The sequence below is a fragment of the Drosophila teissieri genome, unplaced genomic scaffold (assembly GCF_016746235.2).
Source record: "Drosophila teissieri strain GT53w unplaced genomic scaffold, Prin_Dtei_1.1 Segkk59_quiver_pilon_scaf, whole genome shotgun sequence".
NCBI lineage: Eukaryota > Metazoa > Arthropoda > Insecta > Diptera > Drosophilidae > Drosophila > Drosophila teissieri.
Genome location: NW_025225018.1, coordinates 1 through 63,144, shown reverse-complemented (window position 1 = coordinate 63,144; position 63,144 = coordinate 1). Strand labels below are relative to the sequence as shown.

Sequence of the window (63,144 nt, the reverse complement as noted above, 5' to 3'; positions counted from 1 at the left end):
AGAAAAATGCAAGAAAAACTGGCCACAAATGCTGGATAATGCAATCTGGCAAAGGGGCAGGGGACATGCGAACTCACATATGGCCTGCTGTGGCACACATGTGCCACTTCCCCTCCTCCTTCTTCACCATCCCACCACCCCATCCAATAAATCATCCAGCGCATTTGTCGCCCTGCAAACTTTTCAATTCCCATTTTTAGCTCAAAGAAGCTGGGTCCGCAAAAATCGAATTTTGGAAATTTGAAAGGTGGAATCGTTTGCCATCGTTTGCCCATGTTTGCCCACCAATTAGTTTTTTTTGCCCACGTCCAGTTTTCAAAATATGAAATTTCGAAAATTTTCGAAAATTTTCGAACTTCAAAAAGTTGACTTTTTTTTTTTAAATCGCAATAACTTCGTTTGCCCACGTTTGCCCACCCTTTAGAATTTTGAAAAAACTTTTAGTTTAGAAAATATAAGCACTTAAGGAATTAAGCATTTTTCATACCTCAAAACTAAATATTTTCAAACTTTTTTTTTTTAAATCGCAATAACTTCGTTTGCCCACGTTTGCCCACCCTTTAGAATTTTGAAAAAACTTTTAGTTTAGAAAATATTAGCACTTAAGGAATTAAGCATTTTCCATACCTTAAAACTAAATATTTTCAAAAAAAATCGTTTGCCCATCCTTTAAAAATGCTTTTAATCGTTTGCCCACCCTTTAAAAATAGTTTTTTTCGTTTGCCCACCCTTAAAAAAATGTTTTCGTTTGCCCACCTCTTAAAAATAAATATTTTCAAAAAAAAAGTTTGCCCATCCTTCAAAAATGCATTTAATCGTTTGCCCACCCTTTAAAAATAGTTTTTTTCGTTTGCCCACCCTTAAAAAAAATGTTTTCGTTTGCCCACCTCTTAAAAATAAATATTTTCAAAAAAAAAGTTTGCCCATCCTTCAAAAATGCATTTAATCGTTTGCCCACCTTTAAAAATAGTTTTTTTCGTTTGCCCACCCTTAAAAAAAATGTTTTCGTTTGCCACCTCTTAAAAATAAATATTTTCAAAAAAAAAAGTTTGCCCATCCTTCAAAATGCATTTAATCGTTTGCCCACCCTTTAAAAATACTTTTTTTCGTTTGCCCACCTTAAAAAAAATGTTTTCGTTTGCCCACCTCTTAAAAATAAATATTTTCAAAAAAAAAGTTTGCCCATCCTTCAAAAATGCATTTAATCGTTTGCCCACCCTTTAAAAATAGTTTTTTTCGTTTGCCCACCTTAAAAAAATGTTTTCGTTGCCCACCTCTTAAAAATAAATATTTTCAAAAAAAAGTTTGCCCATCCTTCAAAAATGCATTTAATCGTTTGCCCACCCTTTAAAAATACTTTTTTTCGTTTGCCCACCCTTAAAAAAAATGTTTTCGTTTGCCCACCTCTTAAAAATAAATATTTTCAAAAAAAAAGTTTGCCCATCCTCAAAAATGCATTTAATCGTTTGCCCACCCTTTAAAAATACTTTTTTTCGTTTGCCACCCTTAAAAAAAATGTTTTCGTTTGCCCACCTCTTAAAAATAAATATTTTCAAAAAAAAAAGTTTGCCCATCCTTCAAAAATGCATTTAATCGTTTGCCCACCCTTTAAAAATAGTTTTTTCGTTTGCCCACCCTTAAAAAAAATGTTTTCGTTTGCCCACCTCTTAAAAATAAATATTTCAAAAAAAAAAGTTTGCCCATCCTTCAAAAATGCATTTAATCGTTTGCCCACCCTTTAAAAATAGTTTTTTCGTTTGCCCACCCTTAAAAAAAAATGTTTCGTTTGCCCACCTCTTAAAAATAAATATTTTCAAAAAAAAAAGTTTGCCCATCCTTCAAAAATGCATTAATCGTTTGCCCACCCTTTAAAAATAGTTTTTTCGTTTGCCCACCCTTAAAAAAAATGTTTTCGTTTGCCCACCTCTTAAAAATAAATATTGTTTTCCCATTCATAAGTTTGGATTCTTAAAAGTACCTGTGATGTAAAAAACAATTTACCTAAAAAATAAACCCTTTGTCACAGGTGCAACTGCAGACTGCATATTAATAACGACAAGTGGGAAATAGATTTACACGTAATATATTTAAGAAATCAAAAATCATGGTTGCTCTTAGAAACAGCAAACGTATTCAGTTATTGTTGATTTTCTTGTATTTACATTTTTGAGTAAATAAATACATATTGTCTGCGCTGCCACTGCCATCGACATAAGCCATCAGTTTTAAAATGTTTGCATCCTTGCATCTCAAAATTTGCGCGGAAATCTCTCTCTTTCTCTTTCTTACTCCCAAGAAACGATATCAGACCAGAGTGTCTTTGCCTATACATACATACATATCATACATATACATGTCATTCATATAAATAAAGCACACATACACATTTTCGTTTCCGCTATCTGCACTGGAAAAATCAAATTGAATAAAAAAATGAAAAACCATATTTTAATGCTTATGAAAACTCCAAATTATGTTGGATAATGATATGGTAAAGGAAACACATATTTGTTTTTGATTTTTTTGTATAATACATTTGTTTCTGGGTTGTATGTATGTGAACCAATTTTCTAGCAACGAAACGTACGACTAATTTTTAGCTATGTAGCTTTTCAGACGGGCAGCAAATGAACTGTTTAGCATATGAAATTGTTCTTGCCCAGCATAAGAACTAGTGAAGAATAAGCAGAATGCACAAAATTGTGTTTGTAATATGTACGTATGTATGCATTGTCAATGCGGCAAGTAACACGTGTGCGTGTGAAAACGAAAAAAACTATTTTTAACAGGTGGGCAAACGATTAAAAGCATTTTTAAAGGATGGGCAAACTTTTTTTTTTGAAAATATTTATTTTTAAGAGGTGGGCAAACGAAAACATTTTTTTTAAGGGTGGGCAAACGAAAAAAACTATTTTTAAAGGGTGGGCAAACGATTAAATGCATTTTTGAAGGATGGGCAAACTTTTTTTTTGAAAATATTTATTTTTAAGAGGTGGCAAACGAAAACATTTTTTTAAGGGTGGGCAAACGAAAAAAAACTATTTTAAAGGGTGGGCAAACGATTAAATGCATTTTGAAGGATGGGCAAACTTTTTTTTTGAAAATATTTATTTTTAAGAGGTGGGCAAACGAAAACATTTTTTTAAGGGTGGGCAAACGAAAAAAAGTATTTTTAAAGGGTGGGCAAACGATTAAATGCATTTTGAAGGATGGGCAAACTTTTTTTTTTGAAAATATTTATTTTTAAGAGGTGGGCAAACGAAAACATTTTTTTAAGGGTGGGCAAACGAAAAAAACTATTTTTAAAGGGTGGGCAAACGATTAAATGCATTTTTGAAGGATGGGCAAACTTTTTTTTTTGAAAATATTTATTTTAAGAGGTGGGCAAACGAAAACATTTTTTTAAGGGTGGGCAAACGAAAAAAAGTATTTTTAAAGGGTGGGCAAACGATTAAATGCATTTTTGAAGGATGGGCAAACTTTTTTTTTTGAAAATATTTATTTTTAAGAGGTGGGCAAACGAAAACATTTTTTTTAAGGGTGGGCAAACGAAAAAAAGTATTTTTAAAGGGTGGGCAAACGATTAAATGCATTTTTGAAGGATGGGCAAACTTTTTTTTTGAAAATATTTATTTTTAAGAGGTGGGCAAACGAAAACATTTTTTTTAAGGGTGGGCAAACGAAAAAAAGTATTTTTAAAGGGTGGGCAAACGATTAAATGCATTTTTGAAGATGGGCAAACTTTTTTTTTTGAAAATATTTATTTTTAAGAGGTGGGCAAACGAAAACATTTTTTTTAAGGGTGGGCAAACGAAAAAAAGTATTTTTAAAGGGTGGGCAAACGATTAAATGCATTTTTGAAGGATGGGCAAACTTTTTTTTTTGAAAATATTTATTTTTAAGAGGTGGGCAAACGAAAACATTTTTTTTAAGGGTGGGCAAACGAAAAAAACTATTTTTAAAGGGTGGGCAAACGATTAAATGCATTTTTGAAGGATGGGCAAACTTTTTTTTTTGAAAATATTTATTTTTAAGAGGTGGGCAAACGAAAACATTTTTTTTAAGGGTGGGCAAACGAAAAAAAGTATTTTTAAAGGGTGGGCAAACGATTAAATGCATTTTTGAAGGATGGGCAAACTTTTTTTTTTGAAAATATTTATTTTTAAGAGGTGGGCAAACGAAAACATTTTTTTTAAGGGTGGGCAAACGAAAAAAACTATTTTAAAGGGTGGGCAAACGATTAAATGCATTTTTGAAGGATGGGCAAACTTTTTTTTTTGAAATATTTATTTTTAAGAGGTGGGCAAACGAAAACATTTTTTTTAAGGGTGGGCAAACGAAAAAAAGTATTTTTAAAGGGTGGGCAAACGATTAAATGCATTTTTGAAGGATGGGCAAACTTTTTTTTTTGAAAATATTTATTTTTAAGAGGTGGGCAAACGAAAACATTTTTTTAAGGGTGGGCAAACGAAAAAAACTATTTTTAAAGGGTGGGCAAACGATTAAATGCATTTTTGAAGGATGGGCAAACTTTTTTTTTGAAAATATTTATTTTTAAGAGGTGGGCAAACGAAAACATTTTTTTAAGGGTGGGCAAACGAAAAAAGTATTTTAAAGGGTGGGCAAACGATTAAATGCATTTTTGAAGGATGGGCAAACTTTTTTTTTTGAAAATATTTATTTTTAAGAGGTGGGCAAACGAAAACATTTTTTTAAGGGTGGGCAAACGAAAAAAACTATTTTTAAAGGGTGGGCAAACGATTAAATGCATTTTTGAAGGATGGGCAAACTTTTTTTTTGAAAATATTTATTTTTAAGAGGTGGGCAAACGAAAACATTTTTTTTAAGGGTGGGCAAACGAAAAAAAGTATTTTTAAAGGTGGGCAAACGATTAAATGCATTTTTGAAGGATGGGCAAACTTTTTTTTTGAAAATATTTATTTTTAAGAGGTGGGCAAACGAAAACATTTTTTTTAAGGGTGGGCAAACGAAAAAAACTATTTTTAAAGGGTGGGCAAACGATTAAATGCATTTTGAAGGATGGGCAAACTTTTTTTTTTGAAAATATTTATTTTTAAGAGGTGGGCAAACGAAAACATTTTTTTAAGGGTGGGCAAACGAAAAAAAGTATTTTTAAAGGGTGGGCAAACGATTAAATGCATTTTTGAAGGATGGGCAAACTTTTTTTTTGAAAATATTTATTTTTAAGAGGTGGGCAAACGAAAACATTTTTTTTAAGGGTGGGCAAACGAAAAAAACTATTTTTAAAGGGTGGGCAAACGATTAAATGCATTTTTGAAGGATGGGCAAACTTTTTTTTTGAAAATATTTATTTTTAAGAGGTGGGCAAACGAAAACATTTTTTTTAAGGGTGGGCAAACGAAAAAAACTATTTTTAAAGGGTGGGCAAACGATTAAATGCATTTTTGAAGGATGGGCAAACTTTTTTTTTTTGAAAATATTTATTTTTAAGAGGTGGGCAAACGAAAACATTTTTTTTAAGGGTGGGCAAACGAAAAAAACTATTTTTAAAGGGTGGGCAAACGATTAAATGCATTTTTGAAGGATGGGCAAACTTTTTTTTTGAAAATATTTATTTTTAAGAGGTGGGCAAACGAAAACATTTTTTTTAAGGGTGGGCAAACGAAAAAAAGTATTTTTAAAGGTGGGCAAACGATTAAATGCATTTTTGAAGGATGGGCAAACTTTTTTTTTGAAAATATTTATTTTAAGAGGTGGGCAAACGAAAACATTTTTTTTAAGGGTGGGCAAACGAAAAAAACTATTTTAAAGGGTGGGCAAACGATTAAATGCATTTTTGAAGGATGGGCAAACTTTTTTTTTGAAAATATTTATTTTTAAGAGGTGGGCAAACGAAAACATTTTTTTAAGGTGGGCAAACGAAAAAAACTATTTTTAAAGGGTGGCAAACGATTAAATGCATTTTTGAAGGATGGGCAAACTTTTTTTTTGAAAATATTTATTTTTAAGAGGTGGGCAAACGAAAACATTTTTTTTAAGGGTGGGCAAACGAAAAAAACTATTTTTAAAGGGTGGGCAAACGATTAAAAGCATTTTAAAGGATGGGCAAACGATTTTTTTGAAAATATTTAGTTTTAAGGTATGGAAAATGCTTAATTCCTTAAGTGCTAATATTTTCTAAACTAAAAGTTTTTTCAAAATTCTAAAGGGTGGGCAAACGTGGGCAAACGAAGTTATTGCGATTTAAAAAAAAAAAGTTTGAAAATATTTAGTTTTGAGGTATGAAAAATGCTTAATTCCTTAAGTGCTTATATTTTCTAAACTAAACGTTTTTTCAAAATTCTAAAGGGTGGGCAAACGTGGGCAAACGAAGTTATTGCGATTTAAAAAAAAAAAAGTCAACTTTTGAAGTTCGAAAATTTTCGAAAATTTTCGAAATTTCATATTTTGAAAACTGGACGTGGGCAAAAAAAACTAATTGGTGGGCAAACATGGGCAAACGATGGGCAAACGATTCCACCTTTCAAATTTCCAAAATTCGATTTTTGCGGACCCAGCTTCTTTGAGCTCCCATTTTTGGCTGTAGTCTTTTATTGTTGCCCTGTTGTTGGTGCTGCTGCAGGCAATCGAAACGCAAAAAATTGTAAAATCAAATTATTTACAATTTGCAAGGGCCAGATGCTGGACAGGGCCATGCCACGCAGCAAGTGGCACATTTTTAATTTGATTAAATAACGAAAACAACGCACGGGCTAAAGAGAATTGTCTCCTGCAGACGAAGGGATACTGAAATGCACTCCGGGAGAGCTCCGAACCTTAATTTCGGTAATTGAGTTGGAAAATATAGTTGTGGCGATGAAAACAAAACTAACAACTCCTAGCAACGTCCATACATTTGGAAACGAATGTATTAAAATCCATTGCACAACTAAGCCCTTACCTCGGACGCTTCGAAAAATAGTTAATTAAAATTAGGCAAGTGCTTGGGAAATGTGGCAGACTGGGACGAAAATTCGCATAAAGGTGCCGTCCATCGTCGGCATCGTGCAATTTCACTAATTAAAAATGCATGATTTAGAAATAAGAACCACTGCAAACAACAACAAATATCTCTGTCTACTGCCCTGACAATTCTAGGCGAGAGAGCAACCCACATTTCTGTTTCTTTCTATGCAATTTGCGTATGGCTGCCAAGAAATGAAAAAGTGTACAGAAAAGCGAACAATTTAAAGAAATCCAAGCAGCCAGGCCCAAAAACAAAGAAAAAGGTGCTCTTTTGCGCACTCCGTCGCTCCATTGCATGGCAAAGTTGTTTATTTTCCCTCCCAGTTTCCAGTTTTCATTTTTCATAAATTAATTAACTGCATCACGACTTTGGACGCGACTGCAACTCAGTCTATTTTGACTCAGACCCAGCGACTGAGTGCGACATTCGTCATGAAAATAAGGGCCAAAGTTAATTAGAGACGCTGGAAAATATCAAAAATATATACTTGGCAAACAATGGCAACTCTGGCCGTGCACTACTCTCTGCCATAAATGCTATGCACTTTTGTGTCGCTGACTGTACCAACCCAGAGATTTTATACTCAATTTTTTAATAATGAATAATGGCAATTATGACCGGCTTGCAGATTAATGCGATGATGACTCCAATCAATCACAAACGGCAATTAAGTTCAATATTATTAAGCTTGTTTTGCTTCTCCAATTTATATTAATATATTAAATGCTGAAAATGCAGCGCATATTTTGTTCATTGCATTGTATTGTTTTAAAGTTTGGTTACAAACTTAATCTACAAATCCCTAATGGTTCCCTCTTGTCGAGGGAATTCATGAGACCAAACCTATCCCAATAATACATTAGTTTTATTTTATCCTATTTTATACCATAAAACAAACTCTCCGCTCTTTAAACGCAATTATGCTTCATATGGATACGGCTGTCGAGATTTGTGTTCAATTCATTTTCAAGCCAACTCAGTTGACGGTACATGGCTGTTTATTGCCGCGCTGAACTGGCGTTTCTTGTTCTGTTTTTCCTGTTCGCCACTTGATTTGCATTGCGCTTCAAATATATTCACATCTGTGCGGCAGTTGAAAAAGGCGCATAAATCATGCTAATCTATAACTATCGATCAAAAGACCAGCAACAGCGACAAACGACAGCCTTAGTCTGTCGGCGCCGCACAAAAGTGTCTTGGGAATTTATTGCCCGAATCCTTGTGCTGGCAAGAAAAAGAAAAGGCAAATGTGTAGAACTCGCATTTGCATTTACACAATATTTATACTTGCACATTCTGTAAAAGCCCAAAAGTGCGCCATTACTTACGAGATCCGCGATCGGCAAAGGGATTCCACACCAGGTAGCCAAATCTCTGCTAGAAAGACTCTACCCCTCTCCATTTCGCCTTAATTTGCTTTCTTTGTGTGCTTGGCTGCTGCTTCTGCAATAAATTGTCGCGTCTAAACATATTTCTGGCCTTTTTGCCAATTTTCGACTGCACATCATGTAACGAGCCCCTCCCGCACACCTCAATGCACACACAGCGCCTGTCGCCTTAGATGCACCTGCCTCGGCCCTCAAATCTTGATGGCATAAAAATAATATGCAACAACGACGAAAGACTTATAATTAAATGGATGCCTGGGCCAACACGCTGCAAATCAGCCTCTGCTGGGCAACAGACTGAAAAAGATAAATGACGGATTGCCTACTCAACACGTGCTGGGGAATTGGGCTGGGGGGAGCCCAACTGGCCAAGATCTCTGAAGTGGCAAGCCTCTCATCTCATCGCATCGAAACTTAACTCAACTCAAGAAACAAAAAAGACGCTGCGTATCTGTGTACAGCCTTCTCTGCATTGTTGTTGGCTACTAATGTCGTTGAATAATAGTTTTGGTAATGGCTGTTGGCTGTTATTAAATAAATAAGCAGCTATTTGGGTTTGTTTTTCTATCTCTTTGTTTAGTGCCGCTCTTAGCTCTTGACTACTTCGACTGCAGTAAATAAGTGAGTGAAATAAAAAGGCTGGTGTTCAATAAATATCTTCAATTATAGAGATATTGCTCTCAAGCAATAGCAAGCTTGAATAAACGCCAAATCCGAACCAGCGCAACAATTGCTTTTGCCGTACTTTGATAAATATTGATTAAACAATATTTGAATGGAACTATTATCGCATCATTTACGTCAATTGAACTCTCAATTCACATATTTTTTCACAGCAAGAGAATCGCTTCGGGGTATTTATGCTGAGCAATTGCTATCAAAACATTTCCCTTGATTAAAGCACACACAATGCGCTGTTGTCCTCGATTTGTGGTTAATTTCGTCCCGGTAAATATTTTAATATTTATTTTTATATGCCATCATTTTGCAACTGGTTTAACCTGTCGCCCCGCAGGCCGAGTTGCTATGCAAAAAAAGCCCGTTGAATGTCCGTTTCTTCGTGCAGCATTTAAATATGATATAAATGCGATGTGTGTTCGAATTTTGTTTTTGTGGTCAATGCAAGTAGTGTATTTTATTTGTTTTTGTTTTTATTGCTCATATCTGGGAGCCGTAATGATTGTTTAACAACCGATGCCTTACTTCGTCTCGTTTTTATGGCCCTGTGTTTATATCTCTACGCATTTATATACAATCATATATCCCCGACTCCCACGCGACTTTTCACTCACTGCCCCATTTCATAAATGCAATGGCGTAATGCGTGACGTGGCGCGTATTTAATTATAATTTGCATACAAAATTCACGCGTTAATGTGTAATTTTTTCAATAATGTTCGCTCTGGCTGGGTTGCCCTTTGTTTGATTTCCCATTCTGCGCCTGCCATCACAGTTATTGATTTTGTGCAAATTGAAAACGAGGTCCATAAATATTTAAGATGTCAGAGCTCAATGGTGTGCATAAAAGCGTTTATATTCTGACCACTTTGATTGGACGTCGCAGGAGTGGTGTGACTCCAAAGACTAAGCTTTCTGTTTTACATCTATACAGACATATTAACTTATAAATATATGTCTATACAACTTTTAATGGGGTGGCATAGAGTCCATGGAAGCCAGTCTTTTTGTTAGATTTTTAAAATACTTTAAAATGAAATACAGTTTAGCTTACCTTTCCTTGCATAATCAGCCTTATTGTGAGTGTCACCGAAGGATCCTCGTGTTTGATGGACGCACCGCCCGCACTGCTGCTCGTGTTATTGTCTTCCATGGTATCTATTTTGCCGGCTTTGTCTTAACGCGATTTGGATGAAAATGTATGTGGATCTGACCGTACTCGGCGGTCTGTATCGCTGCAATTGCCTTTTGCGGGATCCTCTTCCGATTATGTTGTGGGTTTTGTAAATATAACTTTGCTATGCGAGTATATCAATCATAAATGACCAATACACGTACTAAACATATAGATATTTTGGCTACTTTGCTTGCGTATGCGTATTTTTTTTTCTAGATAAACTTAAATTGGTGGTGTCTTTTACTAGTCGTACTACGTTGTTGGCTTAAGCTCGATGCGTTCTCTCTGCTGCTCGTATCTTCAAAGTTATCATTCAAATGCAACAAATAATCACGGCTACGAAAATATTTCTTGTATTCACGTGTTCAATGTTTTCGTATATTTATTGTTGAGCAAAAATACTGTTGCTTAGCTTATGCATTTAGAGATGTACATTTGTTGGGTGCCTAAGCTGCAAACAGACATAAGAAATTGAAACGGTTAGTGAGGCACGCATAAATCATTTTAGGCATTTTTAAAATGTAATTTGCCATTTGAAAAATTTTTAATTTTCCACTCGGCCCAATAAATCACGAAATTAGTCAAATTGGTTTATGCTCAGAGTGCCAGCAATGCATTTAATCTCATTCCCATGCTGAGTTCACGACTTCCGGCAGTTTTGGCTGAGCTGAACAACGACAATACGGACGGGACGAGAGGTATCCTACCCTACCGGACTCGTTCATCAACCACATTCTTCTGGCAGAGAGTTGGCCACTGTCCTGGGCCTGTTTGTAATTTTGATATGAAATTCTTCTTTCTCTGGTTGTTCGGACTTTTTTTTGAACCTGCGCCAAGTTTTTCCGCATATTCCAAACGTTGCGCCTCATATGAGAGTGTAGTTGAGCTACAAATATATACATATAATATTGATGTACTCCCGGTGCTGTTGCTGGGACGTTTCTTACGCTTGAAATCACTTCATATGAAATTTAGTACAGATACTCGTACAAATTTTCGCTGGTTTCCTTCTGCCCCGCCCCTATCAAAGAATTCCCAGCATAACTCGATGTACCCCGTGTTCACATGCATATGTACGAATATGTACAAATGTTCCCGGCTAAATCGGCATCAAGCAAAAATGATTCCCGGGGGGCACAAGAAATATTTGCGCAGCGACCAACGCGAAGACTACCAAAAGCTTTCTGTCATTTCCCGCGGCTTCACTCCCCACCCCTGCACCACACATACCCATTCCCATCAGGGATGCATGATGGCAGAGTTGTTTATGAAATTATGCGCACTAATTCCCCATGCAACGGTGGCTCAGCTCACCTAGGCAGAAAGAGGAATACCGTTCTGAAGTTCGGTCTTCCCGTCAAAAATGCGCATATTTTGTCCGAGTCCGCTGCACTTAACTTTTGCCTGGATAACTGGCTAAATCGAAAAAGCTCCTCCACGGCCACGCCTAATTTGAAGTATGCCCTAAGAAACCTATCCTGGGAAACGGCAAGCCATCTGTCGCATTGCAGAGCCGGCCCGGTTCTCTTCCTACACAATCTCATTACAGCTGCTATCAACCCATGATCAAAGAAATCCCTCCGCCTTATATGTCCAAAGTTATTGAGTTCCTTTCATCCTCCATTCTTATTGTTATACCCGTTACTCGTAGAGTAAAAGGGTATACTAGATTCGTTGAAAAGTATGTAACAGGCAGAAGGAAGCGTTTCCGACCATATAAAGTATATATATTCTTGATCAGGATCAGTAGCCGAGTCGATTTGGCCATGTCCGTCTGTCCGTCCGTATGAACGTCGAGATCTCAGGAACTACAAAAGCTAGAAAGTTGAGATTAAGCATACAGACTCCAGGGACATAGACGCAGCGCAAGTTTGTCGATTCATGTTGCCACTCTAACGCCCACAAACCGCCCAAAACTGCCACGTCCACACTTTTGAAAAATGTTTCGATATTTTTTCATTTTAGTATTAGTCTTGTAAATTTCTATCGATTTGCCAAAAAACTTTTTGCCACGCCCACTCTAACGCCCACAAAACCGCCAAAAACTGTATGTGCTGAAGACTCTCCTTCGCACTTCGAATAGCTGAGTAACGGGTATCAGATAGTCGGGAAACTCGACTATAGCGTTCTCTCTTGTTTTCATGTTTGTTTTGTTTATGTAAGCCAATTGTAGTCCAAATGCAAATAAAAGTAAACTATTTAAATAATATAATTATACCCGTTACTCGTAGAGTAAAAGGGCATACTAGATTCGTTGAAAAGTATGTAACAGGTAAAAGGAAGCGTTTCCGACCATAAAAAGATTATATATTCTTGATCAGGATCAATAGCCGAGTCGATCTGGCTATGTCCGTATAAACGTCGAGATCTCAGGAACTATAAAAGCTAGAAGGTTGAGATTAGGCATACAGATTCTCTACAGACATAGACGCAGCTCAAGTTTGTTGACCCATGCTGCCACACCCACTCTAACGCCCACAAGCCGTCCAAAGCTGCCACGCCCACTCTTTGGGAAAATGTATTAATATTTTTTCATTTTTGTATTAGTGTTGTAAATTTCTATCGATGTGCAGAACATGTGCCACGCCCACCCTAACGCCTAGAAACCCACTCTTTTTAAAAATGTCTAATTTTTTTTTCTTAGAAAGCAAAGAGTGTGGTTCTTTCAGAGTGCCTTGTGTGTATGTTTACTAGGCTTATATTCTACGAATCCTTTTACCAGTCTGTCCGTATCAAAGATGAACTCAAATTAGAAATAACATATCTAGCTTCGTCCTGCCTAACTGAGCTGCCAGTATGTAAATTGCACTATACATAGGTATGACAATAGAAGCACCATTGGAAACCAGTCATTTTCCCTGCCATCGCATCCCATCCACCGAACGAACCCATGTTAATATCTATTGCTCGACTCTGGAGAACGCCCGCAGTGATGTCTTACGGTTGCACACCAGGGAATACCGAAGATGAAGGTCGGAGGCGGAGAAGAAGTTCCGCAGCAGGAGCCGGCAGGGTAAAAACAATGACAGTTCAGGTTTCACACAATAGGAGTTTTTGTGGGGCAAGGATTAGAAGAGGGGTCCGCGAGTGTCCAAGCCAAGTGCAATCCAAAAACAAAAATACGTTTTGTTGAAGGAATGTGACCAGAAAGGATGGTCTGTGAAAAATGAAGATGTCTCAACGAAACTCTATTCTTTAGACCCATCCAACTCGTTTTCGTCTCTCAACTCATTATCAATCATACGCACTGTGTGACAGACAGACAGATAGACGTACTTTAGCTTCAACTCCGACTGTATTCCCACTTTTTAATGAATTTTTCTTGGTGCAGAAGGAGCATAGCATAACTAGTTTTCTTTTAATTAACTCGACATAAAAATGCCAATGTATGTAATGGCAGCCAAACCAGTTAGCTTTCTAATTTTCTTTGGCTTTCCACACGCACACACCGAGGATGGCAGAGATAGTAAATGTGGATTGGCTGTGTGAAAAGATTTCTAATTTCCTGCAAGATAAAAAAAAAGCCACAAATCACAAAGAATCTGCTCATCCGTTCTCTGTTCTTGTTCTCCCCAGCCAACTTCAAAAGAGTTGGCAAATTGGAGTAACCCCGACATAAACTTTTGTTTCTAACTCATTAACATTCTCAGCCATTTCAATTCAATTCATAATTCTGGTAAGCGGGACAGCAAAATATGGTTTAATATACCGAAGGACCTAGGATTTTTCATTTACATGTTGGACCACCTCAAACAAAAATAAAACATATACACAGACACAATAAATGCTAAATGCTGAACGCGACACACACATGTCTCAAAAGTGCTGTCATGTGCTCGACGATGAGTTGGGAAACGGAAAAACGGAGTGGAAGAGCGACTTTGTTGACGCCGTTGACTTTATACGTCAATTTCATCGCCGTCGTGAGGAGTTTTCGTTTCGTTTATAGCAGTCAAGGGAAAATGAGAGGAGGCACTGTGGCAGGGAACCGGGGTTTGGGCTGCAAGCAAACGTCAACAGCAGGCGGAGGAGGCTGTGACTAGAAGGCTTTCACCCCGGCTGTCTTTCCTAGTCACCAGACCAGGCTCCTATGTCAAGTTGTCGTTGCCGTCGACGTCGTTGTTGTGGCCAAGTCAACCGCATCATCATCGTCATCGCCGCTGTCTCTGCCTTTAACTACACTTTCGTTACACTGCTCACTTTTGCTAACTGTATGTTTTCGCTATTCTGCAAATATCCTGGAATATTGTTTATTTACCTAATTAGTTATCAAAACGTTTGATGAGCGGTACCAAAAGGAAAAATCGGACTAGTTGTTAATGTGTGGCATATAAACACGTTTTCATTACTTAATGTATACGTAAGAATAACCAGTGATTATATGACAAAATATAACCCAGCACTTTCGACATCTCATGTATACAGAATTAATTTTTCAAATTAATTATGCACATGTGCAGTTGTCCTAGCAAAGGGGCTGGAGATGTGCGCTTAATGGGGATATCTGTGGGTAGGCTGAAGGTATAGTAGCTTGGGGGCTGCGACAGCAAAGAGAAAACTCATTAAATTGCATAATTATGTGTACACACACAACCTGAACCACATACAAAAACTGGTGTCGTTTCCTGTAATAATATTAATATTTATATGTAAAATACTGAAACAAATTTTTCAGTCGAAAGTGGTCAAGGATTTTAGGATAGCTTGACGTTCTTGGGCCCGAGTTCTAGGTCTCTTGATTTGGTCCCTTGGCAGCACTTAATAACATTTCGGTCATGATTCCCGGTTCTCGTCATGTCACTCAGACTCAGTCCCAGGGAACTTTAAAACATTTTCCACTTCACTTGCCAGTTGAAGGCAAGGCTCGCAGGGCTGATTTTTTCTTTTTCCCCAAAGTAGAATTCTTCTTTGCCACCTAACCCAACAAGGAGCAGCAAGTGTTGCAGAAATATTTAATTACCAGAGAACAGAGTTTAGGGGAAAATTATAGCATACTTTCGTGGATTCGACACAGAAGGGGAGAAGCAAATGGCGACTGCCATATTAATTTGTGTCAAATAAGTAAAACGCAATTAAACGCACATGTCATCGCGTGGGCAAAAGGCCAATAACCATGCGAAGAAATGGGTGGAAAATGTGCGGAAACTGGGTGGAAAGTGGGTGATGGCACCCAGCATCCGCAGCTATACAATCGATACACAAACAATGCGACCTCGCTCCGGGAATACCAACTATAACCATAACCAGAGAGTGAACGAATTGCTCGGGAATCCCCTAATATGGTGACCTATTAAAATTACTCTATGCCATAACCAGGGGTCTCACCAGAAAAAGCAATCTTTTTCCGTGCCTATTACAGCATTTCTATGTGTATTGTATAGTTTCCTTCCAAAAAGGATTCCCCCACGCTCCTCTATTAATGGTAAAATGATATTCTTCGCTAGTCTGTCCGCCATGATAAAGCAATTATTGGCCATCAACGGGGAGCAGCCTCTGGATCCAAAAAGTCAGTTATGAGTACGTGAGTCGTGAGTGGGTTACGGCTTTGATTGTCACGTGGCTGTCACTTCCACTCACGGAAATCCCCCAATTTAATTTCCAATTACTTTGGCTTATGACCGGTCCCTATACAATCTGTTTCCTAAGCTTCTGCTTTTATGTTGGGCAACGGATTTGCATATTTAGGAGAAACAACCCCTCATGTCGATTTCCTTTTAATGACTAAAACTAAACTGCTGAATTAATAAATAAAGATGCACGAGTAAACTAAACAGTTTCATTCGGAATGCCTAAACCTGAATTTCAAGAATTGAGTTTTGACTTGATTATGTCAAATACAAAACAGTCTCCGGAGGCTAGAACATCCGGCGACCTAGTTAAAATATTTCCCCATATAGGCTACCTTTTCTGGCTGTTGCTAGCTTCAAAGGCTGCTGTTTGAGATTATGGTTCTTGACCCGGTCATCAGTTTGAAACCGTCTAATTAAATGTCACTTCGCATTGCCCGACGTTTGGGTATCCAAATACTTTGAATGTGCAAGTTGGGCTTGCTTCTGGCTGTGACACATATATCATCGTTTTGTCTTCCTTTTCATCATCATCCACACGAGGATGGATGATAAAGGATGCTGATGCCAGGCAGAATGAAAAAGTTAAAACAGGGCAGAGGAAACCTGTGCCAACATTTTTGTCACTCCTGTCATTGTTTGTTGCATTGTCTCTCTGTGTATCCAGCTCCCCACTTTTCCAGTCATGTGTTTGGCTGTGACATAATCCTTAATCCTTCTACTTTATTGTGCATTTACGTTTCCATTCCGCCAGTCGGTCCAAATCATTTCCAGCCCTAGCTCCTCGTTTCGACATTAAAATCCCCCCGATAGCTCTTTGTTGTCGCTGCCCGGCCACACGCACAGTGTCAGCAAAAAGTTTAACAACAGCCTGTGCCCTCGCCTTCCTGATAATAACTTTAATGAGGCCACTCACTGCCGACGAACTGTCCGAGATGCATGATTAAAATGTGACTTTCTGGCGGATTCATCATTTTAGGGGTAGTAAACTGAGAACTATTTGCGACTTGAATGCATGTATGGAGAACCGAAAGAATGCTTATTGAGGGAGTTTTCACAAGTGTGGTAATTACTTACTGGGTAAAGCGAAAATTGTTGGTTGCGTTCATTGTGGTAAAACATTTTTTCGTTCGCGATTTTGGAATTCTTTACACACCAAATGTAAATAATCTTTTTGCTACACCCATAAGTTTTTAACACTGCATTAAAATTATGTAAAATATTATATGAAATCTGGGCACTTAAAGTATAAAAACTTGGATAACTTCGATGTCATCCCGCATCCTGTGTAAGGGATGTTTAGACATCTTCCCTCCCTGTTTTCCACTAAATTCTCCTTGAGGTTTCCTACCGATTTTCATTTACCGCCCGCTTTTTCTCACCTAGAACCCATGAAGAATCAACCATTTGCTACTCATTTATTTGCACTAACGCGGTCAATCACACCATGTTCGCTATGTCTTTCTGCAAATGCTGTGTTCCGTTCTACTCTGTTCTGCTGTTCCGTTGGTTGTCGCCGGCGAGGCTTTAAGTATCTGCCAGATACATTTTCTTTGGCTGCAGATTTACGCTCTGCACCCTGCACTAATTACAAAGTGCACCCGCCCCCTTTTTCCCCCAGCGTCTTTTTTCTTTCCTTCTTTTCCTCAGTGCAACAAATTCTCGCGTCTCATAAATTAAGTAGGCCACCCATAGACAAGTGAATACGGACGCCACCTAGCTTTTGCTGCAGCTCAGCGGGCTTAGGTCCAAGATGGAGGCGCATTTTTATTAACGCCGTCGACGTAAACGGGGCGAAACATTACAAATGTTGCCTCGCAAGAAAAGAACAGAAAAGGAAAACACACACGCAGCATATAGACTTGCACCTGTGTAGCATGTACACCTGTCTTGAGACATCGTCATCGTCTGCTTGAAGAAATCTTATTAAAAACAAGAGGAGAAAACTAGAAAAATAGGGAAAAAAAACAAGCGACTGAAAAATATGGCCCAGGCCATGTTTGTTTCTATCTTTGTTTGCTTTGTTGTTGCAGTAGCAAAAGGCACCGTTGCAAGTCGCATAAATTACAGGCACCACCCTCCGCCCCAAGGCACCTCCCTTGCACCCTCACTCTTCAGGGGGCATTCGCCTTTTTAGCACCCAAAGATGATTATGCCAAAGCATGAAATGCGATTTGGCGTGCCACCATCATCATTATCGTCCATCTTCATCATCATCGCCAGACTTCACCCATCAAAGGCGGCATTAATTTTTTAAACAAGATTTGTTTCTCATTGATACAAAGTCTCTTAGCCATTTCTATCTAGGTGGTTTTAAAATCCCAACGAGTACGATGAATACACTTAAATTATTCGTAAAGAAAATGTTAAGAACTGAAATATAATTACATTAAATATAAGTGGACTTTACACTACTCAGTTCCTAACATGCACTAAGTTCATGAAAGTTGCCAATTAAATTGAACCTATGTAACCACAAGTAGCCCTCCAGTAATTTTAAGTCTGAGATTTCAAAACTAATTAAAGCTAAGATGGAACCCCTTCAGGCCTGGCCATTAATTAGCTAATTTCATATAAGTGGCCGATCTCGTTATCCTTTCGCTAATTAGAAGCGGATATGCAGGATGTTGCTGCTGCAATTTTTCCCAAATGACAAAAACCAAAAAAGGAAAATCGCTGCAACGGCGAGAGGAAATTGGGAAAATATTTTGTGAAAAAGACCAGCTCATGTCATCTCAGTCCTTCTCTCACTATCTCTTTGATATATCAACACTTTTGGTTTCAAACATTTGTCGGTCAAATATCAATGGATAGAATTTGAGAGTCGTGGCGATTTTATGTTTTTCGACTGGTATTAGCTTTCATGGTAACTGACGTAAAAGTTGGCCATTTGAGGGGTAGCGACTGAAGGGGAGCTTTTCGCTCTGGGCTTTTATGCAACAGTGCACTTCGAAAAGTATCTGACGGTGCAAGTCCAAGCCACTCATTCACTGGGTGCCTAGTATGGTTTCGCAGCAACAACAGCAACTAGAACATGAACCCAGTCAGCATATGAAAGTCGCTTTAAAGGGCATTAAAATTCATTTAGGTTGCTTCCACACCCCCCTCACACCCTCACAAAAAGCCCCAAGGAACTGGGAACGAGAAAACAGACGGAGAAAGGATAAGGTTACCGCATCGATATTGAAATTTTTGCTACAGATTTAAGTAATAATGCAGTTAAATCCTGTCAGACCAGACAAACTTAGAGCGGAGCTGTAAGTAAAGCAATCACACGCTTCATAAGCCAAGGCAGACGCGACTTTGAGCCCCGGAGAAGGTGGTGGGAGGTTAAGCCCGCCCGACTGGTTTAGTGGGGATAGGAGGAGCATCGAAGATGGGGATACAACAAACACAATTGAATAAGCGAGGCAATCAATCAAAATACAAAATCTATTAAGGAGTAGAAAGACGCAGACATTCGCCCGAAGGAAGTTTTCCGATGTCAGACACAGTGGGACAAAAATATGTAACTAAAATTGTTGAAAAAATACGAGTTATGGCCATAAAAATTCTCAATTAAGTACACAAATCTAATTTATAAATATTATAATTTATCCATTATATTTACAGTAGAAAACCCACCTTTCTATACATTTATGTGGTTACAAAAAAAAATTGATATCATAAGTATATAAATTATTAGAATTGCTATGTTAGTTTAGTTAGTTAACTTAAACGCATTAACAGACCATTTGGACCATGGTAACATCCGACACCAACTATCTATGACCCCAATGAGCTTTGCGCTTTGCAGGCGGACCGAAACTCAATTCCAATTATAGAGCGTTAGAAAATCTCTTCCGTTCATTTTAATAAAACGTCTGAGCTAATTTAAAAATGTTACAGCTCCGAGTAAGTTGATGACATAAATTAATAATTTCATCGCTTTTGTGCCCAAGAGGAAGTGCAGAGCTCTAAAATGAAGTCTGAAACAAAGTGCTTTCCATTTTAATTTATTAATTTAATGATGGGGCATTGGCAAGGGCGGCTTGCTGTCGATGCCGTCGAGAGGAGAAAGAAATCTCCCCGCCATAGGAAATTTTGAATTTTTAATTCAATAAAGCGACAAAAATGTTTCCCATTGCAGAAAGAGCTCTTCTATTCTTCCAGAAGGGCAGGAGAGCAAAGGAGCTCGACGAGGAGCTTGGATATTTAGCGCGACAGTCGTTGAGGCCATAAAATTGAAGGCGGGCCAAAAAGTTTTCCTCCCAGCTATTTTTAGACACAAAATATGGGCAGTACATTACATTTTCCGGGGGCTGTGTGCCGGGGAGGAGTATGTGAGGGTCGATTTCGGGCGGAGGCCAGGACAAACGATGTCTTTAGGACCCTGAGAAAGCAGCAAGTCATAATGCTTATTGGATTTGAGATGGCCAGAAATATAATTATGGCTTAGCAAAATGAAAACCCTGCGGGCAAAATAACGCAATGGGAAAGGAATTTCAATTAAAGTAGCAACGTTGTGTACGAGTAAACGTATATTAGGAAAATTAAATCAAAGTCTCAAGACTTTTGTTGTGGCAAGTAAATGTTTAAAAAATTCATTTAAAACAGAGAGCATAAATAACAAATTGGTTCCTAATAAGAAGGTGGTTTCTTTATTGCGCTCAACACGAACTTTCGCATTATGGAAAGGCGGCCCAAAACCTTTTGGGAACCCTTTGTTACTATGTCCCCTTCTTATGGCTCTTCTTACCCGATACTCTTCCCCGTGGTAAAAGTTTTCTTTGCTTAATGAAACCTGAACATAACGCTTAAGGAAATGCTTGAAAAATTATTTTGTTCAAGGTTTACTTTTATTTTGTATTTTCTCTCCGGTTGAAGATCTTCATATATAGGCATAAACCGCCAGAGGGCACCTAAATGATACGTTCTGGTTTTGGTTTTGAGATAGCCAAATGAAACTTATGTGATTGATGGTCCAGACTTCGGCTCCATCTCCGTTGCCTTCACTGTGGTTCAGTTTCGGTGCAAATTGGTTAACAAACAAAGTTGGACAAGAAGCCGCTGATGAAGTTGGCAGGCGAGAAAGCAAACATTTCAAGTGCCGTTCTGCGGCCTCTTTCAAAGATAATCCACAATCGCAATCTCGATTCGGTCCCGGAGAAATGACAGAAATACCAGTTGTTAAAGGTTAACTAAGGCTGAATTTAAATTCCGTAGCTTTTCCCAGAAATTCAAACATTTTTCCGAGGCCAAAAGGGAAATAAAAATCAAAACAAATACCGCACAAAGTTTAGAACTGCCAACCCCCAACCAAACCAAGCCAAACGAAACCATAGCCCAACCCAACCCACACTTCCAGCTCAAACCACCAGCAGAGCAGTTATGCAATATTTTTGTATAACGAAAATCACTTTTTGAAATAATTGCCAGAGCCAAAGCTCTGGGGTAATGTGTGGGTAGCTGGAAGCTGCTGAAAATATGCCAAACGGTCGGTAAAGAAGAGCTCTAGAACGGGAGATATGCATGTCATGTATGTATGTACAGGTGGATGGTGTGCAGCTTGGTTTGCATAAGAGAACAATTTCGGTCAGTCCATACCCTACTTATTTTAGGAACAGCACTAGGCATAGATCATTGCATTGAACCACTTACTCTAAGCGGCATTTGGAAATTGGTTCCCACTTATAATAAGTTTAGCGTTGGTCAAACTATAAATAATTTTGAAATAAATATAATAATAAATAATAAATAAGCATTTTTCTGTCTTTAGAAAAGACTTTTAAAAACTTGTTCTCCTCTTACAACTCAAGTTGATATACCAATTAAGCAAACAGAAAGCAAAACTCTCTCAATCCTAGTATATCCTATTTGCATTTTTGGTGCAGTCGAGAGCATTTTTAATTTGTTGATCCGCTTTTTAGAAGGATATCCCGAGGTTTAATGCTGTTTCACTGTCCAGAAACATACACCCGCCCTGTAGTGCACTCGCACACACACAGATACAGATCCAGATACAGGCGAAAAGGAATAAATAGCATTTAGTGCACATTAGGTACAAGCAACAACAACGTGAAAAGCCATTCCGAAAAAAGAGAAAGAAAGCTAGCCGAGCCGAACCAGACCACACCAGACCGGGCCAACATACCTTCAGAAAAGAGAAAAACAGCAGGTCCCGTTCTCCTCTTGGCCACAACTGGCCGTTGTTAGCAAGAAAAAAGCATCAATGCACGCTGCAGTGGGCAAAAAGCGACGAGAAACAAAAAGAAGCCAAAGCTACATAAAGTGCAGGGAAGAATGGAGCGGGAAGCTCGGAAATCGGGGCTCCAGCCAGAAGAAAATGGCCAAACATGTTCTATGAATAAACAGGGTACCGCGTCTGGTTTGGCCAGGAAAACTTGGCGTTTGGCGCGCCTCCTCCTCACCATCCGATCCTCCGTGAGCCGAAGTCAAAGTTGTGAAACCTGCAGGTTTTTTGTCTCCGCTTTTTCCAACAGTTTTCATTGCCACCTAGCTGGAGTTGCAAACATGTTTTCCTGGTTCAAGTTGAGTTCCCATCTTGGCGCGGCCAAAACAGCAAAGATATTTGGACTCGGAGCCACCGCACACATCTCTGCTTTTAGCCATAGAAAATCTTTCAAGGGTATTATGATGGGTTCAGTTCGCTTTGGTTTCGGTGCAAGTAGCTGGTAGCTTACTATATGCCGCAGATGAACCCGAGAACATGCAACGTGCAGCAATTAGGAACAGCAAAAAGATCTGAAAGAGGAAGCTTAAGAGTTTCCCGCAGAAATCCCAAAAACTTTTGATTGAACTTAAAGTTGCGGTTGTTTCCCAACTTGTGTTAAACTTTCGAGCAGTCTTGGGTGGATGTGGATGCAACTTTGATGGGTGGATACAATTTCATGAATGCGATATATTGAACCTTCAATCAATACGCAGGCACAGAAGGCCCATAAGAACTAAATTTATCCAGTTGCAGTCCACTTCATTCAAAACATTTGGCCAAAGTTCGCCGTCGTGGGAGAGCTAATCTCATTTGATTAATTTCAACTGTTTTTCGGCCACTTCATCTGGAACAAAGTAAGGGTAAAATCTTGGCAGGCACACCAGAGTACAGCCAAAAGTGATTACTAAACTCTTCAGTATAGATAAACAGGTATATATAGTGATCCATGTAGAATATAAAACAATGGAGAAGGGCGAAGTCTAAGCTTATAACGAATTTAAATTGATTTTGCCAATTTAAATACGTAATCGTATTATGACCATTTATTACTTACTACCCCTATGGAATTCAAATTGTAACAATCCCAGGGTATCCCACGATAGCAGTAATTAAACTTTTGTTTGGTGTATACTATTTTAAACATACTTCCGACGCACTAAAATTTGCATCTTAATAATGCTGAGCTTAAAGGAGAAAAGCGAGTTAATAGATTTCTGGGAAATTAGTTTCCCGAGTGCATTTGAACTCCGCTTCGACAGCACTATGCACACGAAATCGACGCGCAAAACTTTAAAGAGGAATTTTATTATAGCCGAAGCTCCTACTCTCTATCTCATTCTGTCCGTCCTCTTTTTCCCTTTCGCACTGTTATCTGCTATTTAGCTTGTAGGGAGGATGAAATAAAAATTAAAATCATCAACTGCAAGTCCCGGGGCACTCCCCTCCATTTCCTCGCCAACGAACGGATCCCCCTCGAGGCCCAAAAGTGCGCCTACGGTGGTTCTCCACTCGCTATCGCCGTCTCTTTCAGGGGGAGTATTCCCATCTCTTTCCGCTCCACATTGCTTCTGCGGCTGCTGCTGCTGCTGCCGCTGCTGTTGCTGTCGGGTTTAATGAACGGAAATCTCTTGCAAATATTCAATTGCTATACAACTCTGAAGCGCACACAGTCGCAATATATACTCCGATATGTACATATCGTAGCGAGTGGAGTATACACATGCCCGGTATATACATATGTAGGTATACTTGTAGGCACACAGATGCACCCAGTGGAAGTCATCAGACAAAAGAGGCTCATGTCGGCGTTGCCCACGAGCAACGTGCAATGTGCAATGTGCGCTGTGCGATATGTGTTCTCTGCCAAGACGATGATGATGAAGTTTTGATACCGATAACAACGTTGCCCTACGGCTGAGAGTAACGGCGGAACAGAGATGGGCAATGAAGCATTGGAGGTCTGGCTTGATGAAAGATTCGCTATTATTTCTAGCAATCAACAGATCATCTCAGTTGCGAAAAGTCTAAAATATTACATTTATTTTCCGCCCATACTTTTTAGTAATTCGTTCGCTTTAAATTTATGAAAATTTCGTATATCATTAAATATATTTATGGTGTTACATTTGTAGCCATTTTGAAAAAAAAAAGAAAGAAATAGTTTAATGGGTAAGAAGCTCTTAGCTTAAACGCTCTGTTTTCCAACGGAGCCTAACTGAAACCTGTAAAAGGGGCCTGCCTGCTGAGGACCTCCATTATCAACCGGTTCCGTACCGCTTATCTCCCTGCAACTGCGAACTACTCGCCTAATCCACCCCGAAATGCCATCTTAGAGGCAGATAAACTCATAGTCCTAATGCCAAGTCACATTTATAGGCTCGGATGCTCAGTCGCCGTTCTGCCCTGCTCCGCACACATTTGCAATATTAATAATCTGCTTGCCATTGAAAGCCATACAAGGCGCGACTTCGTCGTACGTGTCAACATTCGACGTCGACTGAGGCCGCGACTGCATGCGCGACGGCGCATATAAATTTTGTGCTTTTTATTTCCCTTTTTTGGAGTGGTCTAGGAACTTTTGCGCCGTTTCGAGTGGCATGCAACCCAACAGCAACAACAAAACTCATTTGGAAGCCAGGCAGTGGCAGTGGCGGTAGGCCGAGGGGGCTCAGGGGGCCAGAGCTGGCACAGTGGAGGCCATAACCATAAACAATCAGGTGTGGGAAGCTTTTGTGGTCAAAACGGGGATTGCGGCGTAATTCCCAATTAAAGCTAAAATATTTATTTCTTGAAAATTGTGTCAAGTCACGTAGTAGAAGAGAAATGGATCTGGAATTGTCAGCACAACGTATTACCTATGCTTACGTTAATAAGTCACTGACTTCAAGTAGTTCACTTCTGAGTTTGTTGTCCCTGCTATTGCAAGGCGAAGAAAGCCAATAAAATCAATAAGGACTAGGTGCATGTATTTCTATGATATTAAACGGTTTCCATTCAAAATGTTTTAACGGCCGAATTATTTGGCCATTTTCGAGTCTCTGAGCTGATATAAAGCCCCAAAAGCAATTATATTTTTTCCAGAAACCACTTGGTTACACTTTAATTACATTTATATTAAAATGTATTTCAGAATATACCTAGGCCGATTTAATTTTCAATTTTACTTTTTACTATTATAGAACTTTATTGGATTTGGTTCACATTTATGAGCGCTTGGCCCACTGTAACCGCAAAAATGCCTAGGCTCTTTCAGTCTAGTGCTAGAAATACCGGACGGACTGCCTTCCCATTGGTTTTTGTCTGCCCCTCGCCGTGTTCCTTCCCCCGTACCCCTGCTATTTTGTAGTATACCCGCTTTCGTGGATTCTGGTTCACCCCGCTTCACGTCGCGCTTTTCCCGGCTTTCCTGCCTCTCCTGGCGGCTTTGGCGTCGAGTGCACAACAAATATTGTCGCCGGCTAGGTCGGGAAATCAACGCACTAAGACCTCCGTTCCGCCCCTCTGCCACGCCCCTTTGCAAATGCCGGCGGGGACAACGAGCGACAACAACACAAAGTAAATATAATAGTAAACAAAAATAGTTGGCAGGCCAAAGTAAAAATGCGAGGCAAAAAGCAGCAGCAAAAACAAAGCAAAAAAGCGGCCAGCAAAACGCATGGGCAAGTGAATAAAAATAGAATTTCAAATAAAATGCGAAACAGCTTGTATTGGCCGCCTCTCCTTCCTTCCGATTCAGTTAAATTAAAGCTTCATATAAAGTACAGCAGCAAAACAGAACGAGTAAATGTTGCCTTTGCACGCGGAGTTCTTTAAATACAAAAATGCACATTCATATAAGTTTAACCGACTGATTAAGTGACTGAAAAACCGGCGAGTAAAACGGCAGAGCCAAAAAATGCGACTTCGATCATAAATTGATAAGCAATCGGCCGTAGCGATTATCAGTCACCAAAAAGGGGGGAAGTGGAATACAAGCGCGATAAAAATGTAGTAATATGTTCCCCAAATCGCGATTAGAACACGATTAAAAACAGTTACACTTATGTATTTAGTTGGAGTTAAGAGGATTACTTTTGACCTTTTAACACACCTATTTTTAATTTTAGAATCAATATATTTTGTATTATTCGTTGATGATTTTAATTAAAGAGACCATATAAAAATCCTACATTTTTGTTCAGTGTGAGTACACCTTTAAACAAGAACTTTATAATAGGTCGTGTTCTAACGATAACAGAAAATAGTACGATATAATTCGAAACACCTGAAATTCATAAAGACAGACACATCTGATGTTTAAGGTTATGCTCACCACATAATTGATATCACCCTAAGATAAATGGAGAGATGAGTATTTCGAAGAAGGTATGTGACCTTATAGGCGACGATTGCTAGCCCATCACCCCACCTAACACTCTTCTAGCCTCTCCATACATGTATGTATCTGTCTGGATCCTAACAAAATGCAAAAATATGCGAAAAATAAAAACAACCGCACAGCGAGTCAGATTAACAAATTGTGTGTGCGTTAAAAATAAATAAAAAAATCTAAATGCAGCTAAGCCAAAGCAACACAAACAACTGGGCAAGAAAAGCAGAAACAGCATATCGCGGGCAATGAACGCTCGACATTCGCAAAAAAATAAAAACAACCAACCGACTGCCGAAGAAACAACAAAAAAAAGAAGAGTGCAAGTAGCCAACGGATCGAGAAACACACACATGCATATCGCACGTTTAATATTGTTAACTATGTATACATACATATATAACTAAGGTATTCCGGAACTCTGATTATATTGCATGTATGGGCTATATTTATAAATAAAGAAATGCCTTAAGTGTATATAACTCCATAATAAAACATCTGTAATGTTGTAGCTATCTAAACTTTGTTGAAAATAAGCTTAAGCGATTCAAACAACTTGTTTCCAGTGTAGTAAGGAAGCGGGATAAGAACTTAAACATTCGATTAAGCATGCGATATAATAACAACAAAAACGGCTAAAGAAGAAGAAAATAAACCTCTTTTTTTGCTCACACATTTTAAATGCACATAATTTGACGAAGAATTGAGCTAGTCTCCGGAGAAGTGCTAATGTTCCACTTGGCGTATGAGTAATGCCGCTTACTGTGGGGGAAAACTGGTTTGCAAAGGTCTGATGCGGAAAATATCACAGTTCAAGTGATTCAAGCGATGGCGTCCCGAGTCAAGCTAAAGGTCTTTGGGTTGGACTATTTTTGAATTTTCGTACTTTCGTAGCTATCCAATTACCCTGTAAGAGAAGTAACAACAGAGAAGCAGAGCCGTAAACTAAGCCCTTAACTAATGCACAATGCATCCGAGTCTCTCTTTCCCGCTTAGTAAAAGTCAAACTATCAATTACAATTATTTGCGCAAACGAGACAACAATGCAATGGCAAATAGATACTCGATACTCACAGATACATCCACTTACTCGCTCAGATAGATACTGCCAACAGCAATAACAAAGCGGCAGCAAGCAATTAGCCAGAAGTCAGTAGAGCACAATGCCTTATACTCGCACCAGATCGAAAAGAGCGAGTGAGAGACTCATGTGCCAAATTTGAAAAACAAAATATTTAGAAGCATTGGGAAGACGAGGGCTTTGGGGCTTCAGAGTTCAATATGGCTTGACCCAAGCATCCGAACCCCCAGCCCCAAATTGAGAGTTGGAAATTCAGCCACAAGATGACTGAGCAGGTCGAACGATAGTTCATTATTTGTAGGGTTATATCATCGGTAATCCCACTGTTATAGATGACCCATTGCCCATAGTAGTCGGATAAACTATCAATTATTACCCTTATCAAACCTCAATGGATTGTATATATTTTTCATATTTTGTTCCGTAAATTGTTAAAAGAACTAACCCAGAACTTTTTTGAAACGCAACGCTGATCTAAAGTTTTCAACGTAATCTTCGGTTACAAAGAATCTCTGGCCCATTACATTTGTTTCACTAGAGGAGAAATCATTTCCGTCGTTTGCAATGTAAAGAACATTGCCCTTTGTTTGATAAATACTCTGCAACCTTCGCTTCTGGGCAAAACCAATAGCATTCTTGTTTTTGTCCAATACTATTAACAAGCTCAACAAGACTGCGCTGCCAGGCGATGGGCGACAGCAGAGGGAGGAGACGGTATTGGAATAGGTAACAGCAATTACGCTTCAGTGCATCTTTAAGATATTGTATCTACAGAATGCATGTGCCGCCTGTGGGCTGTATCTATATCTGCGAAGCTTTTGTGTGTGTACTCTCTCTCTCTCTCTCTCTCTCTCTTTTGTGTACGTATTTCTATAGCTTGCTTGTAGGAGAATCTCGAACATAGTGCGTTTGTATTCGCTGCAGAGGCAACACACACAGATTCGAAACCGGACGAAACGCAGATGCATCCGCAGCCCAGACTATGCACAAGACAGGCAGCAGAAAGTTGCAACTTCACCTCTCCCCGTTTTGCACTGATAAGATAAGCGCAACTGACAGCCTCCTCTGCTTCCTCCGCCGTCTAAAAAACATTGACAACTTTTCTATTAACGGCCCGGCCCGCTTAACAAATTCGAAAAGCAAAGGCAATGGCACAGGCACTGGCAAAGGAAAAGTATCTCTCGGTTCGTTCTGTATCTGCACAAAGAAATCTTGCACATATATGGGTGGAGAACCGCCTGAGAGGAGGCTGTGTAAAATGCAATGAGGCGGCACAACGCTGCTACACAAGTTTGCAATTGATTGCAGCAAAAGTTAAGTAGATTATGATGGAAAAGTTTCTGGTCCAGGCCGAGCGCAGAGCAATCGGATGGAGACGAACGTTTCTCGGCTATGATACGAGTTTTTGCTACTGGATAACCGCCGGACAGCTGCCCGGTCTGGGAAAACTTTTCATAACCCGAAAAACAGGCAGAAGAGATGCAGGAATAACTAGTTTTTCTCCTTGCCGAAGAAAATGAGTTTTCAACCATTTCTTTAATACTTGTTTGTCAGCCATCAAACTTATATGTGGTTCTCAAAATCCACTCCCGAACCCACCGCAAATAAAACTGATTGAAAGCGGGGATCAGAAATCCGCAGTTCAAAATAAGCAACTTCCTCTCAGGCCCGGAAATTGTTAACTATTCTTGGGAGCGCCTCGGGTCCAGAAACCTAGTTCTTCAAATATTGATTGCGCTAGTGATTATCCTACGTTTTTGTTGTAATATATCTAATTCAATTAGGCAAAAGTTAAAAGGTCTTTGATAGAAAATTGTAGAAAAGAAGATATGCAGCGCATTTGGCAATAATGAATGAAATGAAGGGTTTAGGGTTAATATAATCTTTTTTCGCCTTATTAAAATAATCACCACGCGATTGTCTCGCCTTAATCTGCACCACTTTGTTCCCATTATTAATCCTAATTTGATGATGGCTAAATCGCTTGCGAGCCAACTAGACTGATGAATGCCGTAATTACTATAACATCTGCTACTGGAAAAAGTCCATTCCAAGAAATCTATTCACAGCCAGACAGTGGGCGGGGAAAAGACCTTACACAAAACGGGAGATGTATTCAAAAATCGCTGGCACAGAATTCAATGCATGGACACGTACCTGAAAAGAGAGAAAACAGAGAATTTAATGAACATACGCTGTTAGGCAAGTGGAAAACAAAATAGTTTAAATCATTCAAGTAGTAAATCAGAATCTCTACCGGAAACATTTGCATATGGAATTGGCCTCACTAAAACTTCCAATTCAATAGCATCTCAAGCAAAGTAAATAATTTTAAAACGGAAAACTAAATGAGCTAGGGAGAGTAGGATAAACAAACTTGTCCGCTAAAAGATGAATTTATTGGATTTTTTCTTTTGGGGCAAAGTTACTTTGGCCACCAGCTGTTGGAAAACACATTCGAAATGTTTATTTTTGGCCAGAAAACGGAAAACTACTCTTCGGTCACTGCAAACGCATCAAAGAAGAGATACTACGTTCATTTTATAAATTCCTATTAATTAAAGCATGCAAATCGATAATCTGATATTATTTACTGTCATGCGTGGTACAGTAGATTCTTAGCATCAGGAAGAATCGGCTTGATTTCTATGCCTGTTTTATTAAACCGCTACTAGACACTTGTACCCTTGACTTGAATTCAAAAGCAGGGGTCATGCCTATCCTAAACGACGATTCGCACGAATATTATGCGAAATATGACTGAATTATACCATAATCCATTGTTGTCCCATAGTCAGGTGCTCAACCTAGCCTAGTCTCTTCTGGTTTTTAATCATTGTGACGTCATATTGGACTACGAAACGGAACTGGTAATGCTAACCCCTAAACACACAGATGTTAAAAGATAAAGTAAACCAGCTCAGCAGGTAGCTAGCCAGTCAGTTAGTTAGTTAGTCAATTAGACAGTCGGTCAGTCAGTGCCTCCATCAGTTGGTCAAGTGGGGCAGCAACAGCTAATCAACGACAACTCCAAAAATTAAAACCGGACACAACTTTGTCTGGGCCTTTTTAATTGCTTGGTCAAACTTTTATTTGGAAGCTCGCATGACAAACATAAATAGGGAATTATGGAGAAGAAATGCTCTGCTCACACCGCATATGGGTCAGTGTAGATCGAGAATCTGAGAAAGAGAACGAGAAATATACAAAGTGTAGACAGAAGTTATGTGCACATAATCCGGGCATATAAAATAATAATTTAAAAATCGCATGTCTGACAGATTTTTTGACAAATTGTTGCCCCCGCGCACAATTCAAAAGTTAATGAACTTGCCTGAGAGGAGAAAAAATATTCCCAAGAGCTAATGATAATGCCGTAACACACAGAGCACACATTTTCACCTACAGATACATGTGCATGTATTCAGATTCAGATATGAGTGCTTAGTATAAGAAAATAGCGCGTGCTGCCCCTCGCATAAAAAGAATTATCATCTAAAACTGTACGACCGACTATGAATGAAAATGCCGGCACATAAACAAAGTCCAAACCAACCACTGTGACACACACACTCACACTTATTTAGTTTACTTGATCAAAACGAACAAGCAAAAAATATTCAAAACCAAATAAACAGAAACAGTAGGCGTTTTTAGAGAGCCTTCATAATTGTTTATCAAACGGCGAGCTGGAGAGCATTTCCACACGAGGCGAGAGTAAAAAATAGCTTCTCTCGCTATGCGTCACGTTTAAAATAATTAATTGCCGGACAAAATGTTTACACGAAATCAGCGAAAAAACAACATTTGCCTAAATAAGAAAGGTAAGATAGTACTGCCGTCAAAATACTAATCTCAAAGCGCGCGGGAAAAAGTTATTATTGGTATGCTGGAAATGAAGGGTTTTCATAAAATATTTTAAATTTCTAACTAGAAATTCACTAAACGATTTTCCTATTAAAGTCGGAAGTAAGACGCTATAAGCTAAAGACTCTGTAAAACTAAATTCCGTTCCAAGCCAATCACCCGCAATCTCTGATACGCTTGCATTACTACGAGCTACAAATATTAATCATCAAATTGCCTTAATAATCTCGTACGCCACGCAATTGAAATGCTCTCCCGACTTTCCGCGGCCCCTTCGGTGTTTTTTGCTCGCTGAAAGCCTTTATAGGCTAGCCCACACATTGCAGGCAGTTTAACTCAATAAAAAAGTATTTACTTTTTTCTCGCCTTTGTATATTTTTGATCAACTTTTGAATAGAAATTTGCGAACAAGATATTCTCGGCCTCTCGCTTGATTTGCATAAACAGGTCGGAGTCTCTGTCGATGTCGACCCGTTTAGAATTGTTCACACTGCCGCCGTGCCATAAGATTTGTAGCCACATTGATACATAGAGATACTCAGAGATACATATATTAGGTGCGAGCGGAATTGATATGTTGACATTTGGCATCGGGGAAGCAAGGCTGCTTACATGCGCTAATGGTTCGGAGCTGGCAAGGTAAAAACTATCTCGACAACGCCACTTCAACAAATTGGGCAACTTTTTGCTGCAGTTTCTTGGGAATGAAAGATCTTTTTGCCCTAGCCAAATAAGGCTCAGCGACTACAACAATATGGTCAAGTGGTTAAAGCCGCCTCGACATCTTTGGAAAATCAATGTTTATTGCAGTTTCTCTGGTTTGCCTTTTTGCGATTCGCTATTTGGCTGTGTGGTAATTAGCAACAACAACATGGAAAGACAGCTGCTGCGGCGGCTCAAAAAGTTCCTAGAAATGGTCAAAACCCATGATTGAGTAGATGGATGAATGTCTGGCCAGACACATGCATCACGAGATGCCACTTGGCAACAGGGGGAAACGGGAGGAGGAATGCGTTTTTGATTTGTAAAAAAAAAAAATTGCCTGGCTATATTGGACGGGCTGCAACAAGATGCAATTTAGCCAACTGGTCGATACATTTTCAACTGTCAGCAGCATTGATGAAACATCGACTACTTTCGGAATAATGTGCCCACCCAACTGGTTATCCGCACTGCAGACACACATTTTGAGATGCAAATCGAACTGGTTGAGATTGCTAATATTTTTCAGTTTAGCCAGATATCATTTTGATTTGATAAGTACTTCCTGGACAACAAGTTTATTCGAGCATCGGTACGGGAGAAACTTTTTATTCCAAATGCTTTTAAAAATAACTAAAGTCTATAAAATGTGTTATCACTGGAAAATAACATACATTTTTTGTAGTTTTTGTTATTAATATTTTCTTATTATAATTCCGAAATTTGAAGGTTTAAGCCATTAACTTTAAATATATTTTTTTCCAGGTTTCAAATGTATTAGGTTCTTCTAAAATTAGACATTTGATAAGAATAACGATTAACTTGTATTAAAAACAAAATAATTAATGTAAGTTATAGGATGCGAAAAATTTGCCGAATAAAAGGTTTAATTAGATTTATAATTTATATGTTTATTGTAACTGATTACTTAATTGCTTCTCAAAGATTTCTTTGTCGTTATTTATCTATTTAGCAGAGGGTTCATTTCCAAATTCTTATTGTGTATACCTTCAGTGAATATTGGTTACGCCATGTATTTTCCAGTCTGCCAAACCAAGAAACAAGCGCAGGATACTTGCATTTCCAGCTTTACCCTTCGCATGCAATTATTAAGATTGATAGATACATTCCCTCCGAAACCAAATCCACACCCCTCCACACACGCCTCCCAACAAAGCTCCTGCATATTCTCCTCCCGTTGCTGCGCCGCCAAAGCAACTTCCTGCCACACAAGCTGCCCCAAGTCGCTCGAGTCCTTCACTCCTTTGACAAATCTGACAGCTGGCCCGAAAACGAAGCGAGTGTTTCTGTTCCTCCAACCCCCCGAAGGAGCTAACCAAACATAAAGCTTATGCTGGCAACAAAGGGGGTGAATGGAAGGAGTGGAAGGGATGGGCTGGGCTGGTTGGTTAGAGTGGCAGCAGTCATTATCAAGCCCTTCAAGGTCTCTCAAGGCAAGCGTCTGCTTTACAGATTTTTATGTTCACGACACGCACACATTCGAGTGGGGGCGGTCTCATATATTTTATGAAAATTAGGAGCGCCTGACTGAGTGCGAGGGAAGTCGGAATGTGGCCATAAATAAATGGTCTCCTTTACGACTTTGGACATTAACCTGTTAAATTTCTAATGTGTAGACGGGTCCTTGGTGTTCTTAGGCGCCCCCATCCATTCGACTGCCCTCTGCTCCTCCACCCCGAAGGATCGTCAACGGCTTGCATATTTAAGCAGCCTCAGCAGCGAACGGGTCGGATAATCTAACATACTAATGTGTGCGAATGCCCAGTCAGCCCCCTCCTTTACGGACCGATTCAGCTCCGAGTTCTCCGTTCCAGAGAGACCACAAAATCAATAATGATTACATTTGCCTTGCATATTTCACCAGCCAAGAGAGCGGATAGGAGTGGGCTCGGGTGGGTTAAATGACATTTGGTGGCATATGCCAATTGGTTGGCAGGTTAGGTGGTTGCTCTTGCACCGAGTCCCCCGCCTGATCCACCACACCTCATCCATCTGGTGGAGAGTGCGAAAAGACAAAAGCCAAAAGACGGAAAAGCGGTTAAGTGGCAAGGTAGAACCACCAGCCAAAAGCCCTTACAGAGAGAGCCTATGCCTATGGCCACTTCTGCACAACAGGGCGAACTCGATATGACCACTCATTTGGACAAAATAAAGATATGCATTGGACTGAAGTTATTGAGAAAACTTTTTAACATTTTCGTCGTCGGGCAAAGTAGTGAGTAATGCTGATAAAGCCTGGAAAATACTACAGATCAGACCGTAACCCCAATACTTATAATGCTCAATGGTGCAGAGATAAGGACTCAACACGATTTCATTAAGCCACAAGAGAATTTTCTTAGTTATTAATTAATTAATTATTTAAGCCATCTTAGTGTAGTATCCTATTTACGGTACAAGGTAAATTCAATCACAGAGTACCCACTGTACCCCCAACTGTAGCTACCACTAAAAGGGTTGAGTGCTCGGCTCTGGTGGGGCTTCGAAGCAAAAGAAATGCACTGCCCTGCCACCAGAAGCAGCAGAAATCAGAAGATGCAGGCGAAGAGGAACGCAATAAGTGGCGCGCAGGGTCAACGATAAGCGGCGCTAGAGGGGGTGGTGGAGCGACAGGGGGCGAAGAGGCGGCAGGACGGCGACGCCACTCGATGCAGTCAACGGCCTACAGAATGCAGAATACACTGTGCAGCGGCGATGGGTCCTAGCCCAACCAGTTAGAAAATGCAACAAAGTACAGGCCTCAGTCTGCAGTTAACCCAACGCAAGCACAGATACACACACCACCGTACCACCCACCGACCCCTTTCGGCCGCTTGACAGGTTGAAATCCAACGCAGCAGAACGAACGAAAGAGCACAAAGCGACGGGGGAAAGTAAAAGGAAAACGGCAAAGAAAATGCACACTACAAAGGCAAAACGCTGATGACGTTGACGACGAAGAAGATGGAAAAGAGGAAAACGACGGACACGACAGCGACAAAGCGTTTGCACAAAACAGGCCGAGTGCGAAAAGTTAGCAGGGGAGGTGGAAACACATGCCCAAAAAGAAAATGCAACAAAAGCATGAAAAGAAAAGCGATACAGGAAACTGGCTGGGACTGAGCCTAACAAGATGTTTGGATACCTGTGTACCTACAATAATATCTTCAGATTGTAAAAAATGGTACGTTTTTTAACCAGCTAACTTTAAGTTAATTATTTATTAATAATATATATAGTTCAAGTATTAAGTTTTACATTTTTACACAAAATGTTATAGTATAAGTTATTCATTTCTTTCATTTAACTTCATTCTTAAATTCACGTAAAATCGAAATTATTGCGAAATTTGCGATATTTTCACAATCTTAACTTTAGTTAACTTTAGTTACTCCATGTAATGCAATAAAAAATAATTTCAGCGCTAATTGGTGGCTATGATTAACCGATGGAAATAATTGCAGTGGGCCGAGTTCGTCCAAGTTTCTCCCCCATATTCGTAAATATAGTAAATGATATTACCCAACAAAACAAGGGAAATCAGGGGGTTATATTGAGGAATGTTATATAGAGCGCCGCACTAAAAAAACGTAAGAATAACTTAGCACTTTATCAGTCGTAAATAAAAAAAATATTAAAATAGTTTGGAAGCAAATATTAGAATTTTACAAATTCGGTTCAAAAAATTTTGAAATAAATGTTTTTCTTGTCCACTAAAATTGTCCCTTTAATTTACTTCAATTAGACATTTGTTTAAGTGATAAGTAATCAACACTGTATGTAACGTTTCGTGTTTCATAATTGAAGTAGTCCCTGCTATAGAAAAACATTAAAATAAACTGACATATTTCTGAAAAGACCTCTTGGTATTGAGATGAGGTTTATTTTTATTTCTTGTATGGTTTAACTATTCAAAATCGTTTTCGAGTCCAGCGACGCGATGAAAGGTTTCGCCTTCAGAAGTAATCACATTTGAGTTTTCCAGCTTTAGGCGGTAACAATGCGGCAAAGCTGCGAAAGTTCGTCGGGATGAATTTGTTTCCTTGGCAGGGTTTGATAAGACCTATATTTCTGTCACATTGTATATACATATGTATGTACCATAAAGGAGCTCTGGCAACATCTTTTTGAAAGTCAAACTTTTCGCGATGCGGAAGTGATTAGACATCATGGAAAGTGGAAGTGAGGGAAAAGGTCTGGCCGCCAAAATTGATTCTTAGCCCTGTAGATTCCAACTTACTTTGTTTGGCCAAGCGTCATCTGACTTTTCCACGAAGAATATACTCATTTAGCTTAAGGGGGAACTACATTTTGAGTCTGAAAAAAAGGTCTTCTGGCAGTCGCTTTGTAGGGAACTGAAGACAGTTCTTTTTAAATCCAAATAATATTTATTTGGATGCCTGCCACCTTTTTACATAAGTAAAAATTGTAATTTAAGAAAATGTTAAAAGATTTTGGAAGTCATATCGCAGCGGACATCGTAGATTGTGTAAGATGTGTAAGATGCTAGCCACAACTTTAATATGAAAAAACCAAACAAAACATTTTCTTACTCGGGAGTGTTTATTGTCGTCTATAAACTAAACTTTTTTCGAATATTAAACAAGTAAACAGGCTCAAAAAAAAAATTTGGGATTTTCGGCAAAAAAAAAACTTTAGATTAGAATCGGTTCAGTTGTTTCAGAAAAAAATGGTTTCGAGAAAATGACGTTAATAGTAACTCCCGGAAGACATCTTCAACAATTTCGAGAATAAGCTTTTGAAACTCTATCGATTAAAGCTTTAAAACTATTTTTAAATTGTTCCCCCTCAAATGCTCTTCATCCAACTTGATGACTTAGAATGTGTGACATTTTAGACTATATTTAATGAAATTATATATTCAATGACAAATATTTGATTAACCACTAAATAACATAGTGACGGTTGTCCAAAAACTTTCGTGTAAGAAACAAAAATATAAATGAACAAAATAATCGCCTAGAAAAATGATATATAATAGACTATTTTTTAACAATTTATTCAATCTAAATTTCGATTTTGATTCTCAGGCGATTTTAAACTAAACACCTCGAAGAAAACAAAAATACAATTTTTCTATAAAACAACGAAACTAAAATGGATATATGTACATACATATGTATGTAGTTGTCAGACTTGATAGGTCTTCTAACGCAATCTGAATACACAATAAAAAAACGGATGGAAAAGTTCCATTATAATAGCTTTTAAACTAAGTTTAAAAAATAAATATAAACAGTATTATCGCCTTATTTAAAGGCGCGTTTCAGAAATAATTATCTAAATATTCACATACAGGTGGGAAATGTCCCAATACTTCCGATTAAAATAATACCTTTTTAAAAATTTTGGGGTACAAAGGATAATTAAACGCAGCAGTATTTGCAGCTAAAATAAAAGTCTAAAGTTTGCTGAGACAAGTACGTAAGTCCTTAGCGGCAAGAGAAACAACGAAGAAATTAAAGAAAACGCGCGTTTTGCCCGAGTCGCTGCCCACGCCAATTAGAATTTTTAAGTCCAACTGGGCGGCCCTTTGCAACACTACCCGACGCCACTCTCACACACACGCACACTAGTGCACCTAGAGCCAGTTTGTCTGGCAATTGAACGATTGAGCGAGAGGAGCGACTTGCGCTCAGAGCGGGAGAGACAAAGGAATGGAAAGAGAGAGACGCGCGTTTATTCTTTTTCTTTGCCAGGGTATAGAGAGCGTATTAGGACTGGTTTCTAGATTTCTGATTTCTTGGGCAGCAGAAATGCAGAACTCGTTACGGAAATAGGAGCAAAAAGTCTGCGCCTCCCTTAAGGCGGTGTAAATAGGGGTGGTTCGGCACCAAAACAAACAGGGTTCATCACAGTCCTGGCCATTTCCGGATTTTACAGGGTATCACGGCGAATGCAGGCACAAAGGGAATCGGCAATGACAACAAAGAGCGGAGACCGCGAGAAGACAAATAGGAAAAATAACGACGGAGAACAAAAATCAATTTGAGTGGATGCTGGACTTATGTATTTTGTTCGTTTCGTTTGTTCCTCTTCCTTTGCTTTTCGGTTTTGCACAAAGTTTAAAAAGCTGTATGCAATACACACACACACGCAACGCAGGCAAACACACAGACAGCAACACGCGACGGCTTTTTTTTGCCGGTTGGAGTATAGTAAGCTACAGAAAAAATACGCTTTACGTCGAGAGAACGCTTTAATTATGCTTAATTTGTTGTTAATCAAACGCACATAACACAGAACACAATACACCGCTTGGGAAAAAGCAGCAGAGGAAAGGAGCTCACGTTTTTCTGCTGCAGATCGGAATCGATATCGGGTTTATTCGCTTTGCCGGATTGTTACTTCACGTTTGTTAATTGTGTTTCTTTGTTTCTTTATTCGCCTGCGCACACTTTAATTTGCGATTTTTACTCGCAATTTGCAATTGGCATTTGCTATGCGACAACTGCCGTTATTTCGGTCGTTACTTTTTGATGACTTGCCTACACACCGCAAACTTGGCTGAACTTGGATATTTTTTGCCGATTTTCTAAGATGTATTCTTAGCTCTGCGAGACTCTAGAGACTGCCTTGCGCGACGTAGAACCGAACACCACCATTAATTTTCGCCGAATGAGTGGCCAAAGCAGGGGCGAAGCAGATACACCGATGAACAACGGGACAGGCGGCGCATGGGGGTGGGTGCTTGCGCTCAACGAGAGAGAGAGAGAGAGCGCGCGATACGAGGGAAATTCTGGTACTTTTGCGCTTTCGCGGTATTTTTGTTCTGCGCACGCGTGGTCACACCGTAGCATGGGTGCCACTCAAAGCGCAACCGCCACTATGGTCATCCCGCTCGCACCTACAACTGAGTGAGTTGAGTGGACCAAAGAATTGAGTTGACTCACTCGTGAGAAATCCCACTGTTAAGCTTAACAGAAGCAGAAATTCTGATTCGACTTTCCGATCACTGCAGTTTCCTGTTCGATTACTCGTTTCAATGGGAAAAGTGTCTGGAATATGGGCTAAATTTAAAACCCCCTCTTTTACCAACGCATTCTGACTCCAATTAATGCAAGGGATTATGGCCAACAACAGTATACGAATGCAAGTGTAATGAATTGTTTTTAAATTAAATTATGTAATTAATTTTATGCCAAATCGGCGACAAAGGATTACACAAATATTTTCAGTTCATTATAAATGGGCGAACCGCAATAACAGCCCGATTCCAATTAGACCCCACCTCAGCGGGCGTTTGTATTTCTCATCTGCATTTGTATCGCAGTTTCTTTTCAACGTCCCTAATGACCTTCAGTGCTAGGACCACAAATGCTGCTAGAATCGCCTTTTCCATGAAAGTAAAATAATAATTTAACTTGCCGAGGATACAAAACTATTTGTTTAGAATCGTTTTTTTTGATTTAACTTTTATTTTAAAGAGTTTAAAATCAATGCTTCAAAGCCACAAAAGAAGACTATTAATTATAAATTATATATAAAATGATATTAATTATTTTTCTTAGTTTTAAAAGCGACAAACACCTTAACAACCAGTCGTAACACTCCTTAGTCGTACACTCAGAAAACGAAAGAACGCATAATCTGGGTTCGAACGTTCTTAAAAATGTTCTCAGTCTTACTTAAAATTTGTATGACAACCGTTCTTAGAATAAGTACTTTTTGTGCTCGAATCTCACATTTTAAAAGCGAAATTATTGATACTCATGGAAAACAAAGGTTTATCATTTCTCATTTATGTATATTCCTCGATCATTTTATAAAACCAATTTTAAGAGAATATAAACAAAAATAACCAATTTAAGCTGAAATGTATGCGATTCGTTCTTAAATTAAAAGTGTTTGCTCTGAAAATAAGAATATCTCATTCATAAAATATGGAACTTTTCTTACTTAAAGTACACGTTTTTCTTACTTCAGTTGTCAATTTGTACAACTTGAATCGTGACATATTAATATTTTTCCAGTTCAGGTCTAAAATTATTATTATTTAATTTAAGTACTTCCCATACTAATCGATCTTAAATTAGTACTTTATTATACTTAATCCCATCAAATGTTAGTAATTCGATCCTGACTTCGTTCTCAAATTCATAATTTTGGTGTCCAATTATTCGTTCTTGAATTTAACTTTTTGTTCTTGAATCAAAAAAATCGAGTTTTCCGTAGAGTGCGGTTCGTTCTTGATTTGATATCGAAAAGCGTTAATTTTTCCCTGAGTGTAGAGTAAAGGGGTATTCTATATTCGTGGAAAAGTATGTACCTGGTGGAAGTGTTTTGTGCAGGAGACCTACCTAAATCTTTCTAATAATATAAAATAATATTTTTACATAAAAGTCAACTTGTTCAATTTGCCTCAATGGTAGGGCATACAAAATCTGAATAATACAAAGCAAGAGGAAGAGGTGGTTTTGAAATGATTATATGATTATAGAGCAGAATTATTGGGATAACTATGAACTAACTATTATTTCATGAAATTATATGAATGTATTTAGTCTATTTACTTTATTTTAAAAATCCAGAGGGATTTTTATTTCAAAATTATTATGACTGCAGCACCTGACTAACCTAAACAACAAGCCAATCGGAAAAGTCAATTAATTGATTCAAAATAAGAGAACACTAAAGAAAAATACATACATACATATATCGAAAATAACTGACAGAAAAAGTGGGCCTGAACTCTAGCGAAAAAACAAGAAAGAGCGCTATAGGCGAGTTCCCCGACCATCTGATACCCGTTACTCATCTAGTGGAACGGCAAGGGAGAAATTTCCACACTAGCAGTTTTTGGCGGTTTGTGGACGTTATGGTGGGCGTGGCAAAAAGTGTATTGGAAAATAAAGAGGAATTTACAAGACTAATAAAAAAATGAAAAAATATCAACACATTTTTCAAAAGGGTGGGCGTGGCAGATCGATTCTGCTATTGATCCTGATCAAGAATATATATACGTTATATGGTTGGAAACGTTTTCTATGCCTGTCACATATTTTTCAACGAATCTAGTATACCTTTTAACTCTACGAGTAACGTTTATACAAATTGGGGAAAACTGCATGGACTCAGGCAGTGCATTCGAATGGCAGCCCATCTTGCGTTTGAAGCCTTTGTCCGTGTGGGTTGTGCAAAAACGATAAGTGCAAAATTTAATTAAATTTCATTTCAGGCACAAAAACCCTAGAAAAGGAAAGCATTGCGCGGGAGCCTGCATTGAAGTCCGTTACAAGCGAAATGCATTAAGCCCACGAGTTTTAATTAAATTATTATTAATCTCATTTGACTGCGTGCATGTGTGGGTTAAGTCCGGCCGCACCTGGCTCCACCTGGCTCCACCTGATAAAAAAGAAAATTCAATTTCGCACATAAACGAGCCGAAGTGAAGGAAATCAAGAGGCAAAAAACTTTGACATGCTCCACAAAATATTCCTATCTGTGCCAAAAAGTTAACTGCCTGTGGTCGGCGGTTAGTGGGTTGCGAGTGGGTGGTGTTGGGATAGCTGTCGAACAGTTTGACATATGAAATTAGGTCGTCTGAATTTTGAATAAACTCTAATTGTCATGAAATGCGGCTGAAATTGTCAATACAGCCGATTGCCACCGATTCAGTGGTCCGACCACTCCGCCCACTTTTGTATGTATAAGCTGCACAATCCACTCAATTTCGATTTGGTTTATGCAAATCCTTGCTGGGTGAGTCCCTTATCAATTTGGTCCTGCATTTTTTCTCGAATCTATGTATCAAGTGTGCCCAATATAAAGGTAAACCATTCGTATTTTTTTACAAAGGTGATTTAATTATACCTTTACAAAGGTATATTTAATTACTATAGAGTTTCCAGTTAATGTTCTTAACTAAACTATCAAACAAGTCAGTCATAGATGTTTTTTGAACATAATATTTTAATTTACCTCTGCCTTTCTGTGAATCATTCACCATTCATCAGCTTAAATTCTTAGGAACGTTTAAATGTAAATCTATTTAAGTTGGCTCCAGCGGCTTAGTTGTGGCTAACTCAAATGGCCAAGCTGTGCTCGAGCCAGAAAGCGGCAAGTTCATTTAACTAATAGCCAACAATTTATAACTAGCTTGAGTTCTCCATCCTCTGCAGCTGCAAAAAGCCGGCGACGACAGCTAATGGCCTCTGCCCACCTGAACTGATGTCCCGCCCGATTCCTGGGCTGAAAAACTAATCCGCTTAATCCGCCTATCTCCAAAACTATGTCCAGCACTGACCCGGTCCTGCCGGGCGAGACAGCCTCCTTATGGCTTGTGTGAGTGAGTCGAACCTTACTTCCTCTTTCGATAAGGCCGAAGAAGTCCAGAAGGCATATTCCTAGACGGCTCTTCGATATTACCGAAATGGTCGGGATAAGACTGAAGTAAAAGTGTTGTACAATGCGTGAAAAAAGTTTCTGAAGAAAACTTTAATAGCCAGCAAAGACGGGGCCACGTTGATAATGTGATAAACATTTCGTGATGGGAAATAAAGAAAAACGGTACCAGACTCTACATGTGAGCCTGCTAATTAACTAAATTGGACACAAAACTTTTGTCTCTGTGCGACTCAAAAGGCAAAGCCGGAAGCTGCGTGGAAATAGGATAACAATAGAACGAGCCAATACCCTTGATGGTTTTCCCAAAACTTTTTACACATGTCCTTGCCATTCAAATAGCAAAAAGAGAAAACATTTAGGACCGACTCTATAAACTATTTACTTTCCGTCAAAATCTATCTCGTTTCTATCCTGAAAAGAAAATGTTGTGAGGTGTGCACAACTAAAATTATAATATCCTTCGCAGAGTTATTTAATTCGGTTTAAGATAATGAGATAAACAATGAAATAAATATTGTTCTTTATTGGCACAAGTATTTATCATACTTGTAAGCCTATTCAGAATGTTGGTTCGTACGAAAAAAAGAACCGCTTATCTTATAATTTTCTTGATTGAGTACTAAGACCGTAACCGGTTAATCCAGCCCCAAATATTTTCACATGATGTGCTCACTGCCAAACTCACTTTCGGCAGTCGTTCTCGAAAAAAGGTTTTTCTGACACACGCACACCACATTAAAGCTGAGCAGCTGAACACACGCTTATTAAGATTTAAATGCGGCACGAACAGCGCGGTTCCATATATATTGTTGCATACTTCGCTGCGCTCAGACTCCCAGCGAGGTGTTTTAACACACACATGTACGTAATTGGTGGTATATTTAAGGGTTTTTGTATGAGTGTATAAACGCTTCGCTTGCTTATTTAATTTGCCACAAAATTGTAGACACATGGCCAAAAAAGCTGAACCAGAAAGTTGAAAGGCTATGAAAGCAAACTAAAAACTTTTTATTTCGCAACTGGTTTTGAGCGTAGTCAAAACCAAATGTGGAATAATAACAGTTACAGTTTTTGCTGTGGCAACTGTTGTTCTAAAGCATATAGAATATTTCTTTTATGCTACCGGTTAATGGAATGCACTATGGGAAATTTGACCCCTTTTTCTGGCCAAAACCCATTTTCTGAAAGCCGGAATATTAAAAAAATATTTAGTGTACGCATTCATAATGGACCAATCTTTAGTGCTGCATACTAGAAATTTTAATAGATGGCGCCCCAACAAAGAAATCAGCTGTTAAAAACAGCTGTTGCGCGTACAAAAAACCACAATCTGCTACGTTAAGTTTTTCTTTCGTTACAAAAGTTCTAATATCTTTGGAACCAAAGCGTTAATTTCCATTCTGTAAAAAGTATTTTAATCAGTGGGCTTTCTATTAAAAAATAATAAAAATATATAAATATATAAATAATAAAAATATAAAAAAAACTAATGCTGTACCCGTAATTTAATAAAAATGTAAGTTGCCCTACAAAAGCATTTTTTTTGATAATGACCTAACTTTGAATAGAGATTTAAAGTGATTGCAGCAAATTGCATCAATGAAATGTACCTCATGTTGTAGCTTATTCAATTCTTGTTCAGATTATTGTAATTTAAAAAGCCACTTTTACCGATTCTTGGAGAAATTATAGATTTTAGACTTAACCCTACTTTTCCAAATTCAGAGTAATCTCATGCTAAACGGGAGTTAAACAAGGTGGTTGCTGAATTGTTTTGTTATTTTTATTAGTACTTTTGTTGTTAACTTCTGTAAAATGATTTAGTATGCAAACACTATCACGAAATCATTACTTTTTGCTAAGATTAGAAAAAACATACAAAATTAGAGAAAGCCTTTACGAAAATAAATAATATAAATATAAGGGACGGTGCCACGCCCACAGTTTTTGGGGTACGTATAGATATGGTCTAGCGCAAATTAATGCAAAAAAAAAAACTTAAAATCTTTCTTCGTTCTGGAGTTATAAATTACAAAACATAGAAGGGGCGGTGCCACGCCCACAATTTTTGGTACCATTAAAGATATGGACTAGTGTAACTCCATGCAAAAAACACAAACTAAATATCTTTCCCCGTTCTGGAGTTATTAATTTAGGCCAGAAAAAGTGGTCAAATTTCCCATAGTGGAATGGCTTGACACAACGGCTCAGTAAATGCAACAGATAAGGACTCAAATAACATAACATTAATTATACCCGTTACTCGTAGAGTAAAAGGGTATACTAGATTCGTTGAAAAGTATGTAACAGGCAGAAGGAAGCGTTTCCGACCATATAAAGTATATATATTCTTGATCAGGATCAGCCGAGTCGATCTGGCCATGTCCGTCTGTTCGTCCGTCTGTCCGTCCGTCCGTCCGTCTGTCCGTCCGTCTGTCCGTCCGTCTGTCCGTCTGTCCGTATGAACGTCGAGATCTCAGGAACCACAAAAACTAGAAAGTTGAGGTTAAACATACAGAATCCAGAGACATAGACGCAGCGCAAATTTGTTGATTCATGTTGCCACGCCCACTCTAACGCCCACAAACCGCATAAAACTGCCACGCCCACACTTTTGAAAAATGTTTTAATATTTTTTAATTTTTGTATTAGTCTTGTAAATTTCTATCGATTTGTCAAAAAAACTTTTTGCCACGCCCACTCTAACGCCCACAAACCGCATAAAGCTGCCACGCCCACACTTTTGAAAAATGTTTTAATATTTTTTCATTTTTGTATTAGACTTGTAAATTTCAATCGATTTGCCAAAAAACTTTTTGCCACGCCCACTCTAACGCCCACAAACCGCCAAAAACTGTCAGTGTTGAAGACTCTCCTTCGCACTTACACTAGCTGAGTAACGGGTATCAGATAGTCGGGGACCTCGACTATAGCGTTCTCTCTTGTTTTTATTCTAATGTAGCGAAGAGAATCGGAATTACATTAACAAATTCAAAATTATAACAAATTCAAAATATTAAACACTCACGCTTGTTTGTTTAAATGAATAGCAGTTACCGTTAAGGGTTAATATCTTTATTTTATTTCAGAAAATAATTATTTGCATTATAGCTTTATTTTGTTGGCACATATTTTATATATCTTCAATAAGTTATTTTCTTTTCATGTATGAACGACAGACGTCATGGATGACTTTACAGGTGTCCCTTTGAAATTTCTGAAGACCTAAGTCTTCATTTGACTTCACTTTTAGAAAATCCAATGTGAAGTCAGTTCATAAATATTTATAAATTCGATTCATAAACATACCGATACGAACATGTTGTAAAGGCCCATCAAATCGACAAACCGCCGTGCTCTTAACCCCTGCTCTAATAAAAAGGAACCTCAATTGCAAATTCAATTTACCCTACGTAGAGAGCATAAGCAAATACACTCAACCAATACAAATACGACGACCGAGACAGACAAACCAAACTCCCTACTTGCAGGATCTCCTCATCCTTCTCCCGTAACTCCATTCTGGGCCTCCGTTAGACTGAGGCACGCGCCATCTACATCTGCAATCCGCCTCACAGCCACTGGCGCCCGAGCAGGGACGGGGTGGCTGACCAACCGCAAGGACACAAAGTAACTAATTATCTCGCCTTAACCCCTTACCAACAGATTCCTGCTGTGTTTACTTAGCACACCACCCTTCTAAAGTTCTCCTGCAGCTTCATCGCACGTGGCTGGGAAATGGACCCAAAAAATAAAAAATAAAGCTGGGGAAAATTGAATGCAAACCCGATATGTTTTTCACATTTGAATGGACAATGGGTAGCAGGCCTGGGCAGGGGAAAACAGGAAAAAATGTAAATGAAATGTGTCAAATGCTGACACATGCCGCGTCTAAAGCTGGAAGCTGGAACTCTTTGGGTTAGGTGAAAAAGACGGACTCAAATGGATGTGGTGCCGCAGGGTTGTAGGGTTGTGGGGTTGCCCGAGGAAACAGAGGGAGTTCCCGCCTAAAACAGGGACCTTGTCCGGGGAAGTGGGACTTTTCACAGCAATCACCGGCTGAGTGAATATTTATCGATAACAAACTGAAAACATCTAACCCCGACCCCCAGTCACAATCCCATTTCTATTCAACACAACGTCAAACAAGCGAAATTGGGTTTTGGAGTAAGGAGTAAGGCCTTACATCGGCTTTGCAGTATCCTGCCATAACACCCGGGACTGGCCAGACTTTCATCTGCAATCTCGTTCCGGGATGGATGGATGTGAGCCAGCTATTATTTGGACAGCACTCGTGGCGCGTACACGAAATGAACATGGCCAACTACATTGCAGGGTTGGTGCGGGTGTGATTTAGGAGGATTCCACGTTGGCAAATGGCACGAGTCATTGAGCTAACGATCGAAATTATATCTCTCACGCATGTTTTGTATCTGCAACTCCAAGCGCAGCACTGAAAGAAGCTACTTTCATGATCGGCGCAATCAAATGTTGCCAAGCTGCACTTAGACTGGTTTAAGGTTTGCAAGTTCTGAATCTGACGGCTTAACAGTTTGGAACCTAGAATAAATACATTTAACTTATTACTTTCTTAATAGGATTTAAAAAAACATTTCAAATAAATAAAAAATAAGTCCAGCCACAACTTCTTTTACAATATTATTTAAGTAAATGAAATGAAAGAAATTTTCCCACTTAGCAAAATTAAATACTTTGTGCTTTTTAATACAAGGTAATATTACCTTTTGATCGCAGTGCACTACTGCACACTTCAACAATCGAATCTGAAGTCCCGAGCGTTTAACGTCAAATAAAACCGAGTAAATAATTTAACAGCCAAGGCAGCACATCGAAGTGCCCGATGCGAAGTAGAAAAACTTTAGCGTATTTATTTGCAATTTTCGCATTTTAAGCCGATAAAAGCGAGGCAGCGGCGATGTGTGAGTGCCAAAGTGTGGGAGCTGCATGTCGGTGAGACGCCGGGGGTAGTGACCGTATAAAATGACAAGCGTTTGACACAAGCACCGGAATATCCGTCAGTGCGGCGACGGAGCGGACGACACTGTGTCCTGCGTCCTGGAGAAGGGAGCTCCGGGAAAACGACAGGATGGCAAAGATGAGGCCGGAGGAGAGCGGGGAGCGGTGAACGGTGAACGGTGTAGATGTGTGTCCTGCGCGTGTTTGCTAGCGTGTTACGGCCACATCCATAATACAAAAGGATGCTCCGACCAAACCGAGCGAGCATCATTTCCCGGTGCCATTTCTAGTTGTGTGTCAACTATTCTAATAGTTCCCGCTTGAGTGGGCCGTAGTGAGACTGTGGGTCTGTGTGTGAGGGTGTGTGTGAGCGTGTGTGTGTGATTTACAGTTGCGCTGATTGCAAGGATAATGCCAAAGTACTCGCCGCTCTGGCATGAAGTGTCTGGAGCGCTTTCATTCCTCGGTAGCCAAGAAAGTCCCTGCCAAAGCGGATGTTAACTTAAAGGTATTAAGAAATTGAATCAAAGTGGAAATATTATAAGAAAAAATACGTACTTCAATAGCAGAGGGAAAGCGAGAAAGTGGATGCAGCACGGGAAATTACTTATTCGAATTGGCTTGCTTTTATATTGAAAGGTGTAAACCGCGTATTTTTGTCAGCTTAAAGATAAGCCAATCAAATGCGTGAATTTCACGGGTAAAATCATTTTTGAAAAGGCGATACTAAAGCGGAATTAAATACGTATACATATATCTTCAAACTTGTTCAATGCATAATTTTTTTCAAGTGTATTTTGATGTAAAGGGGGAGAGGGGAGGTGGTGCGAATTGAAAGCGAAGGAGTGGTGGCTGCTGCAGTTGTACTACACGTTGCCTAAGAGCCGCTCCGACTTTGAACTATGACGTTGGCTTTTAGTGTATTAAGAAAATGTCAAAGGAGCTGACAGCCCAGGCTCCAGTCGAAGCTGTACCAGGTGCCTGGCTGGGAATTCGTTGGAGGACGGGGGCTGGGGACCTAATACATAATAATGCAATTTTGCCAAGGACAACGGCAATGAGGAAGGCGGATTCATTTGGCTTAGGCCAAATGCCGGTCTGAATTTAAAATCTAAAAAGCAAGAGAAAAGTAATTGAGAAAAGTGAAAGAGCTGAAATAAGGGGAAACGCGGCGCTCACAGGATTATAATTTTCTGCAACCATTCCAGGCGTTCTCCCAAACAAAAATGTTTGCAGCATTCCCGGCACTCAATTCAACAGAATAAGCAAAGCAGAATATACGTACATCCCAGCAAAATTCCATAAGCCCAACATAACAATTACTGCCATGTTGGAACACATAAAAGTTGTAAAGGACCTAAGTCCCAGGTATCCCCGACCGAGCATCCACCTGTTTGTTTCCACACATACACATAATTCTGCCACCTATGTAAAACCACGGGCAGCCCCAAGTGTCCTCCCCTGCACTTAATCTCAATTTGATGCCTACGCATACCCTGTCTTCGACTAAGGAGTGTGTAGCAACACCATTAATGCGTGTTTACAGGGGTTTTCATTTAGATGCTGGTTAAATTGTTGGTGAAGAGTAATAATATTGCATATAAGATGGATTAACTTACTTATTTAAGGCAAGTAATTAACTCCAAGCATATTTGGATTTAATAGGGAGGCATATGAAATAATTATCTGATAATGTTGATCATCTTCCTTTTTAAAAATGCATGAAAGAATTACGGCGCCTCTTAGATTTTTATAAGGATTTTTGTTTTGGCAATTTATTAGAGAGCCCAACCCTGGCCAAACAGGATACATTCCCTGGCCCTCCAATAATCGTATATGCTATAAGCGTATTAACGCAATTCAATTTCGAACCATTTTGCCTCCCTCCAAAACGCAAAAAAGGAACATCAGCAACGATTGGAATAACTACAGATATAAGAGCTGGTCGAAACAATGTGGATTGTGCCACCTGCGCAGAGCTGTCAGCTTAAAACGAATCTTAGATTACCTTTAGGGTCTGATGATTAAAATATAACATATGCCTCCCAATTGTTGAATTTCTTCATTCTAGTTTATTTGTATCTAAGAAGACAGCTATTAGAAATGTTATATTTAAAATATATGTATATGTATATTTATTACAAAAAATGCATAGATGAACAGGATTTATAAAAACTTTTTACATGAAAACACGAATCTTTTATTTTTGCTTAAGATTGACTTATTAGTGTTGAGGGACTTGTGGCATATCCCACGCCGTGTGACCTAAGATAGGGTATCAACCGGTAAACGTATTAACTTCCGTTCACTTTTATAGGCACAGACAAACACACCTACACCGCCACCAGGGCCCAGTTCGGCACACATATGCCAAACTGAACTCTATGCTGACCAAAGGACGCGTATGGGCACCTCCTTGTGGACAGAAAGGGAAAGAGTTCCGGTCCTGGGAGACCGGAGGCCCATGCAGGACGGTACTACATCGCGTGTTTGTCCCAGCTCACATGTACATACATCTGTACATATGGCGGGGGCGAGGGAATTAGCAAACAATTGGATGCTGTGGATGAAAGTTGGCGTTGGTATTTTTCCCTTCACAGAGTACAGAGTACCAGTAAGTTGTATAACGACGCCTTTTTCGTTCTCACTCAAGGAAAAATATAGTGGCTTGAAAATCAAGAGTTTTTCCTCAAACATGTTGGTTTTCATCATTAACAATAATTGTATTTCCTCTATATTTACACCGCGTAGCTATACGTGTGACCTTACACGCGAATAATACTTAGAGCCCCGCTGATGATGTTCATATATCATATGATATATGTACATCTAAACGACCACTAAATATACGAATAATATTAACAACCCTTTGTTGTAAATTAACTGTACCACAAGACGCACTTTAATTATCCTAATACTTTTACTTCATTACATCATACCCTATAATAACCTTCTTGGAAGTACCGGGTATACAAGTTCCCAGTTGGTTTCAGGAAACGACTGCTTCTGTAATCATTTTTGCCAGTATACCTAAGGTTCTTGCCCGTCGCTGATGGCCAAGAGTCTGTTCAATTTTGCATGACCCCCTACCTTCTTGGTCAACACACGGATGCCGACCTGTGCAGTGCAGTGCCTTCAGCTTTTTGACCGTTTTTATTTAGTGTTTTTGCCTATTTCTTTTTCCCGATTGTGATTCCGGGTCTTCGTTTTTTATGGGTCACCAGAGCGAGTGATCACGGACAAAGCGAAAGGAAAATATTTGCCTGTTGTGCGTTTGACATTTTCGATTGTGCAGTGGATTTGGAATATGGGCTTAAAAAGGGTCAAGCTGCAAGTGGTGTTGGTTGGTCCGGACCGAAGAATAAGACAGGTGACCAGTGTTTGCCTGCAGGTGCTACATTATGGGATAATCACATACATATATATTTGTCGCAAGCATGTATCAATTCGATCAAAACCAATTATATATTAATAGGCAGTAGAAGACAATACGAATCTTCGTTCAAAATACCAGATCAGATATCCATTACTCAGCCAGTGCACACTGCAGTGGAAGTGCGAACGATAAATTTCAACATTTTCTGGCGTATCGATAAAAATTGGAGAAAATAATAAAATGAAAAAAAATGAAACATTTTTAAAACAGTGGGCGTGACAGTTTTGGTCGGTTGGCGTTAAAAAAGGAGTGTCGAAAATGTTTTAAGTTTGCCGATTAAAAAATGGCGAGGCAAATATATAAAATCAAAAGGAAACAAAATCAGAACTTTTTTCAAAGTGTGGGCGTGGCAGTTTATTGGCGGTAAGAGTGGAACATTTGAGTGGCAAAATTTGGAAAAAAAATACTTGCTGCGTCTATGACTTTGAAATCTGCATGCTTAATCTCAACTTTCTAGCTTTTATAGTTCCTGAGACTTCGACGTTCATACCGATGGACAGACCCGACGGACTCGGCTATATATGTATGTTTTATAGTGTCGGAAACACTTTCTTCTACCCTATACATACATACATTTCAACGAATCGAATATACCTTCAATACGCCCTAATCGTTCATGTAGATTGACAAATGGACATAGCCAGATCGACTGGGCTAGTGATTTAAATCAAGAATATATAAAAAATATAATATATAAATAATTATAATGTAGCATATAATAATTGATTTAAACCAAGAATATATATAATTTCCAGGGTCTACAACGCTTATATTATATAGAATTCCAAAACTATCTTCCACGGGAAAAAGAAGAGAACAAATTATTAAATAATAAATTTGTAGTAATTAAATTTGTTAGTCAACCCATAAAGTTAAATGTAATTTACTCTAGGTAAGCACTGAAGTGTTGTTAATATTTATGGAATATATTAAGCATGGTTTGACCAATTGCATTTAGTACTGCTATAAACTGAAGATCGGCAACGGCCTTTTGAAGGACTTCAGATTTAAATAGTATAAAGCCCTTCAGTTGGTTAGACATGAGAATGGAGAGGCTCAGGGTACGACAGGGACGTGCCACCCGAACTTATCAGTCGACATCCGGTGTGTGTCCCACAACAAGACAAGACAACAAACCAGCACCCAGCAACCAGAAACCAGCAAGCCGGCAACCAACAACAGTGACAACGAGCCACTCACATGCACATCCCCAGCCTCATCCACATTCACACCCACAGAGAACGTCAGCCAATATCCTGCACAACATGGCGATACAGTGCAAACAATCCTGGCCCTCTCCCTTTTAGTCATGTAAACCAACTAATGAAACTGTCAACTGGCCACAACAGTCGGTCGAAAGGAGACCGATCGAAAGGGAAGTAAAGGAACGGAAAGGAACGGAAAGGAAAGGGCAGCGGAAGGTGGATTGAGTTGTTGCTGCCCGCTTCATCCTGCTGCCTTTCACTTTTCACTTCTACCCATGAACGAAATGACCCACCGACACATTCATCTAACCCACCTCCCGAGGGGCAACAGGCTGATCCTCTGGAGCGGCGCGGATTCATTAAAAGAGCTCGCCACGAAATTGATTGCCCAGTCAGCGCTTGATTAGCACTCGAAGGCTTAAAACTTATCTGCAGCGCGCCACGTACATATGGCCAAGAAACAGGGCTGCTCCTTGCTCCTTCCCCATTCGAAAATCCAATTTGGCCCGGACAATGGCTGCCGAGTGACATATTGAAAATGTCCATGTGCCGCGGTAGTTTAGCCTGCTCATAATCGCCGCCCAAGTCCCAGCCCCGAAAAGGAGAAAAGGAGCCCTAGACTGACTCGGTTATGAAAATGGATTTTCCAGCCATTCACACACATGTGTCTATTATGCATAAGCCTTCGTCTGCCTTTCCCAGATGGGTGGTGGGTGAACATGGGTGGCGAAGTGGCAGGTGGGTAGCCCGTCGCAACACGGAACAGCTGCTCCTAGATGATAGGTAGGGCCTATCAAAAACGGTCCAATCATTGCCTCTACCAAATGGGAGGGCGCGGTATATTGTTATTAAAAAATAAGCAAAATAATTAAAGCAACGCGTTTAACTTTCTAAAAAATATATCTATTGTATAAATATTGTATTATTGGTTTATATAGAATACGAAAATTTATGCATTTTGAATGTATTTAGGTAGTAGGATTTTTATTTAATCAAAAGATACGAATTATACAATAAATAATATAACTTTGGAAATTAACAGGGAATATACCCTGCACTTAATCATTTCATATCAGTAATCAATCTTTATCTTTATCAATCGGTTCTTTATCCAGATGAAATGTAATATACATATACAAGTGAGAAGCGCCACAGAGAAGGTGGAACCATATAATTTTCTACGTTTTTGCATAGCTTTGAAGTCATAATTTCGCACCTATGAGGCTCAGACCTATATAACTTATTTATTATTTATTTCAGAATATAGTTATAGATAGAGATGTAGTTTAAGGAGGTTTCGGCTACGCCTGCGAACAGCAATTCGTGTTTTTGTGGGGGACTCAACCATCGCGCGCATGCAAATTTATGACAGGTGGCACTAGGCTGCTGGGATGTGTTCGCTGGAAACAATGGCGTTAGGGGCGAAGTGGATGGTGAGCGGAGGGCGTGCCTGGAGGTGGGGCAGGTACATCGGATGTGTGCGGATATGTTTTGCCGCTCGAGTGAGTGTGTATGTGTGAGAGCTTTTTTCCGTGTGTTCCTTCTATAAAATAAAAGAGTGGCTTTGCATGTTATGAGCGGACGGAGGGGCGGTTTTTGTTTGGGTGGTTGAATCTGTCAACACGGGGCTGACACAAACGCACACCCACATCCCCCACACACACATGCACACACAGGAAGCATTTGTTTGCTCATGTTTGTTGCATGTGTTTGACGTTAACGCGACACAATTAAGTCGCTGAAGTGCGCCTACATCCACACAGGCCCACAATCACACACACATACACACACAGCGACGAGCCAGGCATTACACATTTCAATTTTGAAGTGACTTGAGCGAGAGGGACGAACAGCCGTCCCTGTCTCTCACAACTTTCTTAATGAAATTTCAATTTATCTTCATCCATGAGAGAGAAAGAAAGAAAGTACATGTGGGCATGCAAATTACATTCCCTATTCCGATTCTCTCTGCGGCTTTCCGTTCCATTATTCCACTGCTTTTCACTCCCACTTATAATTGAAGGCATTATATGCACACATTTTAATTACACGATTTGAAAGGATTATGATTATGCTCGCGATTGTGCACATGCAAATCTCCTGCGAATTTCCCCGCCACAAAAAGCTTTAAATGCCATCGGGTCGACTTCCACTAGGTTGAGTGAAAGTTGCCTTGATGCGAGGTGAGCGCGCTGGCGAGCACTTCTGGGGAAATCAGGCTTGGCCTGATAATCAAGTGGTTGCATTGAGTGGTCATTATGAAACGCACCCAATGCCACTGCCTCCGATGAGGATTTTGCTGGCCTTCCCTTCCAGAGCGCACCTTAAAGGCCCGGTCTTTATTTTTCATCATGTGAAAAACACGATGATATGTGTATAAAGTTTTCATTTTCCTAAAAATTTAAGGCACTTTGGTTTTCAGTTGCGTAGTTTTGTGTCAACTAGCAGATGTTCGTTGAAATATGCTTCGGAAGATACAAAGCGGTGCCTAGGAACATAAGCCGGTTGCGAATTAAAGCTTTATTTGCTTTATAATAATTTTTGTAAGTGTAGGTCTACAGCTTTTCTTCAGGCAATGGATGACTCATCCGAAGCGAAAGATTACCCGTCATCTAAGTGCAACTTAAAACGGCCATCCGGCAACACATTGTCATTTAAAGCCAGAATTAAGCACACACATGTCTAATTAGCAACTCATTAGCCAGCACGTCGATGCAACACAATGTCGTGCCATCCAGCGCAAATGGGAATCCCCTGGTTCCCAGCGGGGGGTGGTGATTTGGGGTGGTGGCACGTGGAATCAATGCTTATCGGAAAAATGCAGCAACCGCAGGAGAAAAACCAAGGGGAGCGGTCAGCACTGGTAAACTGAAGTTAATTGTTTCAGGCGGGTGAAATAAAGTCCACCAGTGAGGAGTTGCTGCCACTGACTTTCATTTGGTCATCGTCACATTTTCAGTTGGTCATTGTAGGCCCCAATAATCGGGGTACCAGCATCACGCAAGTATCAAACAACTATCGAGGGTTTTAATTAAATTATAGATGAAGCCTAGCCTATGTATGTATCCCAATACCGAACTAAGTCTTCCAATAAAATGGATTATTCTGTCCTAATAACACCCCATAGATATGGTATTTTTGCATGTGAGCTTACGTATTTAAGGATCAAAAGTCGCATCAAAATCAGAAGCAGAGGATATTTGATATTAAGGACAATGAATACCACATGCAAATGACGAAAGGTTGACCTTTTCTATTTTTGTGTCTGGTGCTGTTGGTTGACTAAGTAGCAGCAATTTCCAATTATCGATAAATAACTGAAGTGAAGAGCTGGCAAAATTGTTGTCATAAAAAGTGGCTTGTAAATTCAGCAGCTGTTCATTGGATGGTGACGAGAACGACGTCGCCGGCCAAGCAAATTACAATGAGAAAAGAAGAGGAGGAATAAAAGTTTTTATCAGGAGAACATCAAGTCGAATGGGAAATACCCTGGTTTGGCAATTTAATTAGGATATATTGGTTATGTGCTCAAGTTACTGTGTCTTCTACACCTACAGCTACTTCTACTCTTAGCAATTCGATTTATATTAGCTATTTAAATTATACAAGTTTACTAAGCTGCTATGGCACATCATGACCAACCATATGGAGATGAAGTAACTCATAAACATTTCCTGTCCAGGATGAGTCAAATCAGTTAACAGTAAGTGGAGCGAAGAATATGGTAGTAGGACATTGCCAAGTCGATAAACAAAGAGACAACTTCGGACCTGTACGAGGTCCTGTGCACATAAGCAGACGTTTTAATTTTATCGAACGGATGACAAGCTGCTGGGCATCGGAGGACATTGCAGGACTTTGCAGCACTTCGCAGGACATCGCAGAACACCGACCGGACAGGCCAGGACCAACATCGGGCCTCACAATTGAGTACGCTTGGCGGCGCAAATAAGTCCAGCACGGTCCGGAGAAAGGCGTTGCCCACTGGACAATGACAAACCCGTTTCGGAAACTGTGGGAAACCCAGCAGAAAGGAAACACCGCTCACATGTGGGGCGAGTGTCTGTGGAGGGGGAGTGCATTTTACAAGCCGTTGCCTCTTAATTTAAATATGTTCCAATGCACAAAGCTAAATTAAAATGTATTTATAAAGCACAAAGGGGGCGATGTATGCAGAGGGGGCGTGCAACCGAGCAGGAACAACCCTTTTAATGACTATTTTTATCAATATGCGCGCGCTCACCTTGCGAGCGCTCAATCCAGCGTTAAGTACAAAATCCTTTAATAAGACCAAGCCCGCTTCAACCAGATCCACCCCCTCCCCCTCTACACTTCCCCTCTGAACACCCCCTCCTCGCGCACTTCATGTTTGTGTGCTCTTGCTTCATTTAGCCAGCTCTCCCGCATCTGTTCACTAAACAGTGTCAACCGCGAAGCCAAACCAAAGTCCCTCTTTGGGTCCAAAGCAGCCGCATATTTTTGGACACTCACACGGCAGGGAAGCCCATAGCCAAGGATCAAGGATTGGGGTAGAGGGCAGAGGCAGAGGCTGATTGCCAAAGGATTCCCCGTCTCGCGGGCAATTAGTGTGGCAAAATCGGGTGACGGAAGTGTACCCACAGACAAAACTGTTATGCGGTGGATACGTGTGCTGAAGCTGGAAAGGCGGGGGAAAGGGTTGTAACAGGATGCTACGCATTAAATGATTTATTCAAGTGAATCATCATGAGTAGAGGGGGGGATAGATTGCTGTTCTCAATAACTATGGAGTGCTTTCAGGAGATGTATCATCCCCTTAAGTCTTTTCCACTGGCGGCTATTCCACTTTAGATTATTTAATAACTTTAAACGGTGTACCTGATAAAAAGATTTGAGGGATATGTTTCATTTCATTTATTGCATTACTGGATAGTACATTTTTAGCTCATGACCACTTTTCAGAAGGTAAATATGAAACGTCGAACATAAGCGTGTTCTAAACATATGGCAATGCAAAATAAATCGTTGCAAGATGTGTAATCAATAAGGCAATAACTAGTGAGGCAACTCAGATCGAAAACTTTGACTCATTGGACATTACCTGGTAAGAAGCCATAGAGCAGGAGTTCAATTAATGCTGCCAAACCAAACAGAATCAGAACCACAATTAGCACCCAATCAACTGCGATCCATGACTTGGCTAACCCCATTGCAGTTGGACAAGCTGTTGCCAGACGGTAAAGCAAGGAAGGTGATTTTCCATTGCAGTTTTACACTTAACAAAACACTAAATCAATAGCGAATCAAGTCAATCGATCCGATTCTAAAGATTTCAGAATATTCTTTGCATTCAGTTAAGAGCTCGATTTTAAATACTGCTTATTTGGGTTTACAAACTTTGGGTTTGACAAATAGGGAAAGACCATCCCTGTTACAAATTTATTTTTATAAAAGAAAGGTGAAGGACGTTACACGTTGTATTAAAAAACAATATATCGTTATAGTCGAATTTGTCGACTTTCAGATACCCATTAGAGAATTGTGACAGTTTTGCTCAATACCTCTAGTTTTCGTAGTTCCTGAGATCACAGCACTCATACGGACAAATAGATGCACAGAATGACATACGGACTGACAGCCGGACACGGACAGATCGATTGTGCTGGTTTAACAATATATATTTAAACTTTATAGAGTCGGAAGCACTATCTTTTACCTGCTACACATTTTTTAAAGAATGTTATGTTCAGATTTTTAGGCATATTATTATTTTACCGATTCAGAAAAAAATGCGGTCTGTGCAGCAGTAGCTTGCTATCCGGGCGTAAAGAGCCGTTCCCTAGTCACAGCCAGATTCAGTGCCAGAATCTCAATCAGCATCGGAATCGGCATTGGAATCGGACTCGGTCTTGACCAGAAAGTGTGGGCCTGGTCAGAACAAGCTGAACAGGCGGCTTCGTGGCCGCTTAGGTGTATTTCCCTTTGATGATGATGATGGCATGTTTTACCCGACCATTGGAGCATGCAAAGAACTGGCTCACCACAGCAAACAGCAGAACCAGAAGCAAAAGCAAACGGAGTGGGTGGGTGGTTGGTTGGGTGAATGAAAGCGCGCTTGAATAGCTTACCCACTACTGACTCCCTTGGAAACTTTGGGCCAACTCCTTTACTTTGCTGCAATTACTTCGCGCAGCGGAACAAAATTATCTTTTATTGGCTTCATAATAATAAAGCTTACGGTTTCCTTCGACTCGAAAAAATTTTCCTTTAAATTTATTGTTTTGCGACTAGCCTAAATGAGAAAATTGGAAAAAAGGCCATCTCAGCTCCCTACAAAATTGAATTAGAGTAGAAATTTAAATGGCACAAGGCAAAAGACCGAAAGAAAAGCAACGATAAAAATAAAAAAAGAGCAGGAGACACGTAGCAGTTGGTTGACCGTCTTGTTTGTATATTATATATTTTAATGATTGTGATTACCCGAAAAAGAAGCCCACAGCCAAAACTGAACCGGGCGCAAGCCAGCTTTTCCACCCGAAAAGCTCAGCCGAAAAGCGTGCTAGGAAATCATTTGAGAATTGCTCGGCTAGGTTAAAAAGGGCGTTGTGTCGGTTTTCTGTTGGGCATGCCAACTTAAACATTGATGGTTGAATGCGAACCATGTAAAATATTAAGGGGTAATTTGTCACGAAAGGGAAAGGCAAAGAGGGTAGCCACCGGAGATTTGTATGCAATTTCTTAGCCCAACTTTACAAGTAAGACTAAAAAGTAATTAAAGTATTTCGAATCACCAAATTATGCTACGTCAGGCAATGTGAAAAAATAATGTGTTTGGACAGATTACTAAGTGCTGAAATCAAATGTAAACTAAAAGCAAATTAAATAATTTTAAAGTTCCCTTTTACTCAATAGTTAAAATAATTGGAAAGTGATTTTGGCTCAGTAATATAAAATTAAATATTCTTTGGAAAAACTTAAACAAAAATATCTAGGTGGTATGGAAAAGAAAAACAATTTTTTTCGTCTTTATTATGCTTTCTCTATGGCTTTAAAATTTAAATTATCGTCATAAATGTTATAGCTAACTGCATTTGAAGTAAGAATTGCCGACAACAGTAATTTATGGTTTGGTTTGGAATGTGAATAGTGTACATACATAAGTATTATTCACATACTTATATACACATTTTTCATCTCAGCATCATCTAAAATGTGATTCTGTTTAAGTTTCTGTTTTTCCCTTTTACAAACAATTTTAAAACATCTAAATGGTCGCCCTTTCCATATCTTGTAAAATATTTCCTTACAAAAAAGCTTCTCACAATGGGTTTCAATAAACATTCAAGTAATGTTCAGTGCTTGCCCCAAAGCATTTTATGATTACAGACACGTCATAAAAACCCTATATACCAGTCACGCCTCCGCCCCTCCATCGACAAACATTTGCAGGGCTCGTCTCTACATGGATATTGACTGAAATCTCAGCTGCGGAAATATTGAAATCTAAAAAGCAATAATTTAATTCGCTTAAACTTTCAGGCTGAGTCAGGATCAGGATAGCGCCAGGTAGGGGTGATGGGGACGGTATGGCGAGGAGGCACAAAGGACGACATAGACAAGCTCCACTGCTGTAGCCTCACATCCGGAACTGGATGAGGAGAGGAGGGATGGGCAGGGGTTGGAGGGCCGGGTACGGAAGCCACAGTCACCATCAAATTTGAATTTGCAAATGGGGAGAGGGAGTGGTGGAGGATCGACTGCAGGGGTGTTTCTGTCACGCATTAACTAGGAGCGGGCAGCACTTCTACTTGCCACCCACCCACAAGACACTCAACGTTTTTAGCGCAGGCTGTCAAGGCACAGGACCCAAATGACACAGGGAGTAAAGAGGCGCACTGCACCATTTTATTTGCAGAAGCAAAGCGAATTAAATATGCGATATTGTTTTTATAAATCAATAGGTTATATATATATTTTATAACCATATTTTATGAGAAACAAGAAAATATCATTTATCTGCCAAGAATTATTTTCTTGCTGTGTTTCTTATGAATTTTCACAAAGGCTATAGGCTCATAAAGGCATATAGGAATAGGAAATGTATTTCTAAAGTGCCTAATATATTCTTGCAAAACATAAATAGAATAATTTATTATTTAAGTGAGTCTTATATTAAAGTATTTATAAGTCATATACTTACGGCGCACCGAACTTAAGCCAATAAAAAATACATTTCCGGACACGAAATTAGAGAAGAATAAACGCGTTTTTTCGCTCAGTGTGTGCTTGGATGGGCGAGAGGCCGTCTCTGTTCCTCCTGTCTCATTTGCTTCCAATTTTTATTGCCGTGTTACATCCAGAACACAGAATGTAGAAATGCAAAGAGAACGAGAAAATGGGGCTAAGAACGGGAACTACAACAAAATTGCCGTAAGGCATTTGACGCGTCGCAGAGTTTGCCTCTAAATGCTTTTGGGCCAGCACTTTAGTGAATAAGTTAGGAGGAGGGTAGGGGGTGGGGCATTTGCTGGGAATTGGACCGGTCCTGCTGCTCCTGCTCTTTGTGCTCCTTCCACGCAGACAGCTCCACTTGAGCGGATAATTTTCACGGTTGTGTTTTTATAATGATGTGAAAATTCCGTTGCTTTTTTATGGGGCATGGGGGTGAGGAGTGTCTGACCGGGATTTGTTGTGACACTTTTTGCAACCAGTATTCTACATAGTTTGTCATATTTTGGGCATTAAAATTGTTTAGGTCTGGGAGACATTCATCCTTTCAAAAGCGGTCAGTTAAAATTCATAGAAAAGTGCTTTATACATTTTTAACAAAATTAGGAGTTTAGCTGTGTTTTTAAATCCGCTGACACCATAATTTTGACATTGAATTTGAAAAACAGAGAATAAATAAATAAATGTTATGATGATATATTATGTCGTAAAATTCACCAATTATCACGCACAAGTTAGTTTAAATTAATTGGTCTATTGAATGTTTTACTAGTAGTTGTACATAGGTAAGAAATACACATATTTTATGCCGTATAACATAAAATGAAGGAGTGTAATTAATTTAATTATTCTGTATCCATAAGGCATATTAAAGTTAAATAAAAGTTTTTAGTTATTTATCACACTTGATATCTTATCTTAATTTTCTTTCTATCTCGACACCTCAGAAACATTTTAGAGCTATCAGCTTCCCCACTTTCGCTCATCCATCTCTAAATTCCAACTTAAAGTTGGTCACCAGCCACTCAAGTTGAGGGGTCTCGTTGCTGGCCAACTTCTCTGTTACATGCCATCAAGTTCCTTCAAATTTTATAGCCTTCCCTTGCCCAGGTGAGTTTTGATTACCGTTTGAGCAGCTGCATTTGAAATCAGTTTTAGTTTGCATGTCCTTTAGCGCAGAAAGCGGAATTGAAATTGAATTTTCGATGGAACCGACACTTTGATGATGCTGTTGTCGTTCCTAAACAAGGATAAACAGATGACAAAACACAGGACACTTAACGCTTTTGGGGCATTTAAGGACGGGTTTGCAGGCGACCTTTAACTTCGGGATTTCTGATTTGTCCCCTTTTGATTGACTGACTGACTAACCGAATGAGTGAGTGAATGAGTGACGGAATAACTGAGTGATTGACTGATTGCCTGCATGTCCTGCCCCATGTCAACTTGCTCATCTTCCCACTTTCCCCTCAGATTTGCAGAATGCCTGTGGGCCTGTTAGTTGAAATGGCTAAAAAGCTTTTTTTGTGATAATCGCAGTTAAGTGTCAGTTTTAATCGAAGGGCATCCCCAAATGCTTGTCCTTAGGCGAGGATATCTTTTGATTTTCCAACTGTCCTAAAAGCTACGGATGTGAAGAAAATAATAGTTTTTGTTGTCCATCATTGTACACAATTAATCTAAATTAAATGTATAACCTATTACATTATCAACCAAAAGCGTTCTGTAACTTGTTTAATCATAACTCACTTGGTGGTTGTCACACTAACGATTTTTATTTCGGGCTTACTACCTTTAAGAAACCAAATTTTATACCCGTTACTCGAAGAATAAGAGGTACAATAGATTCTTTGAAGCAGTATGTAATAGAATGAACAAGAATTACTAGCCGAGTCGATTTGATTATGTCCGTTTATCTTTCAACGAGATCTGAGGAACTATAAAAGCCGGAGCTTGAGCTTGTGACCCCTGAGTGACCCCCGAGCTGTGCAGAAGCCGAATTTTGTTTGATATTATTATTATACCCGTTACTCATAGAGTAAACAAGACGTACAAGACGTAAAATTCTATCGATTTGCCAAAAAAACTTTTTGCCACGCCCACTCTAACACAAGCCGCCCAAAACTGCCATGCCCCCACTTTTGAAAAATGTTTTGTTATTTTTTTATTTTTGTATTAGTTTTGTAAATTTCTATCGATTTGCCAAAAAACTTTTCGCCACGCCCACTCTAACGCCCACAAACCGCCAAAAACAGTCAGTGTTGAAGTCTCTCCTTCGCACTTCCACTAGCTGAGTAACGGGTATCAGATAGTCGGGGAACTCGACTAAAGCGTTCTCTCTTGTTGTTGTTATCAACTTCTATCGATATTTCAAAGTATTTCAAAAATATTGAAATGACTTCCTCGCACTCCCACTAGCTAAGTAAGAGGTATCTGAATGTCGAGGCAATCAACTACAGCGTACTTTCTTTTCTTTTAAGAAAACATGTTATTATTACATTCAGAGCATGAAGCTTTAAGATAAAATATTGAGTTAACGATGAACCTTATGTGAAATAATTTTTATTAAAGCCTTCTGTTTCGCATTTTCCCAAATAAATTGGTAATTTTTCAATTTCATATAAATTTGCGCATGCATATTTCTCATCACATTTTACCCCTACCCACACTTTACACTTCTTGCTCCCATTTTCTATCTTCCGTTTAGAATGCAAATTACTTTGATTCTAATTAAAATATCTGAGCACTGCTTTTGCTGGTTTTTCGGCGTTATTTTCATTATTTGTTCATATTTTTGGCTTTCGAAAACACATTTTGACTAGGAAATGGGGCGAAAAGTCTTAGGGAATCTATTATCGTTTGCACTGCACCAGCGGTTAATGAAAAGTCAGAAAACTATTTCCAAAAAATGGTGTGGCT

General features: G+C 39.3%; 1 long non-coding RNA gene across 1 annotated transcript; it reads right to left on the bottom strand.

The window, feature by feature from the left end:
• Nucleotides 1-10,113: 10,113 nt before the first annotated feature.
• On the bottom strand, nt 10,114-38,690 carry LOC122625721. Its single transcript, XR_006326650.1, has 3 exons — nt 38,287-38,690; nt 29,561-29,619; nt 10,114-10,682 (listed from the first exon to the last, which is right to left on the bottom strand). It is a non-coding gene; the product is annotated as an uncharacterized LOC122625721 (long non-coding RNA).
• Nucleotides 38,691-63,144: the final 24,454 nt, after the last annotated feature.